This window comes from Pinus tabuliformis, chromosome J, assembly GCF_031772625.1.
Source record: "Pinus tabuliformis cultivar Carrire ecotype Pingquan chromosome J, CPIR1, whole genome shotgun sequence".
In the NCBI taxonomy this organism is placed as follows: Eukaryota; Viridiplantae; Streptophyta; class Pinopsida; order Pinales; family Pinaceae; genus Pinus; species Pinus tabuliformis.
Window position 1 is genome coordinate 1622435614 of NC_142295.1, and position 72089 is coordinate 1622507702.

General features: G+C 35.9%; 1 protein-coding gene and 2 pseudogenes across 1 annotated transcript; 1 reads left to right on the forward strand and 2 right to left on the reverse strand.

Annotated features, from left to right (window-relative positions):
- Window positions 1–32927: 32927 nt before the first annotated feature.
- LOC149233690 (receptor-like protein kinase THESEUS 1 pseudogene) lies at window positions 32928–38695 on the reverse strand (annotated as a pseudogene).
- On the reverse strand, window positions 34524–36542 carry LOC149233691 (receptor-like protein kinase THESEUS 1; annotated as a pseudogene).
- Window positions 38696–39399: 704 nt separating the features above from the next.
- On the forward strand, window positions 39400–44868 carry LOC149233692 (MLO protein homolog 1-like). Its single transcript, XM_089382263.1, has 15 exons — window positions 39400–39554; window positions 39887–39944; window positions 40277–40545; window positions 40734–40850; window positions 40987–41047; window positions 41542–41630; window positions 41743–41817; window positions 41939–42027; window positions 42180–42229; window positions 42347–42387; window positions 42509–42682; window positions 42805–42840; window positions 43025–43092; window positions 44646–44706; window positions 44863–44868. The coding sequence occupies exons 1-15, from the start codon at window positions 39426–39428 to the stop codon at window positions 44866–44868; spliced, it is 1323 nt and encodes a 440-aa protein (XP_089238389.1). The 5' UTR covers window positions 39400–39425.
- The last annotated feature ends 27221 nt before the right edge of the window (window positions 44869–72089 follow it).

Consider the following 72089-nt stretch of genomic DNA (forward strand, 5'->3'; position numbering starts at 1 on the left):
AAGAGAATAAGTGTATGGTATATAAAATCAATGGTTATATATTATCAAAAACAATAATGGGTAACTCGCTGGAAAAGGAGGGATAGAGAAAGGAGGAATATGAAATTGGTATGTTTAGATGATGAGAATGAGAAATACACAAAAATGAGAATATTAAACGGGTGTAGTAGTGAAGTGAAAATGGAAAGGTAAGGAAGAAAATTTCCATAAAAGAGAAGGTCCTTATAAAGAGTAGAGGAAGAAGAGTGGAATTTCATTTACTAATGTTTTTCTTGATTTACCAATTTTCCTATAAAGGGATTAGCATTGTGGGTGGTTCTTACTATACCAAAAATTATTTAATAGCTTTGATCCATTTGTTTATATGATTAAAAATCAAAGAGAGTGAAAAATCATGCAAGCTCTTAATCAATCATGCAATGGTACATGCTTATATATGACCTTCATAACATAGTATACACTATACGAAAATTCAATTCATGCAAATCCCCAAATCTATTGTGGATATTGATTAATCCATGCTTATATATTACCTAATGCAAAAACAAAAATAAACATTAGATACATTGTTATGCAAACACGACCCTACAAGTCCCCATACCATGTGTTATCCTAAAATCAACTAACGAATTATATTGCGCAAACGGGGAAACATGTAATATTGTGCAAATGCAAAAAAATCTATTTTCTTAAACAATGCAGTTGACTCAACCCTGCAAATTCCTGCATGTGATATGATAATTACATATTGTGAAACATCTATTTCCCTGGGTGATGTAACCATATCAACCATGCAAATTATCACATGTTTTGTTAAAATTAGTGAAAGGATGCTACATAGTAGAATAAGAGAATTACAATAAAATTACACTAGATTTCTATGTGTTACAATATTCATTTCTTTTGTGCCCATTTACATTTTCTTCCTACACATATAAAAGATATTGATTTTCAATCGAAAACCATTGCAAAAGTATTGTTACTCATTTAGTATCTCCCCTACAATGATCCAATAATGATGGACCTTTTAAATGTGAATTACCATGCATTGTATATGGTATGTGCATTCTATGTGTAGGGTTTTATGCAAATCAATGTGTTATAAAATCATTTGCAAAATCATAAGTCAGATTACAATGCACTTTAAAAGAAAAGTAAATCACATCACAGATTGATGAAAGCAAATTGCTACAAAATAAATCACACAAAACAAGATTACATGAAAAAGTTGAGGAAATCAACCATAAATATTGAACAAGAAAATAAAGAAAATTATTTATATTTCTATATATAACAAAATTTTATTAAAAAAAGACAAACTACTTGTTAAAAATACAAAATAATTCAAAGTAAAATCCATTTTAACATTTAGTGTGAAACTTCCCTTGAGTGGCAAGGAATAATAAAAGAATGATATCATTTTTAAAAATACTTTTTTTAGTTGAAAGTTTAATCTATCATCTTAATAATGTTAATATAACTTATATACATTACATTAAAATGCTTACATGATACGTCTTATATTGTTAAAATTAAAAAATCATAAAACTAATTAAACTATACATGAATGGATCAATATTATTAACTATGAAGATTTACCCATGGAGGTCATTGAGCTAGGAGGTGCTCTACATCCCAGAATAAGGTAGATATGTAAGTGTAATGTAAGTATGTAAATAATTATAAATTATGTGTAGGTATGATGTAAGTATGCAAACAATTAAAAAATAATAAAAATTTAAAAGTCGTGTTGGGGATGAGTGTCATTCTGGATTACTAATAAAAAGTTAAAAGTAATATAACAATATCTGTGGTGTGTAAACATTTAAAAATTGGCTCAATTAATAATAAAAAGTTAAAGTAATAAAAATAATAAAATTCAATTTATTATATTTTCATTTTGTTATTAACTTGAGAATAGGCTTCATTACAATACCATTACTATCATGGCTTATCAATACCACATGCCCAAAAACTGTAACCTATTTCATAATCAAAATATTTTATTATTAGAAATTTTAGGAGGAGAAAAGTGTAATGGATTTATAGTCCGTCCAAGATAAGATTAAAAATAAAAATTAAAACGTTTCAGATGGTTACTCCATCCATCATGAGTGAACAAGGGTTGGAAAACCTTAATATAGGAATAAAGAAGGCATTTAATATAGGAGAAAGGAAATATTAGTCATTAGGGAATGGGTAAAAGTTAAATAAAATGAATTAGAAATAATAATTGAATTTTGACCAATTCTATTGAGGAATTAAATCAAGGTTTTAATAAAATAAAAAATGAAAATAATTTTATATATGATGTGAAATTGATATAACATGAATAATATTATTAAGAACCAACATATATCCATTTTAACCAAGGATCCAAGCTATGAGAACAAACAAAGTGACTAACAATAATAGAGGAAAGATAGTGCATGATTCTTTTAAGTTTTTGATTATTGTATTTTCTTTGACATGATTGATCCAAAATATAAGTTTAATATTTTACAACCAATTGAGTTTTTCTAATTTAGATACTTTCTTAAACACAATATAATGAGATCAAATTTAAGAAGGGGGGGGAGGAGATAGCGACAAAGCTAGAGGAGAGAGAGAGAGAGAGAGAGAGAGAGAGAGAGTCATGGGGGTAGGGAGGGAGAGAGAGAAGGAAAAATAGAGAGAGATAAATATGAAGTTGGAGGGGGAGAGAGAGGGAGGAAAGAACAAAGTTAGAGAGATAGAGGTGGAGAGAGAGAGGAAGTGACAAGGGAGATGTGGAGAGAAAATGAGGGAGAGATGAGAGGGAAGAGAGAGAAGAGGAGAGGAGAGAGAAAGAGAGAGAGAGAAGGAGACACATAGATGGATGGGAGAGAGAGGAGGAGAGAGGGAGGGAGATAGTGACAGAGTTGAAAGGAAGAGAGAGGAGAGAGCGAGAGGGAGAGAGATATGGAGTTGGAGGGGGAGAGAGAGGGAGGGAATAAAAAATACATAGAGGGAGAAAGGTGGAGAGAGAGAGGGAGTGACAAAGGAGAGATGGAGAGAGGGTAAGGGATAGAGGAGTGTGGGAGGGAAGAGAGAGAGAAGGGAAAGATATTGAAAGGGAGAGGGAGGGAGAGAGAGTGTGTATGTTTGGGGGAGAGATAGAGAGAGGGAATAAGAAAGGGACACATAGATACAACTATCCTAGATCTGTCCTAACTCCGGATCTACCAAGCGCTGAGGGGGATCAAATCTCCTGAGATACAAACCTCTTTTAAAGTGAAAAGAGATTTGACCCCTCTTGGCGCTTCGCTGAGCTAGGAAGCTCATTCTATAACACAGTAGGAGGGAGATGAGTAATTATTTATGTGCTCAAATTAGAGTTGCCACATGTCCCTTTATATATATATATATATATATATATATATATATATATATATATATATATATAGATATATATATTCTTAAAAGAAATTATTGGATATAATAAAAAAAACAAAAACGAATATGGCTCTATGCTTTGTTTGATTAGAAGTATTATAAAATATCAATAATCTCACTCTTAGTGACCATACTAAGGAGAAGTGGTAAAAATATTTCACTCCCAATCTCAAGCATATAATAAAAAATAAAAAAATCATATCAGTTTGGTTTGTTTTATTAAAAGTATTATAAAACATCAATACACTCTCTCTCATTGGATATAGTCACGAGAAGTGGTAAAAATATTTTACTCACATCTCAACCATAAATAAAATATTTCGATAATGAAATTTTTAAACAGCTAATTCTCAGGGTTAAATATTGGGTTAGCTTGTATTATGGTAAGTGGTTATTAGAGTCCAAGAAGACCCAAAAATTGAAACAAAAGTTTCTTATATGTATTTATATGTACATCATGTACATTACTCTTTGATATCAATTAATATAGATTTGTATTTGATTTCCAATACTTTGTGTCTTATAGTGGTATTAGAGGTGAAGGTTTATCCATTTTGTTTTGTTGAGACACTTGTTTTGTGGCCTTCCTCTTTTCACATACTTTGAACTCCTTTGGAGCAGTCCTTCTATGGCATTGTGAAAAAAATAGATCACTGATAACATGTGGAGAGCTTGGTGCATCTTTAAATTAAAAGGGAAATAGACAAGTGGAGTTTATGTTGAAGCAAGAAGATCCAGTTACATGGCGAAGTATGTAATGGAGAAACAGTGTTGTAGAATAGAGAAAATGTATGCATTCTTATTTTAATCGAATGAAATTCTTATTAATGTTCAAATAAAAAGGAAGTGTGGCATAGAGGGATTGTGATAAATAAAATGCAATTGAAGAGTTTCAAGAGATAATTTGTTTTTAATAAAATATTTTGGACATTGGAGGTTAAAAGGATATTTTAAAGTAATATTTTAAAGATATTTGGTATGCTGGAATTGGTGATGAAAATGTGGCAAATATTTTTTTTTAACACAATCGGTTACTTTTTATATATTGCCAAAAACGGTAAAAGGAAACTAGTTCCTTGTACAATCCGAGGAGGGCTGGATCAAAGTAGTGTACAACTGGGAGCGTAGTCCCAACAACTACTTTAACAACCCTGTTTCTTAAAAACTTCAAAAAATACAAAAGCCTGCACTTAACATTGAAACAACAGACTTAACCAAAAACCCGCACTTAGCTTTGGAAAAGGTGGGCGATAAAACAGACACACGGGACTATAGTTCTGCTTTCCACAAACTTGGCGCAAATATCAAAACTGGCCTTTAAGAGATTTAATCTCCGCCATAGGTTTCCTCCATCAAATCTGACAGACACCACCTAAAGCCGATCAATTAAATTGCACGTCTCTCCATAGCCGTCAATCCCCACGCAATAGATCCAACGGTGAGCGATGATTTCAGGTGGACAAACCACGCAGAGAATACCCGCCCGATAAAGCGGTATTCTCACCCCACCTGCTTGCTACGTGTCCAACGATGAGTAGAATCGGGGGGTTTCCTTCAGAAACCACTTACCACTTAATCTCCTCCTGATAAACCGCTCCTGTGTATTCCTGCCTTTTTGCTTTGACTAGGTCTCGCACTAGTTAGCACCTGATGACCCTTGGTCTGCCTCCATTGAGTTCGTCTCCTGATAACTCTGATGGCATTCCTTATCCGTTGATCTCCGGATCCAACAGATCATGTGCTTTGTCTCCTTTCTTTGTGGCAAATCTGGTCTTGGATGAGGGGGAACTTGCTGCTGGTGAATGCCTTGTTGTCTCGAGTCGCCTGGGAGCTTGCGCAGGCGACCTTGGAGATCTGATTGTTGCTTGCAATACCATTACTATCCAGGCGTTCTTGGGTGACACGTCTAAAGCCAACCTTGCCCATGAGAGGAGGACAATTGGAATCTTGTTTCATCATATAGTGTAACATATTGGGATTTTTAGAGTCGAGTGCTCTAACCAATGCTATTTATAGTTGAGAACCTTTGCTAACTTATATTCTTTTCTTTCTTCATGTAATCTCCAATTTGAGTTGATATTTTAATTCTTCTTTTTTATTTTCCCCCCCATAAAATTTCTTGTGAGATTTTTCAGATCTATATCCACTTTCTCGATCCTCATACTGAATGTGGGATCATGGTATATTTTCTTCATAAACTTCATTATTCTCTTTGACAATCCTAATTGGTCTGTCAATTGCTTTGTTGGCATGACTATTAGCATCCTTATTTTGATTTCTCAAGACATGCTTTATGGTTATTTTTCCTAGGGTTTCAAAGCTTTTTCTGATCCTTTGATAGATTTTGTTGATGGCTATGATTTTGAAGTCCCTTTTGGCATCCAATGCTAATATTATGATAACTGCGTCCCCTATTATTATAGGGTCCTTTATTGCTTTTTTGTTTAAAAGCCTTGAGCCTAGGAGAAGGTTGTATGCTTCAGCCCTATTGTTTGTCATTTCTCCAAGGCTCCATTTATAGGTCATTATTTTTTCCCCATTTGGATCTAGAATGACTCCTCCTGCCCCTGCTTTACCTAGGTTATTTTTTGCAGCTCCATCAAAACAAAGAATGTGTCTCTTCTGTTCTTTTATCCATTCTACAAATTCTTTATCATGCAGTCTTAATTTCCAATTCTTGTTTGTGTGAAATTCTTTGTTTCTGGCTGTAACTGCTACTTTTGCTTTGTTTTCTAGCATTGCTTTGTTGTACCAGTCTTTCTCTTCTTGTTGTAAGTCATTCTGGTCCATTTTTGAGATTCCATTTGTACTTATTATCTCTGCAACTTGGCTCCAAGTTTTTGCTAGGATCTTGCCTAGATTTGGCTTTTGATCTTTGAAAATGCATTTATTACGGACTAACCAAATTTTCCAACACAGGATTGAAGGGAGGCACTTCCATATCCTGTTTATTGTTGCCTTTTTTTCTTTGTATATGGGTAGCTTTTATCCCAATTTTTATGAAGAGTTGTCAACTAAGTTGTTGGATTTATGTTTATTTCCAAAGGACTTATTGCCTGTTTCCAGCAATCTCTTGCCACCATACAGTTAATGAAGAGGTGTTGGATTGATTCTTCGTCCTTTTGACACATGACACATTTTGAGGGCCCTTGTATTCCTTTTTTTTTTTAAATTTTCAGAGGTATGGATTTTACCTTTGAGAAGCGTCCATGTGAAGACTTTAATTTTGGGCAAACTTTCTGAATTCCAAGTTTCCTTCCAAAGGGTCCAGTCATTTTGATTGTGGATTTTTTGGAGGAGGTTGTACCCCAATTTCACTGTGTAATCCCATCCATTTGGATCCCAAACAAAATCATCCCACTCTTCTATGTTGATGGGGGTGGCCCCTGCCAAATCGGATTTTAAGGTTTCCCACTTACTTTTCAGTCTTAGTGGTGTTGCCATCTTTTTCCATCTTACCCAGTTATTCTAATCCTAATCTGGGATAGAATAAAGAGTGTTAAAACTTTGCTCTTCCATCCATCTCTAAAGTCCCCTTAACTTTTGTTGTTGATTTAAGGGATTTTTCCCCATTATTCTATCCTCCCACATAGAAATTATTTTGCCATTCCTTGGGTTTTTGGATATTTGGTCTCTAATGAGAGGGATTATCCGTTTTACCAGTTTCCAGATTTGGGTGCATGGCCTGTCTGGAATAGTTTCAATGAGCATTTTTGTTCTATGAAAGTTTAAGTATTTCATTTTTAGTACTTTTGACCACCAGTGGCCATTCCCATTTATTATTCTCCAAATAATTTTTGTCCCTAGAGCAATGTTCATTAGTCCTAGCAAACGTATTGCTATACCTCCTTTTTCATAGGGAAGAGTATCTTGCTCCCATTTAACAAGACTGAATTTTTTATTATCTTGCTTTCCTCCTTGCCAGAGAAAGCTTCTAATTATCAGTTCCATTTGCTTTTGGGCACTTGCGAGAGCCATAATGATTGCATACTGATATATAGGCAAGGTCGAGAGAAGTGCTTTAATCAATGTCACTCTTCCTGCCAGGTTGAGCCACATCATTCCCCAATTCTGAATTTTTCCCTTCATGTTCTCTACTTGCTTGTTCTAGACTTCTGATTTTACCACTTCCTTTGCTAAGGGTAGCCCAAGATAAGTGAAGTGGCTCCAATTTATTTGTAAAGGTATTTCCAGGATTTGAGAGATGCGCTGCATTGTTTTTGATGGGGTGTTCCAATAGTATATTCTGCATTTGGAGTTGTTTAAGATTCCTCCTGAAGCTAGAAGAAATTCATCCAGTACTTTTTTGAATCGTTTTGCTATAATGCAAGATGCCCCGCCTATGAGAAGGGTATCATCTACAAAGAGAGAATGGTTTATTTCTTTGACTCCTCTCAATATTTGGATCCCTGTTAATTTTTTCTCTTTTCTCTAATTTTCCAGCATAGCAGTCAGCGATTCAGCCATGATGATGTACAAGAATGGAGAAAGCGGACAGCCTTGCCTCAGCCCCCAAGTGCTTTGGAAAAATTTACTAGGCCGACCATTGATTAAAGGGGCTATCCAAGGATTTGAAATACATGCCTGGATAATCTCTATGGAATTTTTTAAGAAGCCAAACCTTTTAAGAGCTGCGGCAAGAAAGTTATGATTAACTCTATAAAAAGCATTAGCCATATCTAACTTAACAATCATTCCTCTCTCTTTTCTTTGGATACTATTGTGGATAACCTCCTGAACAATTATCACATTGTCTGTGATTTGCCTCTTGGGGACAAATCCTCCTTGGTTTTTTGAGATTATTTTCGGAAGTAATTTCTTCATCCCGTTTGCTAGAATTTTGGTGAGAATCTTATAGGACGAGTTGCATAGGGAGATTGGAATATATCTGTTAAAATTTGTAGGATTGGGTTCTTTTGGAATGAGGGCTAGGAAGGAGGATTTTGTAATTCCTCCAATCTTTTTTTTTGGAAAGCATTTTTGAGCATTCTCATTAGGTATTTTTTGATAATTTCCCAATGTTGTCTTTAAAAGGCTATTGTAAACCCGTCTGGACCTGGTGCCTTATCAGGGTGGAGATTCCACACAGCTTCTCTGACTTCTTCCTCAGTAATATCTTTATCTAATTCCTTGTTTTGTTGGTCGCTTATTTTTTTTTATATGCTGCAAAATTTCTTCATTAGCTGCCTGCTGGTCACTTGTTGAGAGGAGTTCTTTGAAGTGTTTATGTGCTATGTTTTTTACTGCTTCTACTCATTTTATTTCTTGACCATTTACTTGAATCTGTTCTATCTGATTTTTTGACCTCCTTATTTTCATTGTATTGTGGAAGAAGGTTGTATTTTTGTCTCCGGATTTTAGCCAGAGACATCTTGATTTCAGTCTGCTTTCCTCTTCTTGTTGCCTATTTTGCTTATATATTTCCATATATATTTCCTTTTCTTGTATTTGGTCTTGCTTACTTTCTTCCTTGTTCTTTTTTTCCTTGCAAAGGTTATCCATATTTTTTTACAATTCGACCTTCCTAGCTTTGTCTCGAAGATCATTTTCTCTTGCCCAGCTTTTTAAGTGCATCCTTAGGTTCTTTAGCTTAGTTTCCCAAACATACTGGGGAGATCCTGTGACACTTTTTTTCTAGCTGTCCTTTATTTGTTTGCCAAAATCTTCCTTGCTGTCCCAAATTGGATTATATCTGAAGGGAAGGGGTCCTTGATTTTCCAGCTTTCCCAATGTTAGCACCACTGGCTTGTGATCTGAAGCTGAGTTGTGGACAATTTTACTTTTCACAAGAGTGTAAGCAGCTGCTATGCTTTCATGAATAAGAATTCTATCCAACCTTTCTTTTATGTTGTTTTTTCCAATTCTTTTGTTGTTCCAAGTGTATTTTCCATTGCTTGGTGGAATGTCTATTAATTTGTAATCTTCTATTATTCCTTCAAGAGCTTCTCTTGACGGATCATTGTGGAAGGTTTTGCCAAATTTTTCTTCTGTGTTCCTTATCAGATTTAAATCCCCTCCTAGGATTAAGTGCCCACTTTGTCTCTCTGTTATTTCTTCTTTAACTGATTTCCAACATTGTTCTTTCTCTCTATAGTGATTTGGAGAATACACATTTATAATGTTATACTATTCTTTTGTATTGAGATTCCTTAACTCTGTTCGAATCTAGTGTCTGCTAGTTTTGTGGGTCATTAACTCCCATTTTCTTTTGTCCCAAATGGTGCTGATTCCTCCTGATGCTCCTGTGGCTTCTAATGCTACTTCTTCATAATTTTTTAGTTTTTGAATCATTTTTTGACTTTCTTGCTTGTTTAGTTTGGTCTCTTGGATCATATATATATATATATATATATATATATATATATATATATATATATATATATATATATATATATATATATATATATATATATATATATATATATATATATATATATATATATATATATATATATATATATATAGATGGTTGTTCCTTGGCTAAAATGTCTCTAGCTGCATTGACTTTAAAGGATGTGCCAAGGCCGCGACAATTCCAAGAGACCACTATCATTATTTATTGTTGTGTTGGTGTGATCCTCCCTTTTCTCTTTGTTGAGTTTTTTCATGACTTCTTGTTTGTTTCCCAAGGAATGAATCCATTGGTTGTTGCGTTCCTAGGGCCATTTCTTTAGCTACTACCTCATCTCTGATTTCTTTATTGGATTTCCTTCCCACTTTTTTTGCTGATCCCAGGCTTGGGGGATTTCTTTGGCTTTGTTTCTAGTTAGAATGTGGTCCACTGAGGGAGGAGGAGGGGAGGATATTGGGTTGGGGGTGGATATGAGAGCTATAGGGTTTGAGGGTGGGGATCTGGGAGAGGGTGGATCAAAGGAGTCTTCTAATGGCTCAAAAGGATTCAAAGTTGTGTGGTCAGGAGGAGTAACCTTCACTGGAGGCTGGGAGGTTGTTTCATTTGCTTCATGGGACTGATAAATATTTGGTGCAGTCTGCTTATTGGTAGGTTTTTTCCTTTTCACTTGTTCCCATGTAGGTTCTTGCTCTTCTGCATTTTCATTCTCTATTTTTCTGAGACACCTATTTTCAAAATGACCATACTCATGACATAACTTGCATTTAAATGGTATTTTCTCATAGTCCAGCTGCTGGATGTGTGTCCACTTGTCGACCTTGATCTTTATTGCTTCTGGGAGGCCTTTTCCAAGATCTACTTCCACACATATTCTTGCACACGCATGCATGTTGTCTTTTGGCTCACATCTATCAATATATTTGCCCATTGTGTTTCCTATAGCCTTTACAGATTCATCTCCCCAGCAGTGAAGAGGAAGATGCAGGAGCCTAACCCACACAGGCACTGCATTTGGGACATCCATGATCAAAATCTGGCGTCCACCTGTTCAGGTATAGATCTCTGGAGTCCATGAAGTAAGGTCCATTTCTAAATATCAGATCTCTGTCCTCCGTTGTTTCAAAGAGAAAGGTGTAGTAACCCGTTCCACATAATCGTATTGTTATCTTCCCCTGTGTGGTTGCATTCAAGTTTCTTTCCACCCATTTTTGCACTGATTTGGGTGAAGGCCATAGCCCTGTGAACTGCCCAACAAGTCCACGTTCTACCAAAGAGATGGTTGCTCTTCTTGGAAGTGCTGGAGGGAGGGAAATCTCTGGGATACTTTCAAGTTTCTTGACAAATTTATTGACTGATGGCCTGTTCCTTGGAGCTCCATTCTCTACGATTAAAGATGCGAAAGCTTCTGCATTTTCTTCATTCCTTGTCTGTGTGGAAGAGTGAGGATCTCCCTCCTTAGAGGGCTGCATGGTCTGGTTGGCCTCAACAGCAGGAAGCTGCCAAGAGATGGATCTGCAGGGGCAGTGACAGCGAGGTCAGCGCAGGCTCGGGTTGAGTTGTTGTGCGCATGAAAAAAATCAGTATTGTCAAGCATCTTCCTTGAAAATGTGGAAAATATTTATCAAATGGTAAAAACAGTAAAAGAAAACTCACAGAATTTTAAAAGTTTATACGAGGTATTTTCAATAATTTTAGATCAAGGAATATATTTCTTTGATTTTTACTATTACTTCAAGGTTCATGAAAGTGAAAGTATAAAAGAAAAAAATTACAAATTTTTTTGACAAGGATTTGTAAAAATTATATGAATATGGAGACATTTTCTTAAATATGAGACCACAAGTAAGGTGAATACATTTCCTATATATTGTATATTACTTCTAGAATCAACATCTTTGTGTGGAAGTAGGCAGAGCCAGAAAGGTGAAAGTGAACAGAGAAAGAGGAAGATCTAGAAAGGTCAAAGTGAGCAGAGAAAGAGGTAGTGCCAAAAAGGTGAAAGTGAATAGAGAAAGAAACACATAAATGTGAAAGTTAATAGGAGAAAAAGTTAGTGAGTATCAAGTGGATGGAAATTGTATCAAAATTGTGATTAAAGAAAATATTTCTCATTTCTTTATTATATTTAAGACAAATAAAATGGTTAAAGAAAGGTGAAATGAGAAAGTAAAAGTAAAAGTGGCTAATTCTGAAATTAATTAACTTCAAGTTAAAAGTGGTGGAAATATTTCAAGACAAGTTTGTTTTGATTTGAAATGAATTTTAGAGAAAAAAAAGGGGGAAACAATGAGATTTGAACCTAGTTCTCTCTTGAATTATTTTTGAAGCCCACCTTCCAATCACTGAGCCAATTTTTATTTAAAACAAAAGGAGAAATAGATTTATATTTTCTTTTAGAGGAGTACTTCATATATTTGAAAATTTGAAAAGGATTTGTTTGAAGAATCTTTTGGTTGTTTGGTATATGAAATAATTGACTATGTGAGTTCATGTGTTTGTCAAGTGAAGTTTAAGTTATACAATTTTTTAGTATAAAATCAAGGAAAGAAAAAGCATTGTGGTTAGAAGAGCTCATTTGGTATGTTAAAGATCACAAGGTCACAAGTTCAAATCTTTGTGAAGACAATTTTGGAAGATATTTTTCTGGAAGTTGTCATAAGAACATGATATTTTGTCTGCAACAATTTCACTTTTATTTGAGCATGTCATTATTTGTTATCTAATAATTTTTTGTTGAAATTACTTTGTAAAACAGGTGTATTTTCAGTTGAACCTGACACCCATGGCTCAAATTAAAAATGTATTGAAAATCTTAAACAATCTCATTAGTTCTACTGCTGACAGAAGTGTAAATGTCAGCAAGGAAAGTCTTGTTGATATTAGAGTCCGTTTACATTATGCATTGGAGAAAGTTTAATTTCTCCAAATCGAGTCTCAAGTATAGCGATATGATCCTAATTCCAAACAGCAATCGGCGAGTAATGAAGTCACGTTAGGAGAAAGTTTGGACGCAGTTGAAAGTCATGTTCAGGAAAGTGTATGAAAGATTTATTTGCATACAGATGTGCAACCTATCATTCCCAAAAAAATTCTAAGGTCGTGGGAAGAAATTACACATAACAAAGAAATAACGGATTTGGGTTATAACAAAGATGTCCTGGATGTATTTTTTGACATTCTTGATTTTTCTAAACCTATACAATTTCGAATTGTTGACAGTGTAACAAAGTTGAACGTATGAAAGATCAATGTTTTTATCTTCACCCGTATGAGCATTATGGAAAGCGAAATCACCACTCAAACAGATGTTCCAGAAAGAAGACTACTACAAGAGAGAAACTAAGTTTCGAATGGATTGCTTCTTAGGATTAGTCGAAAATAGCCAAGAAGATTTGCAGGTCATACCACAAAATATGTTCATGAGTGTTGACAAGCCTTGCAATGATGAAGAATACTTCTCACCCTGTATCTGACAAGGGGGGAATTGTTGATAGTTTGCTACAGGTTCGAAGATGTCAAGCGAGCCTGAGTCAAATATCCACTGAGCCACAACATGTACTAGTTAGAGCTAGAGATGTAGCCAAAGAGACTTCGGTTTTTTGTTGAACAATTGTAGCCAAAGAGACTTCTAAAATAGCAAGCATGGTCCATCCGAAGTAGGAAGCATGATTGTGGGGTTAGTCCAACATTGTGCAAGAGTCTGTGGAAGCAGGATTAGAGATGGAACCATTTGCGCATCAGCGAAATCCCAATCTCTCCTAGAATTCGAATGAATGGAGGAGCTTGTTGTTGCAGAGCAAGTATCGAGACAATGGTTTAGTATACAGATTGCACGCTGCAAGTAAGTCCAGTTACTAGCTGCTGCTCTTAACCTAACCTACTGCTTATTACTTTATTTTCTGTTCTCTTTGTTTATTGGGTCGAGAGGCAGACATTTTTGATATATAATTTTAATAATACTCTTTACAGAAGTGAATTCATATGAGACAAAGATAAATATTATTTACACATTGTTGTTAAATTTTGATTTGCTTTGTCTAAATTGGTGTTTCTAACTATTTATATAGATTCAACACACTTAAAAATCTCTAGGGCACTTCAATTGTGAAGAGTTCACCCGTCAAACTTGTGATTTCAATGAATCTCTATTGAATCATAGACAAATTAGATAAGAAAATAAACAGGGAAACTTTTCAAAATTTGACACTAGTCTTATATTCATCCAACCATGAAAGATTATAAAAAAATTGAACTTCTATTAAAAAGTGTATGTTAAATAAATTCTTCATTAAAAAAATGCCAAAATAAAAATGATAAAAAAAGATTGACACTCATAAATTTGAATAAAACGTAAAATGAAAGGCATGAAAAATACAAAAACGTCATCAAATTTTCATTTGACGGGTAGAAAAAATTTGAAATTCCAGGCCTGGCTGGCACAGCCATAACTAGTAATTAATAACTAGATATGCATTATCATTGAAAGCGTGGGTGTAGTTAATAAAAGCTCAAAAGGCGTGTGCAGATAATGGTTTAATAACTGGAACATAGTACACTTAATTATTTAGACTTAATTAAAACTCACCCCTTCACTTCAGATATGTGATTCGTGGATAAAAGATAAAATAAGATAACTAAAGACATTACGTTTAAAATATTATATTTTTAAATATTTTATATTGAATATTAGAAAACTAATAAAATATAAATAATGAAAATATTTTATATTTGTTAATAACTTATGGGTGGGAAGGATATATTCAAGGGTTATGTTAAAATATAATTTTTTAAAATATTTTATACAAAAAATAGAAAACTAATAAAATATAAATAATGAAAATATTAGATATTAGTTAATAACTTATGTGTGGGAAGGATATATTGAAAGGTATAAGTAAAGAAGAAATAGTTTAAAAGTTTTATTTTTTTATTTCATAAAATTATATTAATGAAGTTTGCAGGGGTAAAAATTGTGAGGATAAATTTATTTATAACACATGAGAGAAATAAATTTATTATAATTAATTTAGATTCTATTATTTATGTAAAATGAGAGTTTTTTTTTATTTGAATAACATAAATTTGAATTTCACATTTTTGAAAAAAATCAAGTTATATGGATATAAATAGTTCTCTAAATATCATTTTGTTTGTCTAATATTAATTTCTCCTTAAATATCCATTGTTTAAGATTTTTTTATGAAAATAAGATTAATATATAAAAATGGTGGTGTATGGTTTAATCCCATGAAAATAGATTCATAATAATTATTTGAGTAAATAAATATTAGGGGAGTTTTGAGATCAACAATAAACCTCAAAACAAAAAAATGTATTAAAAAAATAAAATTTGAAAGAACAAATAATATTCAAGATGATAATAGAGTCTTTAGGAAATAAGATTAATATATTAAAAAAAAATGTGTTGTATGGTCTAATCCCATGAAAATAGCAACTAAATTTATAATAATTATTTGAGTAAATAAATATTAGGGGAATTTTGAGATCAGCAATCAACCTCAAAAAAAAAATGTATTAACAAAATGAAATTTAAAAGAACAAATAATATTCAAAATGATAATAGAGTCTTTCATAAAATAAGATTAATATATACAAATTGTGTTGTATGGTTTAATCACTGAAAATAACAACTAAATTTATAATAATTATTTGAGTAAATAAATATTAGGGGAATTTTGAGATCAACAATGGACCTTAAAACAAAAAAATGTATTAACAAAATGACTCAAATGGAATTGGTACTTCTTGGATGCAAAATTCAATCCATGATCTAGTGTGCCCACTTGATGTCTAAAAATTCAATTCCTGATCTAGTGTGCCCACTTGATGTCTAAAATTTCAATTCCTCATCTACAAGGTGCCCACTTGATATTTGAGTAAACCTACATTTGATATTTGACTAAACATACATAAAAAATACTATAAAAAAAAAGTTTTCTTTCTTTTCATTTATAAATTCTTAATTCTTATTTTATTGTTTTAACTATTATTTTGTTACTTTCCTTAAAAAACCCATTTTAAACCTCAAATTTCTCTTAATAAAAAAATCGTGTTAAGTATCAATAAATAATGATTTTTTAAAAAAATATTGTGATAAACTGAATATGGATGATTACAATTGGATATAGTTTCCATTTCATATTACTTAGCAATCAATAATATGATTCTATATGTATTCTCAAAATAGAATAAAGAGCCACATTTTATAATAATACTCAAAAATACCAACATGATGATATCTAAAATCCTTTCATAAAGTGTCCTCCCATTTGCTACTAAATTTTTGGATAGAATGGGGTGAATCGAAGAAGTGGTAATGATTGCATTCCAATCCTTTTATGCTCCACCAAGAGCCAAACAAAGAGTGTCCATCCATTTAACATGGCCCACATGCTTATTGTATTTACACCAATTTGACGTATATTAAGGCATCCTTATTCTTAGGCAAATAATTAATTGAATTTTTAACCCATGTGTTTTTTTTAATTTATCTATGAAACAATCAAATATTTGAAGCATCAACTTTATTGGCAGAAGGAAAAAAATACAAAATTTATATCCATTTTTTTATGAGAAGAAGAAATATTTAGAAATTCATTCAATGATATTATTTAGATACGCCTCCATTATCTCTTGATCATAAAATTTAACCAATGTGAGTAGTCATTGTCCTTTCTCAAATAGAATCCTTCAAAGGTTATTTATGTGTTTTATTTCCTATGTTCCCTTCTAAGGTTATTTATGTGTTTGATTTCCTATGTTCCAATTATCTAGGGATCTAGGCCTATTTGATTTTCTTTCAATTCACAATTATTCATCTTACAATACCATTAAATTAAGGGTAGAAAGCATTCTAAAGTTTCTAAAATATTGATTAGTTAATCTATTGTTTGTTCTTTTAAAAATATATCAGTTATTCATATTTATTCTATGACTTTTCTCTAATAATCATCATTAGTTATTGGCCTCCATAGGCTCTTGGTTGTAAGATATTTTCCAAATAAGAAAGAGTTCTTGAACCATGAAGCTCTACTGAACCACCAATGTCATTCATTTCCCAATATTTTCTCTTTAAAAAAGCTAAAACAAAAAAAATCCTCATCGTATTACTTATTGACTTTGGAACAAATGCATATAAACATAGTAGACAAGAATGCACCCAAGAACAGCTTTGAATTATCTTTTCTCTCATAACAAAAACTAAAAATATCCTCATTGTATTAATTATTGTCTTTGAAACAAATGCTAGAAAAATATAGTATACAAGATTGTAGTTAATGTGAAACAACCATGCATAACACCCATGTACCGATTTTGAACACACTGAAAAGACTTCGCAAAATATAACTACTTTTTTGAACACATTGAAAAGACTTCAAAGAATATATATATGTTTTTCTGAACACACTAAAAAGACTTCGCAGAATATATATGCTTTTCTAAACACACTGAAAAGACTTTGCAAAATATATATGCTTTTCTGAACACACTAAAAAGACTTCGAAGAACATATATACATTTTTCTAAACACACTAAAAAGACTTTGTAGAATATATACGCTTTTCAGTGTGTTCAAAATTTGTACATGGGTATTATGCATGGTTGTTTCATACATACATTAATATGTTTTATGGAAGTTGCGTATGTCTTCTAGGGTTTTGCAATATGGCTTGTTGATGACATTTCATCTGTTCTGCTATGTTTGTTGTTGTCTATCAATGATGTCTCTATCATGATAATCTGTGTTTGATCATACTGGTTGAGTTGAGTTGGTTATGGAATGAAATGTTGATTAGTAAATATGTTATTTTGTTGTGATATGTAATTAGATTAATGATCTATGATTGATGTAGTAATTGGTTCAGTGGTTATTTCAGTATTACAGTGATTGATATTCAGTTGTCAATATGTTGAGATTTGTACGCAGGTCATCTTTAGAGGAATCGTGTACATACACAGGTGTGTTTCATAGAAGTAGCCTATACATTTGGACATGTGTTTGATCAGGTTTTACAGTGACGACATTTGGTTTTTGTGATGAATAGTACATGGTCTAGTAAACTTATGAGTGGTTATGCATTGATATGATATGATATGAATTTCTTTGATCTAGTTGCATTGGTTGAAAAAGATTTATTGATTGATTTGATGATTCAGTTGGTTCAATGATTGGGTGATTTGATTCAGTGATTGATTTGATGATTTAGTCAGTTCAATGACTGGGTGATTTGATTCAGTGATTGTTTTTACAATTGTTACTTGGTTTGAGCTTAATGATAGAAGTGGGTCCAATCTGAAAATATGATGAAAGGTGGCCTACCTTTTTTATGTGTTGAGCCAGGTGGATCTAGTATGAAACATTATGAAATGTGGTAACCAAGAGGTGTTGATGGTTGGAGCCTTCATTGAGGGAGTCGAAGCTTCCTTCAAGTAGTAGCTGGAGAATTTGTGCAGGGGGTAGGAGCTCCCTTCTGGCAGGAGTCGATAAATGAGGTCAAGGGGTTGGAGCTCCCTTCAAATGGGTGCTGGAGAATGAGAGAAGGTTGTAGCCTTCTATAGGTGGGTCCCTGTATACTGGTATGAGTCTGCACCAATACAAGATTGTAATATGTTTTCCTTTGTAATAAAAGAAGAAGACAAAGACGACGACAACGATGGTTTTTTCCCACATTGGGTTTCCACATAAAACCTTAGTGTTCTATGTGTGTTGCTTATGTTTTGTGTTAGCTTCTCTTTACTTCTCATGGTTTCTTCTTAATAAATGAATAATGACATAATGATGCACTAGTTAAAGATGAATATTTGATGGAACATATGAAAAGTTAGTTAAATGAATATACGAGGCTTTACTTCATAGAAGTCATGTATATACGTGGTTTGCATAAATGAAAGTAGCATACAAAATGAAGAATATTAAATGAAAAGTTTAAAGTGAGTTTAAAATACTAATTCACCAACCCCCCTGCCCCTCCCCTCTTAGTATTTTTCCCAACACTAAGAGATCTAAGGGAGGTCAAATTGCTTGGGGAAAGAGGTGCCTTGCTTGTCCAAGGAAGGAAAATTAGAATTTGTATGACAACCATTAAACTGTGGTCGGCGTGCCTTTAATAGGTAGGTCTGCTGAAGAGTCTAGTGAGTGTGATTGTTCTGCATGCATGTTAGCTTTTAATGTGTTGGTTGTGCATGCATTGTGATTATTATGTTTATCATACATAATAGGTTAGACATGCATTGTGGTGGTCATTATTGCAATTTTTTCATCATGATGCTATTGGTATCATTATGTATATTATGCTAATACCAATTGATGTTGCATATAGGATAGCCTCCCATGAAACACACTAAGGTATGATTTGATTATGTCTATATTTGGTTTATCTAACATGGCATGTTTGCAGGAAATAAAAAATTAGATATGACGAGGAGAATGGTGGATTACAATTCGCGTGACTCTCCTTATAGATCATCCAAGTAGAAAGGAGAAGAGTATTCTCCTGATTTAGCAGATACACTGAGAAGTTTGAAGAAAAATATCAGAAGTTGCAAGGCAAACAATAACAAATTGATTGAGTCACAAGAAAGACTTGTCAAGGCTCAGGAAAATCAAATAGAAGGTAATGCAGTAATCCTTCATATCCTATCAAATTTGCATTGACAAGAACAGTTGACGATCATCCATGTGCAAGAAGAAAGGACTAATAAGGAATATGATATCAGGTCTCAATCATGATACATGTTGGACATGGATGATACGTTGAGAGGTGGTAGATGGTTGGATACACCTGATAGGATGCATTAGAGGCCCTCCATCAATCCAAATGGTGACACCAACACTCCTTGCTACTCCGATAGTGGATGAGATGCCTCAAACCATTTACTATGTCTTTGAGTAAGAAGCCCCATAAGAAGTTCACCCATGTGATTTTTGTCACCATACCTCTCACCCTACATGAGTCTTTAGCATGAAAGAGAAACAAACGAAAACAACTACCCCAAACTCAACCCCTTTCAATGTTAGAAGCCATATGTATATGCAAGCACTTTTGTATATGCATATAGATATGCAAGTAGATATAGAGAAATCCACGTTCATAAATGCACTTTCATTCCTGCATATGAAACTATCAATATATTTAATCTCTTTTTGATATTTAAGCATAGTTTCATTTCTAAGTTAAGGTCCCACCTACAACGGTCATGTCAGCTCCCAATTTTTACATACACACATATATTAAAGTGCACGTATATGAAAGAAATATTTTGTATATGTGTGAATTTTGTAATTGCACACAAATATAACAACATGCATATCTAACAACCACACATGTATATGTGGAAGCGCATATAGGAAAATATTTATAAAAAATTATTGTCATATTTGTTGTTCTCCTAATACTTCAAATTTTTGTAGGTACCCTATAAATGGGATCTCATGCAAAATGATGCCATGCATGTCTGCCACTTGTCATTGGTGAATGATTTAGTTAAATGATGTGTCAAAAACATTAACATCTTTTCATAAAATAAAAAAACAAATTCTTTTTCAAAAATCTTAATTTCCTATATGCACTTTCATATAACATTTCATTTCTAAGGGCTTTAATGGAATCCATATGACTAAGTGCAGACAAGAAATTTAATAGGTATTTCACCTATTCATTTATATTCATATCCAAGCTTAAAATTTTATACACTATATTTCTTTATACTCGAAGGCCCAAATAACCAAATACCTTGTTACGTGCCAAATCAAGACCATTTTTGGAACCTCAACCAAATTCTTTTGCTTTTGATGAATTCAGATCATGACTTCAATCTCATGTCCATGCTGCCTACAACCCTAGACAATAGGATTCTTTCATGGCATGGTATTGTCCTACTTGAGAAAATAAAAATAAAAATAAAAATAAAAATTCTACCAAACAAATCCCAGTGCATGTCCTAAGACTTCGGGAGTTCTCATGTGGAAATTTTGAGAACCAATCAAAACTTTCCACTTGGTTCTCTTACCATGTCATGTCTTCCATGTCACTGCCACATCATCTCTTCCATGTCCCTACCACGTCATCACTTCGATGTCACTGCCACGTAATCTTCCAATTCAACACATTTCGATGTGTTATTCTCTGCTATCTCCATGTGTCATCTACCGCCTATCCAATTAACCACCTAAAAGTGAAAAAAATGAGTATCACGTGTCATCACCTTTGGTTGCCATGTTGATGTCCTCTGCCACCTAGACCGACCTGTCATTCCATCTATATCACCATTCTGTTTGGGTCCACATGTTGGCTAAGGTAAGGAAATATAGATCCGACTGTTTTCTTAAGCATTTCTCGGTTGCACTTGTGGAGGCCCAGATGCCTAGATATAAACAAATTATCCAAATGTATCATATATCTAGTTATTAATCCAATGTGATGCGCAGCAAAGGGCTTGATTACTAGATGCCTCAGTGCATCCCAAGATGGTCTAGATTCAATTATAAGATGACAAGTGGTGGGAATGCATGGCCTCATTTTTCATGAGATACCATTTATAGAGTACCTATTAAAATTTGAAGTATTAGGAGAACAAGAAATATGACAATAAGCTTTTATAAATATTTTCCTATATGCACTTCCATATCTACATGTGTGGCTTTTAGATATGCATGTTGTTATATTTGTGTGCAATTACAAAAGTCACACACATACAAAAGTTTTCTTTCATATGTGTGCAATTTAATATATGTGTGTATATAAAAATTGGGAGCCAACATGAGCATTGTAGGTGGGACCTTAACTTACAAACAAAACTATGCTTACATATAATGAATGTGTTCATAGTTGAGTATTTGTATCAAGTATGAATCTTGGAAGGCTATATACATTTGTCTATGTTTTTCATTCATCATCATGAAGAGTTACTTGATCAACAATGAAGACTTTGGTCTCGGCCAACCTTTGTTGTTCTATTCTCATTTTGGCTTGAAATATTTTCCTTTCAAGGGCCTTGGCTTTAAGCCTTTTCTCTTCATTTATGGCCTTTCAAAGGGCCTCTACTTTTGAAGGGAATTTCTTTCTTTGTTTTTCCCTTTTCCTTATTTTGAGGCAGTGGATAGGAAGCAAGTCATAATATTCTCTCTGTTGCATTTTGTTCCATAACTCTTCATATGTGAGCATGTCTTGGAACATGAGTTCTTAGGGAGAGACTAATGTTCATATGGATGTAAGAGTTTCATATACTTGCAATGCTCTTTAACTATATGATGGGGGTTGTGTCTTTTAAAAATTCTTGTGAGGAGCTCAAGCTCCTTTTTTTCCCGCCCAAGGAAACTTTGCTAGATCATAGTTGTATATTTTGATAGCGAAGCCTGACCATGACCTTGTATTGATGTTTGCTAAAAATAATGTTATCCCAAATTCCATAGTTTGATTGACATATTTTAACATATAAGTATTTGAAACTTATTTTATGCATTCCCATGGTTTATCTTTTATGGTTTTTATTTCATGTTATTATGCCATGTTATGTATATGTATATTTTATGATTATGGTAATGGTGTCGGTGTCGGTTGCATCACCCCAGTTGGGTGAATTGGGGATGTTTCAAGTCCCAATATATAAGTATCAAATTCTTGATACAACATCATTGGTGATTGCTTTAACCCATACAAGGAATTTTTTAGCATGCATATCAACTCTTTCTTTCCTTTCACAACAAATCCTTCTAGTTGCTTCATGTAGTTTTCTTCTTCTAGATCCCCAAAAAGGAATGTTATGTTCACATCCATTTGTTCTACTTCAAGATCAAAAGCAGTACAATAGATATAAGAAATATAATAGAAGTAAACTTAGGAACAAGAGAAAAAATATCAACAAATTTAATTCCTTGTAACTGGGAATAACCCTTTGCTACTAACTAAGCTTTGCATTTCTCCTTTTTTGACAACATGTTTGTACCATGTGCATACTTAATGCCTTGTAAGTTAGGAGAATGTTGAAACTCTCCAGGTTGTCCTAATGATAACAACTCCTTCTCAAAATGTGTTATATAAGGGGAAAATTTTACAAGACTCCAATGGTGTAAAGATATGAGTTTTTCACCATTGGGAAAGGTTCAATTCCAATGAGGCTTCCCTAGACCCATGGGACACCTTAACTGATTGAACTTGTGGTTACACCCAAAAAGAGGATTGTTATCGGGAAAACTAGTGTCTATGCAGAGCTGCTACTCCCACTAAGGCTGGTAGCTACCTTAGAAACAAACAAACTAAAACTACTTTCGTTTTCCTTTATGAGAAATAGATAAGAGGGGAATAAATGAGACCAACCTCTGTCTTGCGCTTGGTTCCTTGTTTGATTCCTCTCTCTTCTGGTAGATCTTTGCCACTCGCTTCCTTGTCTACCCAGCTTCAAAGGGCACCTGTAGAATCAAAGCAGCATAACATTATCCAAGAACATAGATCTATTATCATAAACAATATAGGACCAGATATATATTAACCACACAAATGCATATATCATCAATCATACAAAAATGTGGAGGAAAACTTGAATAGCTTTATTGATAATCAAGAAAGAGCAAAGAGGATTACAACCAATTGTTCTGACCCAACATCATCCTCTCAGCAAGAAAGCCCTTATTCACCTCATGAAAAGCTTAGATCACCTAACACTATGATATTGCACCAAGAAACCAGCAGCACTTCCTTACAAGATACAAAATTCCAGCCTCCAGATCTCTGGGATGAGGGATCCATATATAGATGTTTGCAAGGGGGGTGAGTCAGCTTTTGAGATTTGATTAGTGTCCTCTCTCTGATAGTTCTTGAATCCACTTGGAGATTGATGATCTCTTACTCATCCCTGGGCGAATGCAGAGAGGCAAGTGTCACAGGAGAAGTTTCTAGAAGATTCCTTGCTCCTCCACCTTATAGATTGACCCTGCCATTTGTCCACTCTCGCCCATCGCACCCCATAGAAGGGCTTTCCAAGATGCATTGCACCTACTGTGTGTATTTAGGTGGGATGCAACGCACTTTGACCATGGAGCAGGTGAGATGGTCCAGTTTTGACCAGTTCTGAGCGGTTTTTCATGGAGAGCTTCTAGGAGAAGATGTAATCAGTTGACCTTGTTCTTTTAGAGGTTGGAACAACACTTTTAGGGACTTAAGAGCCCTTGGTTTATGGACATTTATGATTGGGGTTGCAGTGCCCAAAAATGTCTATAACAGTTGCCCCCAAAGCATGAGGTCGTTAATTTGTTGATGTCGGGTGAAATGCTTTATCATGAGGATCTGAAGTTCTTTCAAGATGGAAGGCGACCTATAATAAGATACAATACAATACATTATCTTCATAATATTTTCATGATCTAGCTGAGGCAGGCATTCCCATGCTCAGCTTTATAAATTCATTTTCATGTACATAAGATAGACAATCGTCTGAGTGTAGACTAATGATTCTGGTAGAGCCATCATCCCTTAGATTGGATGATTATCTGTGCAGCAATGATGTACATTTGATGCCTTTATTTTCCTGAATATATATCGTAGCCCGAATGGATGAAACTAGATCCCGGTCTTCAATCTCATTCGATCTTCACTCAAAGTAGAAGTCGATCCATGTGAGAGATGTTCTGGAGTCGAACATGGAAAGACATCGCCTGATTACTAGCCAATGATGTAAGCTGTTAACAGGCGCGAGAGGAATCACCGATAATGATGATGACCCTTAAGGTACTGCAGTACAATTCACGTGGTGTGAATAAGGGACTTGGCATCGAACACCACGCAAAATCTTTCGGTCGAAGGCCATTGATGTAAACCTATCGCCAGAAGTGAGAAACTTGCCATTGACGCATGCAAGCTTCAAAGTACTGAAAGGGTTCTTCCTAGATCGACTTCTTAGATAATGAGCTGGTGTCGACAAGAAGTGATCTATCATAGGAGGGCCTTAGTGAATCCCACATCAATGACACGGAACGAAGAAAATGATTTTAATGGAGGTGAAAACGATCTGTTGATATAAGGTTCAGGGTGGCGGTCATGAAAGAATGCAGCGTGAATGTATTACAGTGGGTGAGACACAGGTGAATTCTCTGAGCGAATTCTCTTGAACATATCGGTGACACTGACATGATGGATTGGTAGCATTAACCCCAAATATGGATGGTGTGACGGAACCATGGTGATGTGACCAGTGAATGGAACAACCCAACCCGACTCGGATGCGGAGTGAAAGTGTCATGTTCAAGAGCGACTTGCTACCAATAAAGTTTTTTCAAGTTTCCTTCCCAATTTTTCCCCAGTCATTGCTGACCAGTACCTCTTTATTTTTGTCAATCTTGAGGAGGATAACATATGCTTGTTCTATAATTTGCCCTTCGGGCAAACCCATTGCTATGTTTTAATGAGCCTAGCGATAGTGAAACTCGTTCTTGTCTGTTATGGACAAGTTTGTTGCTATTCGGTTTTAACGAGTTTAACGACAAGGATAACTCGGTCCTTTTCAATTTTAGAGAGTTTGAAAAAGGGATGTAAAGAAAACTCCAATAATCCTTCTTCGTCATATAATCCCTTGAGTCTGAAAAAGTATAAAACAATACAAAAGGGAAAAAATTTTGGTACTTTTAACGAGCCAAACAAAACAAGCACTCGATCTTTTTGTGTAATAATCCCTCAAGTCCAAAAAGATTAAAATCTAAAGGAGGGATAGCACTTTCGGTCCCTTTAACGAGCTAGAGAGGCCAATCGCTCAGTAATCTTTTCATATTTTACAAGTCAGTTGAAAAGAGCTTAAAGGAGAATCGTTTTTTGAGGAACAAGTGATAAATTTGGGTAGCAACTGATTCCAGGTAAGGTTTGGAATTTTCCAATCACGGCAGTGTCACAAGGATGGCTAGCAGGATCACTCTTCACAGCTGTTCCTCAAAAGGGGTAAACAATCAAATGGAGGTGAATGATCGGCCAAAACAAAGTGGAGGTGATGATGAGAACATGACCAAGGCTTCAAAGGCTGATGGTAATACATTCACAATGGTCATTTACCGGAAATTGGTTCATTTTTTAATGAGCTTAAACTCTGGGGGAACATTTGCTCATTGCTTATGTTTATTTTTTAACGAGCTTGAATTCCGCGTTAAAACTGCTCGATAATCCAGTCATATAATAAGGATGTCTCGTATAAAATGACATTTTTTCAAAGCTTTGCCCTGCATCCTTTCTTTATGCAAGTTAGGAAATGACCAATCCTACGAGTTTAAAGGGTTAGAGGACCTATAAATTTAAAAAAATAAATGGTCGATCTTCGCTTGCACGCCAAAAGGTTTGCATGCCCCCAAGTATAGTGAAGTAGAGTTTCCAGGTTACCCCTCAATTTGCAGACAAAACATTTGTTTTACCGGGAAAGGCCTACCTTTTCCAGTTTACCCCTCAATTTGCAGACAAAACATTTGTTCTATCGGGAAAGGCCTACCTTAACAGAGGTATCTTATTCTGGTCTAATCCCATTTTCCAAAATGGACGGGTGTGTCACCCAGTCATATATCCTCTGTGGAACCCTACCCTATACCCAAGGTTTTCCTGCCGAAACAGGCCAGCGTGCATGCTCCCTGGGTTTCAGTCGTATCTTCCGTATCACTCGCGCTCATCAGGAGGACGGACTGGGGATTGATGAGACATTCCTTGTGTGAAAAGACCATTCAGGGTTGGTGTATGACTATTTGCTATGTGTGAACCAGGGAATGAAAGCTGGTCTACGAGCTTGACCACTCTTCCTTCATGCGGAAAACATATTACTCTAAAGAGCGAGGAGACAATGGCTCCCATGCAATAAATATAGTCTCGTCCAAGGAGTAGATTATAATCCAGAGGTCCTTGGACTACCATTACGTTCATGTGAACGATTTTCCTTCTCAATGTTATCGGCACATTGGGAAGGATCTCTGGCGGTTGACTGGTTCCTTTGTCAAAGCTTGTTAGATTTCTCATCTCAGGCAAAAGCGCTGGCGAACCAAGCGCTTTCCAAGCAGTTGAGGAAAGGATACTCATAGAATCCCCTTCATCTATGATGGTACCGGCCATGACCATTCTATATATTTGAGCAATGATTCGAAATGGTACACTAGCCGGTAAACAGGGTTTACCTAGTAGGTTCCAATCAAAGGAAACAACCAGGTTGCTTGGAGGTGGGACTGAATAGACGGCCGGGTATGACTCTGATGAACTTCCTTCCTACGGTAAAGGAATGGGTAGACCGCCCCCATGTTCATCGGAGTCTATGCTTACGAAGAGAATTTGAACGGTGTCATTCTTGTTCTCTTTGGTGACTGTATCATCTGAAGATGGATCCTCTGAAGGCAAGACCGGGTCAACTGTCGCCTCGACCTTTTGACTTTCGTCTGGTGTGGATTCAGATGGTTTATCTTCAATGATAGATGCTTCGGCCGACCACAAGGGTGTGTCAGCCGGATTTTCAACTAGTGACAGACTCGGCAAGAGCTTCTTATATCCAGGAGGAAGCCGTAATGGTGAAACCGGACGGTCGTCCAAAACTCTTTTAGCCTCATCTAAGAAGGGACAACGGTGGACGGCGTGATCGCCTTCACACAGTTTACAAGGAAATTTACATTTTCCTTTTTGTCCAGGGGCTTCACTTTCACTAGTTGACGGTGTACTTTCAACATGATCATTAGAGGTTGACGACACCGGATTGTGCAAACGAGGAGACCAGTCCCTTAAGATCCGAGGGATGCAAGGACAATCTTGATGATAGTGGTCTCCTTTGCAAATGACACATGGCGATTTAGGCCTGGACGGTGCAGTGTGTGGATTTTCGCTAGACGATGCTTGGTTGCCCCTTTTCACCTTTGGCTCCTTCTTCTTCTTCTCTTTCTTCTTCTTCTCCTTCTTCTTCTTGGTTACTTTATTTTTGGCTTTACTAGCTTCATCAAGCGAAGAGGAACTAGGAGAGGAAGAATTGGACGAAGTAGAGGGTTGGGGGGTAACTCTGGTATCGTTTAGTTGCTCACTTGATTGTTCAGGAATCACGGTATTCTGAATGACAGAGGTTGAGAAGAGCCATATGGGCAAGCCGATTGTCAATCCTGGAAGCGACAATGTGGCCATATGGGGTGCGCCAACATCTCCCCAAGAGGAGAAAGGACTAGGATTTCCCCCAAGGGGAACTCCTTGGTTGGTGGACTCCATTTTTCTCAACCTAAGACCAATGTAGGAAAGGTGATATTTATTCCGATTAAAATAAATTTTAGATGCTTTGACACAACTTGTTTTTTCAATTTTTAAGAGTCGAGAAAAAACAAAAGATGACTCTAGTCACCTTCGATTTTTAATGAGCCTGAAGTGACAAGTGCTCAGATGGACCTTTTCCTTTAAGGAGTCTGAAAAGGAACGAAAGAGACTACTCTGGAAATCTAGACAGAGGGATTACCAAACCAATCGCAAAACTGCAGAATACTTTTTACGGTACGGCAGTCAATCTTCCCGAATGCTATGTTCAGTGCATTGCGATCGATAGGGCGGCAGACATGGCTTCCTATGGATAAAGGATATAGCCTATTGTGGTCTCCCAATATATACTCGACGGTACGTGGGAGCACAAGTCCGTACTAGCACTTATCATCTCAAAGTGGAGGAATCACCCAACCATCAATGAAAACAACAGTTCCTAGGCTTTACGACGCTGGAATACGTCTCTAGCCTACACTTCTAAATGTTGTGCGTTAGGTTCCAAAGCGTTTTTAGATTCACTAAATTTATTTTACAGTTTATCTTGCTTAAGAAATTTTCCTTTCGGGTTCACCGCGTGATGTAGATGTACAATTCCTAAAATGCAATCTAAGATGATAAACAGTTGTTTAGTCTTCTTTTTGCAATGAAAATCCTAGCTGCTAAGGAAAGAGAGATGGCGTTCTTTCAACAAAGAGTAGAGAGCACACACTATATGCACTATCCTAAATCAAACCAAAAAGTAGTCTAAATGCAAATGCACATGCATGTATTTGTTTTCAGCCTTCTTAATGTGCGAATGATAAAACGAAAGCTAAGCGCAAATCTGAATTATTTTTCAAAGCGACATTACTAACAAGTTTCTTTTCAAGACAAAATGAGGAAAAAGACGACACTTTACGATTTGGAATTGAAAACTTTCCTTCAACACTTGAAAAAACTACTAATTCAAATCAAATACAAGAGTAACAGTGTAATTGACTATCAAGAACAATCAGATTCTCTTCTATGACTGAAAACGACACTTGCGACACTTTCAAATCAAGAAACGACAGTTCGATTACGCTACTTCTTTGTAAAGGAGAACTGAAAATGACTCAAAATACATAAAAACATTTACAGCTCTTTACACAATGGAGGTGAAATAATAGCAAGGAAGGGGGTTTCAGCAGAGGTGTACTGACTACAGGCAGCAAAACTCTTGAATAGAGCTAAAAAGAGTGAACACAGAAACCAAAATCTAGGAGCAGGAAAGGCCTTGTTTGATCAGCGCACCTGTAACATAGTGAAACAGAGATGCAGCGCACCTACTACACTCGGGAAGTGCGATGCATCTGGGATTCATAGAAGAGACAGTGCGCTGGACCAGGGACGAGACTTTAATTGGGTTCCGGGTCACAGTTTGCAGTTCAATTTAGGGATTTAGGTCGAGCAAGTGGTAATCAGTAAATCAATCACAGGGGTAGATCTAAAGAGGTTACTAGAGCCACCACAAGGGCAATTAGAGAGCTTGTAAATCAATTGTTCAGTTCATAAACAAAACCCGGAGATAGACTGAAGCAGCATTGATCTACTTTGCACTTGCATAGCAAATGCAGTTCGAAGGCTAGCTGGCTTGACTTCAGGCTCCATCTGTAACTTTATAAATTAAACAAATGTAGATAAATAAACAATCTATTCGCTCCCCAGTGGAGTCGCCATTTTGTTATCGGGAAAACTAGTGTCTATGCAGAGCTGGTAGTCCCACTAAGGCTGGTAGCTACCTTAGAAACAAACAAACTAAAACTACTTTCGTTTTCCTTTATGAGAAATAGATAAGAGGGGAATAAAGGAGACCAACCTCTGTCTTGCGCTTGGTTCCTTGTTTGATTCCTCTCTCTTCTGGTAGATCTTTGCCACTCACTTCCTTGTCTACCCAGCTTCAAAGGGCACTTGTAGAATCAAAGCAGCATAACACTATCCAAGAACATAGACCTATTATCATAAACAATATAGGACTAGATATATATTAACCACACAAATGCATATATCATCAATCATACAAAAATGTGGAGGAAAACTTGAATAGCTTTATTGATAATCAAGAAAGAGAAAAGAGGATTACAACCAATTGTTCTGACCCAGCATCATCCTCTCAGCAAGAAAGCCCTTCTTCAGCTCATGAAAAGCTTAGATCACCCAACACTATGATATTGCACCAAGAAACCAGCAGCACTTCCTTACAAGATACAAAATTCTAGCCTCCGGATCTCTGGGATGAGGGATCCATATATAGATGTTTGCAAGGGGGGTGAGTCAGCTTTTGAGATTTGATTAGTGTCCTCTCTCTGATAGTTCTTGAATCCACTTGGAGATTGATGATCTCTTACTCATCCCTGGGCGAACGCAGAGAGGCAAGTGTCACAGGAGAAGTTTCTAGAAGATTCCTTGCTCCTCCACCTTGCAGATTCTTTGGCAGGAGAGATGAGTCTTGAAGACTTACCATACACATTAAGAAGCAAAAAAATTACAGCAAAAGCCCACAAGGAAGGACTGCAGATAATGCATCAAAAGGCCTCTGTTTAGGTAAAATTCAAGGGGATTTTCAAAACATTCCAAGAAGTTGACATAGCAAGCCCCAAGAAGGAAACCTAATATTATTTCTAAAGACCAAAGCTTTTGTGAATAGGGAAATCCTTACTAACCTGATTCCAACCACCCTCGAGGGAAGAACCAGCCCAACAACATCCTCAATTAGGTCTTCTGAGTTTGTTCTTGTCACAAAATGACCATCCAAAATGCTACCTTGGAGAGGAAAGTGTGCCATCAATGAATCCATTGTTTCCTAGCCACTAGGGGAGTTGTTGCTCACCTCGAGGATTGGTTGTTGGTGAGGTGAAAATGGTTTTACCCTCTAGTGGGTCCTCTGAGTAATTGACTAGTGTTTCTTCCATAGTAAAAATATTTACCATAACATGCATGTAACACTGACTCCTGTATTGTGTGGTCGTTACGAGGGAGCTTAAACTTTGTCTGTTAATCATACAATGTGTTTAGCTCTGGTGAATTCTTCATTGATTGGGAGGGTTAGACTTAACCCATTCTTCCCTCAAAACAAAAACCAAAACGTGGATGTATGTCAAGTAGGGGCTTACATTGAAACATGGAAGCAAGTGGCAATACTGAGACTTATCAGATCAAGTTAGTGGGTGCCATCAGAGGTCGTTGTTGGAGTAGAAGCCACCTACTAGGCCTCCACTCCTATTGTTCTTCATTTATATAATAAATTATTTACTAAATAAAGGCATAACTTAATTATTTGTTAAATTAGAGTTCTTCGTCAAAATCCTATGAGATAGCTCACTAGCTAAAAATATTAACATGGTAAATATTAAAAAATTGCAAAACTCATTAATTATATCAGTAAAAAGAGCTTCTAAAATATAACTATAAGTTGAGACACTTAATTTTTAGTTTTTTAAGAATTCACTTTCTACATTTAACCTCCATGCCTCAAATGATATTTTATTTTAAAAGTTATTACAAATTTTTCTCTTATGTGTTGGCTTCATCAGTTTGATATGAATTATATTAGTAGACTTGTTTATTTTGGAATAGGGATTCCATAATTTCATTTTAATTATCAATAATTGCTAGGTAAATGATAATTATTTAACCTCCATGAAACATTCTAGAATATTCTTAATTATGTCGTAAGGCGTTTCCCTCTGAAATCAACTCCCCTCTCTGCCCACCTGTCATCCTTGTAAACCACACGATTATATGTTAGATGATTGCAACAATTTCAGCCGTTGATTCAAAGGGGTTTCCCAAATGGTTTGGGCGTTTCTTTTGGCATCTGGTCATAAACAATGAATAGTTTCATCCCCGCAACGGAACCGGGCTCCAGTGCTACATGCGTCTTACTAACCCTGTCATTCCCTCCCTGAACACTTTCATTATCCATTTCACTACGATTTCTTGGCCACTGCTAGGGAGAACACCGATATAAATCTTCCCAAATCCCCCTGGTACAAAACATTTTCGTCCCTGAATCCACTGGTGCCGATGCGGAGTTCCTTGTAAATGAATCTATGGGGCCAAAAATCCTGCTCCCATTCTTCGATATTTTCTCTAATGCCATATTGCCTTTGCTATGGAGCCAGAATCTCTACAGATTCGCAGTTTGATCATTGCAGAAGATGTAAGGGTTTTTCTTCCTTTATTCTTTCTGAAAAAAGGGTTTTCCTATATAAAAGAGATGTATTACATCTCTTGCAATATGATCATATTTTGTTCAATCATCTCTCTGCAATCAGAATACACGCTTCAGATGTTTATATAATGTAAATCCATCGAACAGAGCCTCAATTGTTTCAATTTTGTATCCATGGAGATTCAAGGGAAATCAGTAACAGATGCATGGTTCGATGTCAGAGTGATATACTTAAGATTGAACTCCTGTTTGCTTAAAAGTGCACCAGATTGTTTTACGATTTTGTTTCCCACTAGAAGCATGTCAACCGTTCTTGAGGTTAATGGCATCAGAATTCCTTCCGCAGAGAAGACCTCTCGCAAGCTGCGAAGAGACAGAGTAGATACAGAATTTGCCGAGGCAACTTATATCAGTACCGATAATCTGCGCACTAATGAGGGCTTTCTGAAGTCTCAGGTGAACAAATTATATGTGCTTTCTGCACTACATTGTTTGAATATCGTTATTCTTTATATTCTTTATTGAGTATTTATATTCAGGGAAATTTCTGGATCATTTGATGCAGCTTTGCATCATTGTTTCTATTATTCTTAATAAACCACTATTCTTGATCAACCACAAGCCAGTAGGCCTACTTCTCCTCCCTGACAATGCCCTTAGAATAGTTTCACCAATTTTTTCCCGCCTTGCTTTAATCCCTCCTATAAAGATATTAAGATGTACTTGCACTCGCACCTTCCGAACCTTTTTCACCTGCAGCAACAATATCCCTCTCTATAGTGCTACTACTGAAATGTTGTTCCTGAGAAAAGCATAATGGAATCTATAAAATGCGATTAGCACTATTTTCATATGGATCATCCAGCATCTCAGTTTCCGGAAGTTGAAGGGCATATTCTAAGTTCCACAGCACATCACCCATGGTGGGCCTGTCAATACCCTGATCAGCCAAACACTTTCCAGCCATCTCTCCGAACATTCCCAGGGAGTTAGGGTTGATGCTATCTACAAGATGCCTATCAATAATTTGGTCAAGCCTGCCTCTACTTTTCCAATGCATTGCCCACTCCGCTAGATTGATTTTATCTCTAGGAAGAGAAGGATCAATAACCGGCCTTGCACATAGTAACTCCATAAACACTACTCCAAAGGAATAGACATCGGATTTTTCTGTCAATTGCTGCCTTATGAAGTACTCAAGGTCAAGATACCCAAAGCTACCTTTGACAGTAGTACTCACATGGGTTTGATCCAGAGCAAGTCCAATCTTTGAAATCCCGAAGTCTGCCACCTTGGCCACAAAATTTTCATCCAACAAAATGTTGGTTGTCTTTACATCACGGTGAATGATTCCCTGCTCTGCTCCTGTGTGAAGGTAATGAAGACCCCTAGCGGCCCCTATGTATATATCAAGTCTCTATTTCCATGACAAAGGAGGAATATCTGATCCATACAAGTGTTTCCTAAGAGGTCCATTGGCAATGTACTCATAAACCAAAATCATCTCAAAATGATCCTCACAATAGCCAATAAGAGAAACTAGATGATGGTGGCGAAACTTAGAAAAAATTTCAATTTCCGTCTGAAATTCTGCCATGCCTTGTGCAGAGCTTCGATTTCCCTGTTTTACAGCCACTATGGTTCCATCTGCAAGCATCCCTATGAACACTTTACCAAACCCACCTACACCCAGAACCAAACTCTCATCAAAGTTTTTGGTAGCTTCTTCTATCTCTGAAAATGTGAAATGCCGGCCTAGACTTGAAGGTCCAGGAGAAGCAGGACTCCCAGCTGACACTTTGCTTCCCTTGCGTCCTTTTGTTTTAGAATGCCCTCCATGTAGTGGAGGAGGCAACCAGGGTTTACTAGAGAGTTTTTGAGATCTACGACAACAGAAGAAGTAGATCACCATTAATAGCCCAAGAGCAACAAAAAATCCTACAACGGATCCAACTATTAGACCAACTTTGCTATTCCTATTTGATCTGATATAACTGTTCTGTGGGAAAGCTCCATCCAGACATTTGTTAGAGTTACTCATCTTCATAATCTCCAGCCCATTTAATATGGCGTTGGGGAGAGCACTTGCCATATTTATTGCAGGTCCTACTTTGACAACAAGATTTTTCGATCCAGTAGATGTATTAAGTACTACAAAATCGTTGTAATAAGTTGCTGCCAAGTTATTTTGTGTTGCAGCTGATATATCAAAATTACCGCCCATCACATTATCATTGTTAATATATACATTGAAGTATAACTTGTTCAATGCTTTGCTCAAAATATCACAGAAATGCATCCGAATGAACTATTGGTCAACTGGATCCACAGTAAACAACCAAGAAATGTTGAAAGTTGGGTTTGTAACATTGGCTGCAGCCATCTCCTCAGCAGTAGCATATACAATATTGGGAGCGGTTTCATTAGTAACTAGTCCTTGGCGGCACACAATATTGTTGGCCGGGATGTTGAAATTTTGGGCAAGCGATTTTGAAGCTAAGAAGCTTGTATCACGATGCCAAAATCTCCCAAGGGTGTCATTGTCAGGGGTAATCAATGGTCCTCCCATATTAAGTCTGTAAATCGTTTCAAAGCATGCTCAGATAGACCACTGTAAGTATTAGGCAGGGGCACAGCTTGAGCTGTGTCTGAAACAAGAGTGTTCGGCACAGAAACAACGTCAATGGCATTGACAAATGCAAAGGAATTATTGGAGGGAATAAATGTCAGGACCAATGTTTGTTCATTTACATTGATGAGATATTCCTTCATCACAATTGAACTATTCTAGATTTGGAAATTGTACAATAAACCAAAGTCTTGGGTGGCTACTGAAAATGTGGCACTTGTAAGATTGTACATTTGATAAGAGAATGGAAAGAAATGTAAACGTACCCAGTGTCTAACATGGTGCCCAATACTAAAGGTATAGGATGACTTCTGAGTAAATACTCTAGCTGTCAAATAGATACCAGAAGGAACCTATAAATTGGAATTTGTAGTGTTAGCAAAGATGCCTTCATTGGTGGCAATTGACATATATGAGGAGGGGGTATCTGCAGTGAAGATCCATCCACCCACTGTGGTGTTACTTTTTGATCGACAGTCTATAAGGTAGTTATCCTGTGAAGTTGAAACCCCATTCTGAAAAAATGACAATAAAAACAACACACAAATGCACACAATGACTGCCATTTCCTTCACTTCTTTCTCTGCAGCCCAATTGTGTGGTTCTCTCTTTTCTCTGCACCCAAATTATAGGATTCTCTTTGTGTCGCTTTCTTCCTCTGCACCTCCAAGCAATTCCAAGAGCCTATAACTCTGCCTAGATTTCGACCCTGACCATTGAACTGATGCTGTCACCCCCTGACCGAGCTGGGATAGGACCTCCTTCTTTAGAATATAGAAAGATGGACTTCAGTTCACCTCTATTCTAGAGAATAATTTGGAGATTGCCATGAAACTGCAGGTTCCTAAATATGTCAAGAACAGAGTTATAGAAATACAAGACCATTATTGTGAGATTTTTCCATTATAACCAGCGCATATAACCACTAGCTACAGTGTCAACACTGCTCTTCTAACTTTCTACCACATCATCAAATGGCCATTACATCAAGTCCTGGAATGATGGCTTTGCAAATGAAAGCAGAGTAGGACTGCAATTATTTTTTCATGAACTAAAAGCAATGTATGCATACAATAAATATTGATATGTTTAAAAACAGTATGCAAGATCAGAATGAATGTAAGAACCAGCATGAAAAAGGTTTTGCAGCCCTGAATTTATGGAAAAGTCTTTTTGGAAGACTCACGCGGTTTTGAAGCTTTCTAAGTCTACTCAGAATTCTTTTCGGCCCAAAACTTTCAATGTCAAACGACATCAGCAAAAATGGAACCTTATCTCTCAGTTTGTACTGAGTCTTTAATTTCCTTATTAAACCCAACCTTCATTGTCCACCTTGAGGGTGACACATTCTGTAATTTGAATATTTAAATGTGTCACTCTTCCATATAATAGCCCAAGAGCAACAAAAAATCCTACAACGGATCCAACTATTAGACCAACTTTGCTATTCCTGTTTGATCTGATAGAACTGTTCTGTGGGAAAGGTCCATCCAGACTTTTGTTAGAGTTGTTGATCTTCATAATCTCCAACCCATTTAATATGGCGTTGGGGAGAACACTTGCCATATTTATTGCAGGTCCTACTTTGACAACAATATTTTTCGATCCAGTAGATGTATTAAGTACTACAAAATCGCTGTAATAAACTGTTGCCAAGTTATTTTGTGTTGCAGCTGATATATCAAAATTACTGCCCATCACATTATCATTGTTAATATATACATTGAAGTATAACTCGTTCAATGCTTTGCTCACAATATCGCAGAAATGCATCCGAATGAAGTATTGGTAATCTGGATCCACAGTAAACAACCAAGAAATGTTGAAAGTTGGGTTTGTGACATTGGCTGCAGCCATCTCCTCAGCAGTAGCATATACAATATTGGGAGCGGTTTCATTAGTAACTAGTCCTTGGCGGTACACAATATTGTTGGCTGGGATGTTGAAATTTTGGGCAAGCAATTTTGAAGCTAAGAAGCTTGTATCAGGATCCCAAAATCTCCCAAGGGTGTCATTGTCAGGGGTAATCAATGGTCCTCCCATATTAAGTCTGTAAATTGTTTCAAAGCATGCTCAGATAGACCACTGTAAGTATTAGGCAGGGGCATAGCTTGAGCTATGTCTGAAACAAGAGTGTTCGGCACAGAAACAACTTCAATGGCATTGACAAACGCAAAGGAATTATTGGAGGGAATAAATTTCAGGACCAATGTTTGTTCATTTACATTGATGAGATATTCCTTCATCACAATTGAACTATTCTGGATTTGGAAATTGTACAATAGACCAAAGTCTTGGGTGGCTACTGAAAATATGGCACTTGTAAGATTGTACATTTGATAAGAGAATGGAAAGAAATGTAAACGTACCCAGTGTTTGCCCTGGTGCCCAATACTGAAGGTATAGGATGACTTTTGAGTAAATACTCTAGCTGTCAAATAGATACCAGAAGGAACCTATAGATTGGAATTTGTAGTGTTAGCAAAGATGCCTTCATTGGTGGCAATTGACATATATGAGGAGGGGGTATCTGCAGTGAAGATCCGTCCACCCACTGTGGTGTTACTTTTTGATCCACAGTCTATAAGGTAGTTATCCTGTGAAGTTGAAACCCCATTATGAAAAAATGACAATAAAAACAACACACAAATGCACACAATGACTGCCATTTCCTTCACTTCTTTCTCTGCAGCCCAATTGTGTGGTTCTCTCTTTTCTCTGCACCCAAATTATAGGATTCTCTTTGTGTCACTTTCTTCCTCTGCACCTCCAGGCAATTCCAAGAGCCTATAACTCTACCCAGATTTCCACCCTGATCATTGAACTGATGCCATCACCCCCTGACCGAGCTGGGATAAGACCTCCTTCTTTAGAATATAGAAAGATGGACTTCAGTTCACCTCTATTCTAGAGAATAATTTGGAGATTGCCATGAAACTACAGGTTCCTAAATATGTAAAGAACAGAGTTATAGAAATACAAGACCATTATTGTGAGATTTGTCCATTATAACCAGCACATATAACCACTAGCTACATTGTCAACGCTGCTCTTCTAACTTTCTACCACATCATCAAATGGCCATTACATCAAGTCCTGGAATGATGGTTTTGCAAATGAAAGTAGAGTAGGACTACAATTATTTTTTCATGAACTAAAAGCAATGTATGCATACAATAAATATTGATATGTTTAAAAATAGTATGCAAGATCAGAATGAATGTAAGAACTAGCATGAAAAAGGTTTTGCAACCCTGAATTTGTGGAAAAGTCTTTTTGGAAGACTCACGCAGTTTTGAAGCTTTCTAAGTCTACTCAGAATTATTTTCGGCCCAAAACTTTCAATATCAAACAACATCAGCAAAAATGGAACCTTATCTCTCAGTTTGTAATAAGTCTTTAATTTCCTTATTAAACCCAGCCTTCATTGTCCACCTTGAGGGTGACACATTCTGTAATTTGAATATTTAAATGTGTCACTCTTCCGTATATAAATTTCAGGTAAATTAGGTGACAATACCATCATCCTTATGAAATGGGAAAAAAATTATTGGTTGGTTTTTCATTGATGTAATATATTTACGCCGTAAGGCGTTTCCCTCTGAAATCAACTCCCCTCTTTGCCCACCTGTCATCCTTGTAAGCCACACGATTATATGTTAGACGATTGCAACAATTTCAGCTGTTGATTCAAAGGGGTTACAAATTAGTTGCCCAAACGGTTTGGGCGTTTCATTTGGCATCTGGTCGTAAACAATGAATAGTTTCATCCCCGCAGCTGAACCGGGCTCCAGTGCTACATGCGTCCCACGAACCCTGTCATTCCCTCCCTGAACACTTTCGTTATGCATTTCACTGCGATTTCTTGGCCACTGCTAGGGAGAACGCCCATATAAATCTTCCCAAATCCCCCTGGTCCAAAACATATATGCAGTCAGCGGTAGTGCATTTAATGCCGCTACTGGTTGCATATTGTTCCCCAAAATCTAATCCAGTACGTTTCTTTGTCCACTGTTTGATATAATACTGTGTATATATAGACTGCTCCATGTGAACAAAGAAAGTGTTTTAACGGGAGATAAAAGAACTTTTGTTTCTACTTCAATTCGGGCATTTTGTGTGTGCGCTTTTTTAATTTCCATAACAAAAAAGTGTTCCTGTCCATTAAATTGGAAACAAACAGAAATGGCAAATGAAAAATTAAATTGGAAACTAAAATTTTGGAACCATTGAAAATTGAAAGCTTTGTATTAAATTTGAAATTAATGAAAATTGAGAACTGAATCATAAAATTTGAAAGTAGATTATTTTGAAATCTCCATGCCTACCCCTGTTATTTTTTGTTTACCTCCACCTCCGATTCCAATGGTACCTACAGGCAGAAACCAAAGATTTACTAATTGTAGGTGTAGTTTGAGTCTTGACATCAGAGACAATGTCCATCAAATTGTTTGCAATTATTGAGTAGGGATGTATTGTCCTTCCCGGGAAGGAACTATGTTTAAGATGTATACTATCTATTTTTTTATTATTATTTTTTTTGGTGAATTTAGAAGCAATTACCAGTCCTCTGAGAAGAATATGGCAGGAGCTGACAGTGGCAATGGTCGTTCTCTAGAGCAAACTCCTACTTGGGCAGTAGCAGTTGTTTGTTTGGCATTTGTGGCCATCTCTTTACTTCTTGAACATGGTATTCATTATGCTAGCAATGTAAGGTTTTGCTTAGATTTCAACTGTGCACTTTTTGGTTTAGTTGAATTGATCTTACTTCGGTTCAGTTCTACATTCAGTTTGTTTTGACTGGTAGAAATTTGATAAATTTTGGCTTCTGAAATCACCAACAAAACACACTTTTAAAACCCAATATGAATGGCTCATATTCCATATGTCATCAGTGATTAGAAGTAGAATTATTGCTTTGGTTATTACAGGAAAAGGATGCTGATAGAGGAAGACATGATAAACAAATCTGCAGGATTACAAGTTTTGAATTCTTATTGCATCTGTACTAATAAAGCCCTTTTCTGTCATTATATTTACAGTGGCTCTCCAGAAGAAATAAAAAGGCTCTATCTGAAGTGCTTGAAAAATTGAAAGCAGGTAACGGATACTCGAAACCACTCATATCCACCATGTTGCTTCTTGTAGTCTATCCCCCAAATACTCTGAAACTAATTTGAACAACAAATTTATGTTGTTTTAGATAGAACCTCCTTCTAAAATGGTTACATTGGTTGAACTTGACAATATCTATTTTATGTATTTAACTGATCTGCTTAGATTGCATTGGTAGCTTGTTTTGGATTTTCTAAATTGAATTTCAGCCTTTAATTTCAGGCAACTACACTGATTTCTTTTAGCACCTGCTGGCTAGAATTTCTGAATATGTCCTCTGAGCAAATATTTTTGAAAATCATCTTTTTGGGTTGCAGAGTTGATGCTTCTGGGTTTCATATCGCTTCTATTGACAGTTGGACAGAAGCCCATTTCCATGATTTGTATACCCAAAAAAATAGCTCATATAATGCTTCCATGTAAGAAGGAAATTGATTCTAGAGATATAAAGGTGGAAGGGGATAATGACCAAGAAAAGGAGCGCATGCAAAAAATTCTATGGGAATCAATGTCTACTGAACAGGAGGTCCCATGGAGACGCGTCTTAGCTGCTTCTGAGGGTAGCCAACATTGTAGCTCCGCACATGTAAAGGCCAAACCCTTCTCTTAGTCTTAATGTGCATGGTTTCTTTATCCAGGTCCTATGATTCTTTGATTGATTTTCCTACCGAGATCGAGTTGATTTAGACCATCTTGAAATTAGCTTCCCATACAAATTTCAAATATTTATTTTATGTTGGATTTTACTTGATAACTCTGCTGCTTTGTATTCAGGGTAAGTATCCTCTGGTTTCCCAAAGCGGCATGCATCAACTCCACATCTTCATCTTTATGCTGGCAGTTCTCCATGTGTTATATAGTATCTTAACTGTCGCACTGGCAAGAGCAAAGGTAGGTGGAAGGGGAGATCAATTATTTTGTCCAATAATGTTCAGTTAAATTCTGCCTTGGGTTTTACTGTTTTGACCTCTGCATGCATTTATATCCTCTGTTAATACTGAGATCTACAAGTCCTCTTGATGCCTAGATGAGGCGTTGGAAAGAGTGGGAAAGGGAATCACAAACTCTGGATTATGAGTTTTCAAATGGTGAGTTGATGTTCTTTTATTTCTTCTCCCTTAACTGGGTTGCTATGGAATCTTATTTACTCCATTCTCTGGAGACTCTTTAAGTTGAAAAGTAATAACTGGTTGGCAACCTGCCAATTCTAATTGGGATATACTGTGTTAGTTATAGGCTGATTGGTCAATGGATCTTAGTTCAAGTAGTTTGGTAAACAATTTGTTTCCCAACTATGTGGGTTCAAGTCTCTAGAGACATGTTGTAAGTTGTAACTGGCCTGTTTATAGTATTTATGAAATAGTTGTAACTGGTTTAATAGTGATAGCTGATCTTTCAAGTTACTGATTCTCCAAAAAAATCTTGTTTCAGTTAAAAAAATATATTATAAGCCGATTGAGTAATGTTTTTAAATATAGAAGATTGAAAGGACAAAGAATGAATCTTTTGGGTTGGGTAACTTTTTGAGCGTGTTAAGAAAATTGTATATTGAGGCAATTGCTTGCTTTATTGGTCCAAGCAGATCCTGCAAGATTCAGATTAACCCAAGAAACCTCATTTGTAAAGCGTCATATGCCTTTATCGAGCCGAATACCGATTCTTAAATGGATGGTAAGTATTTCATACTTGCAAATGATCTATGGATATATCTGAGTTTGACCTTTGCATGTTAACTGAGAAATATCCAGTTCTGGTTTAACATTAATTTTCCTTGGATTTGCAGGTATGCTTCTTTCGACAATTCTTTTGGTCAGTAACAAAAGTTGATTACCTGACCTTGCGCCATGGCTTCATTGTTGTAAGTCTTGATAAATTTAAATCATCTTTTCCATTTCATCTTTGTTATATCAGCACCCACATCATTTGTGTAAGGAATCTGATTAGTACTATAATTTTATTTATTTATTGGAACTGTATAGGCTCACTTGACCCCAAATAGCAAGTTTGATTTTCATAAATATATCAAGAGGTCATTGGATGATGACTTCAAGAGGGTGGTTGGAATCAGGTTAGTAAAGATTTCCCTGTTCACAAAAGCTTTGGTCTTCAGAAATAATATTAGGTTTCCTTCTTGGGCCTTGCTATGTCAACTTCTTGGAATGTTTTGAAAATCCCCTTGAATTTTACCTAAACAGAGGCCTTTTGATGCATTATCTGCAGTCCTTCCTTGTGGGCTTTTGCTGTAATTTTTTTGCTTCTTAATGTGTATGGTAAGTCTTCAAGACTCATCTCTCCCGCCAAAGACATAATTTTGCATATTCATAAAGCAGTTTTCGCTTTTGTTCAATTAATATTTTCTTTTGGATTGGATGTGTTTCTCTGAGCAGGATGGTATGCGTACTTTTGGCTCTCTTTTGTTCCCTTAGCTGTAAGTAAACAAAAGTCTTAGACTAATAGGATTGTCTTATTGATGATGTGAGTTAATGGCCTGGAAAGTTTCTTGATTGAATTCTTCGGGCTTATTGCCATTCGATCTTGAAAATGCACAGACGGTTTTGTTGGTCGGCACAAAACTACAAGTTATAATAACAGAGATGGCCTTAGAAATTCAAGAGAGGCATGTTGTAGTTCAAGGAACTCCCATAGTGCAGCCAACAAATGAACTTTTTTGGTTCAGTCGTCCTAAACTTGTTCTTTTCTTGATCCATTTCACTCTGTTCCAGGTATCAAAATGCTTTTCACACCAATGCCTCATTGACAAATTCTATTTCTGAATCCTATTTACTGAATATTCATGGAAATGACAATGCTTTGATGGTTAGCAAACTTACCTTATGTTCTGCAGAGTGCTTTCCAACTTGCTTTCTTCTTGTGGATATGGGTAAGCACTATGTTCATTTAGTAAAGAATGAACTTTTGCATGTAGAATCATTGGATTTACTATTATAACAATGGTAACATATTGCAGTGCTAGGTGTTTTAAATCAATTTTAGTTTACACAGCTAAAAAGTTTCAATTCTGATCCCTCTGTCCACCTTATTTAAATTTGACTTCATTCTTGCAGTACGAATTTGGCCCAAGATCTTGCTTTCATGAGAGGTTTACTTTCATCATAGTAAGAATTATCACAGGGTAAGTATGCAACATATAGACTAGTGTGCTAATTTATATTTTTTTGGGTACATGTGAAGGACATTCTAACTTCCAAGCAAACTTCATCATTTTAACTGTTTGTTTTTTATTTATTTAATATCATTATCTCTTCTTTGACTTAGCACTAGTTGATTGTTTTACAGCTTTAATATGTGTAAGGAGAATATTGAGAGTGACCTTATTACACATCTGATAAGGATTACCTTGGGTTGCTTGTGTTTGTGTCTAAGGTTGTTGTGCAGTTTCTATGTAGTTACATCACACTTCCACTTTATGCCCTTGTGACACAGGTCAGTCTACTCCATGTTCATTGAAAATATAATCATTTTAGGTGTTTGACAAGATCGATTGAACTTGAGAAAATGTTGGCTTATATAATTACAAAAAAGGAGAGTTACATCGTCCAAGTATTCACTTAGTATATTCACCTGGTTTATTTTGTACAGAAATAGATTAATAAAACCCTACATTGTGATATTAAATATCTTACTTGTACTGATAAAATTAGAGATAAGGTGTCACCTGATAATGCGTTAACACAGTTGTTTAATGACACCACTTTTGATTTTTTTTTGGTTGATTTTGCCCAAAATATGAGTAGAAATTGTTAAAACCATAGTTTCTGATTAGAAATAGGGGAAATTTTAGCATTAAGTTGTTAAATTTGCACAATCCAAATGTTTAAGGGATTTTTCAGGACATTGAATCCATTTTTGTACTAAAAAATACAATGAAACATTGTGATGTCACCAAAAGTCGTATCATCAAATTTCGGTGAAACGGTTAAAAAATCACCTCATTAAAAAATAGTTAAACTCATAGTAGACAAATTTATCAGGAGATAGAAAACAGTGGAGTTTAATTTTTCTTTTGTACAACAGTTATCTCTCTATTGAGAGCTTCAGGTAAAGCCTCAGAGGATTTTCGAATGAAAAGTATGACCACTCTAAAATATGCTTCCTTTTGTTTGTTAAATTAAATTTTGTTGCAGTCTGGAGCCTTCCAGAAAAGCAGAGAAATAGAAATGATGATTTCTCTTTAAATCATTTTAATTTTATTTCTTGATATAACCCTGTTTGTTGATAGATAGAGAACATTCATTTTACCCTGTTTGTTGATAGATAGAGAACATCCATTTTTGGGGCAAATTTTGTTTTTCCAATATGTACAAATGTTTTAGTGAACTTTTGGATCGTTCAAAAACACTCTGTTCTGGTTAAATATCATGTTTAAAGGAATATCATAAGAGGTTTACTTTCATCATAGTAAGAATTATCAAAGGGTAAGTATGCAACAAATAGACTAGTGTGTTAATTTATATTTTTTTGGGTACACGTAAAGGACATTCTAACTTCCAAGCAAACTTCATCATTTTAACTGTTTGTTTTTTATTTATTTAATATCGTTATCTCTTCTTTGACTTAGCACTAGTTGATTGTTTTGCAGCTTTAATATGTGTAAGGAGAATATTGAGAGTGACCTTATTACGCATCTGATAAGGATTACCTTGGGTTTCTTGTGTTTGTGTCTAGGGTTGCTGTGCAGTTTCTATGTAGTTACATCACACTTCCACTTTATGCCCTTGTGACACAGGTCAGTCTACTCCATGTTCATTGAAAATACAATCAGTTTAGGTGTTTTATAGGATCGATTGAACTTGAGAAAATGATGGCTTATATAATTACAAAAAAGGAGAGTTACATCGTCCAAGTATTCACTTAGTATATTAACCTGGTTTATTTTGTACAGAAATAGATTAATCAAACCCTACATTGTGATATTAAATATCTTACTTGTACTGATAAAATTAGAGATAAGGTGTCACCTGATAATGCGTTAACACAGTTGTTTAATGACACCACTTTTGATTTTTTTTTGGTTGATTTTGCCCAAAATATGAGTAGAAATTGTTAAAACCATAGTTTCTGATTAGAGATAGGGGAAATTTTAGCTTGAAGTTGTTGAATTTGCACAATCCAAATGTTTAAGGGATTTTTCAGGACATTGAATCCATTTTTGTACTAAAAAATACAATGAAACATTGTGATCTCACCAAAAATCGTATCATCAGATTTCGGTGAAACGGTTAAAAAATCACCTCATTAAAAAATAGTTAAACTCATAGTAGACAAATTTATCAGGTGATAGAAAACAATGGAGTTTAATTTTTCTTTTGTACAATAGTTATCTCTCTATTGAGAGCTTCAGGTAAAGCCTCAGAGGAGTTTCGAATGAAAAGTATGACCACTCTAAAATATGCTTCCTTTTGATTGTTAAATTAAATTTTGTTGCAGTCTGGAGCCTTCCAGAAAAGCAGAGAAATAGAAATGATGATTTCTCTTTAAATCATTTTAATTTTATTTCTTGATATAACCATGTTTGTTGATAGATAGAGAACATTCATTTTACCCTGTTTGTTGATAGATAGAGAACATCCATTTTTGGGGCAAATTTTGTTTTTCCAATATGTACAAATGTTTTAGTGAACTTTTGGATCGTTCAAAAACACTCTGTTCTGGTTAAATATCATGTATAAAGGAATATCCTGAGAGGTTTACTTTCATCATAGTAAGAATTATCACAGGGTAAGTATGCAACATATAGACTAGTGTGCTAATTTATATTTATTTGGGTACATGTAAAGGACATTCTAACTTCCAAGCAAACTTCATCATTTTAACTGTTTGTTTTTTATTTATTTAATATCATTATCTCTTCTTTGACTTATCACTAGTTGATTGTTTTGCAGCTTTAATATGTGTAAGGAGAATATTGAGAGTGACCTTATTATGCATTTGATAAGGATTACCTTGGGTTGTTGTGTCTAGGGTTGCTGTGCAATTTCTATGTAGTTACATCACACTTCCACTTTATGCCCTTGTGACACAGGTCAGTCTATTCCATGTTCATTGAAAATACAATCAGTTTAGGTGTTTGACAGGATCGATTGAACTTGAGAAAATGTTGGCTTATATAATTACAAAAAAGGAGAGTTACATCGTCCAAGTATTCACTTAGTATATTCACCTGGTTTATTTTGTACAGAAATAGATTAATCAAACCCTACATTGTGATATTAAATATCTTACTTGTACTGATAAAATTAGAGATAAGGTGTCACCTGATAATGCATTAACACAGTTGTTTAATGACACCACTTTTGATTTTTTTTTTGGTTGATTTTGCCCAAAATATGAGTAGAAATTGTTAAAACCATAGTTTCTGATTAGAAATAGGGGAAATTTTAGCTTTAAGTTGTTGAATTTGCACAATCCAAATGTTTAAGGGATTTTTCAGGACATTGAATCCATTTTTGTACTAAAAAATACAATGAAACATTGTGATCTCACCAAAAATCGTATCATCAGATTTCGGTGAAACGGTTAAAAAATCACCTCATTAAAAAATAGTTAAACTCATAGTAGACAAATTTATCAGGAGATAGAAAACAATGGAGTTTAATTTTTCTTTTGTACAATAGTTATCTCTCTATTGAGAGCTTCAGGTAAAGCCTCAGAGGAGTTTCGAATGAAAAGTATGACCGCTCTAAAATATGCTTCCTTTTGATTGTTAAATTAAATTTTGTTGCAGTCTGGAGCCTTCCAGAAAAGCAGAGAAATAGAAATGATGATTTCTCTTTAAATCATTTTAATTTTATTTCTTGATATAACCCTGTTTGTTGATAGATAGAGAACATTCATTTTACCCTGTTTTTTTATAGATAGAGAACATCCATTTTTGGGGCAAATTTTGTTTTTCCAATATGTACAAATGTTTTAGTGAACTTTTGGATCGTTCAAAACAAAAAATTGGGCAAGGTCGTCTGGATAACTCCCAAAAAAACCCCACAGATTCATGGCATGCCAATCAGCGTTGAAGACCAAAATATGATGATAGCCTTTAAATTTTCAACTCTAAATTTCCAGAGAAGGTGTAACCTTTTACATAATGATCAAGCAATGAAATACATGGGGCTTTTACATAACCAAATGAAATCATTAAGATCAGGGAATGAAATACATTGAAGGCCCTGATCTCCTTGGTACTAGTGGTAATGCTTCTGAGGACAAGGGCAATCCTTTGACAATAGCTCATATACAAAGGTTTCGAAGCTTCTATATTTTAAATGGCTAAACAAGATAGCTTCTATATCTTAAATGGCTAAACAAGATTTGTTAGACCTGTGGATTTTAATATATGAAACCATTTATACTTATGTTACCTGACTAATTGGCTCTCTTATGCACCAATGTTCTTGGATCATATGCCCATTTCGTATGGAATGTCTACTATGTGGTTCCAGTTAATGGGGCATTGATTTGAGTGTTCAATATATTTTTATTCTTTATCAAAGTATTTTTTTGCTCTATTTGCTTTCTTCAATTTATGCCTTACGGTGTTTCCTTTGCAACATCTGGTGCAAATGCTAGTGATATTCACAAATCAAAAGTTGAAATTGATCTTCAAAGTAGTTATTCCATTTTTGTCATTTTAATTGAATTGATTAATTAAATAAAAATGTCATTTGAACAAGTGCCATGAAATCAGTTATGGTTTTTGGGATATGATATTGACGATCCATGTTATTGGTCCATAGTATTCTAACAAAATTTATTTACAAATTAAAAATCTTCATGATAAAGTGGCGTTTAATCCTTGAAAATTTTTGTTGCATGTTTATTTAAATGCATACATGTTTCAGTTATATGTTAATTCCTTTTATGGTTAATAATAATAATAATAATAATTTAATTATTTTTACGATTTTTGCACCAAGAACAACTGTATAATTCCCTTAGTGCTCAACAAGTTGACATGTGTTCCTTTTAAAATAAAAATAAAATATTCTCTAAATGAAAAAAAATATAGAAAAAACAAAAATGAAAATACATATTTGATTAATTTTAATTAAAAGTATTATAAAACATCAATGTTGGGTTGATATTACAATGTAGTGTGAATTCCAACAAAGATTTATTGGAACTGCATGTTTAAATTGGGTACCCTAAAAGAAGTTTGAGCCTCATGAGATTTGATCCTTCTAGCCTACTTACTAGATCTTTAGTTAAAATGAATTTATACCATGAGATGTATTATAAAATCTTTAAATACTTATTATGGATTGATGTCTATTAATACTTATCAATCATTTAATTTATAAAACTATAATAGTATATGTTTTTAACAAAATTTGATAGTTTATCCAAATACACCGTAAAAACTACAATTTCATTTGGGCTAAATGTCATTTACGATCTTTCACATTTAAATGGAATCGTCAAATACAATAATAGAGTCCTGTTCGACCCCAAACTTCAAATCTAAAATATATACATTTCATTTATATATTCCTTTCCTAATATATAAATATATTTCCACATTCTTATTTTCATTATTAAAATACGAGAATTTAATCTAAAATCACTAAGTAAAATAATAAATCTAAAAAATATGAAAGAATTTAATTAATGATATTTATTTTTTACTTTTAATTATAAATATATTTCTTTCTCTTTCTTTTTTCACATTTTTATTTACATTATTAAAAAATTAAAATTTAATCTAAAATTACTAAGTAAAATAATAAATTCCAAAAATAGAAAAGAATCCCATCAATAATATTTATAAGATAATAATTCATTTTGCAAAAAAACCAAGGAATATGAATATGAAGTGAAGTTAATGCCAAAAATCTCAAATTTCTTATTAACTCTAAGATACAAAAAGTCCAAAAGTCCAGATTGCGAGTTATCCTAAATATAGATATCTTAAATATAGATTATGTTGCTAGTGGGTGTACTTCGATGGTGTTTGTTAAGAATATGCAATTTTTAAGCAAAATTCGTTTAATCCATATGAGAGATCTTCATGGCAGAGGAACTATCTTTGGTCATTACTGGAAGTAGTGAAAGAAAAAATAAAAGATATTAGGTAAATCTAGATTTTTGGTGACTCTCAACTAATCACAAAATGGACTATCTTTCAAATCAGTATTGAGAGCATTTGACTTAGACTTCTTTTACAAATCTTTTAGAATCTAGGAAGTGTTTTGATTGACTGTCCTTTAAATCCATTGTCAAAGAACTCAACATACAATAGTTAAGCTATCAAATCTAAATTATATACATTTCATTTTTATTTCTTTCACTCTTACATATAAATATCTTCCTTTCCTGATATATAAATATATTTCCAATTCTTATTTACATTATTAAAATATGAAAATTTAATCTAAAATCACTAAGAAAAATAACAAATCTGAAAAATAGGAAGAACCCCATTAATTATATTTTTTTACTCTTAGTTATAAATAAATATGTTTCTTTTCTTATCTACATTTTTAAACTATTAAAATTTAATCTAAAATTAGCAAGTAAAATAATAAATTTAAAAAATAGAAAAAAATCCCATCAATAATATTTATTACTATAAGATAATAATTCGTTTTGAAAAATTCCAAGGAATATGAAGTAAACCACATTAGTTGGTTCGAAATGTCACCAAATAACATTGATGTGATTAATCCGAAAGACATGCTTATTACAATATGAAGTGAAGTTAAAGGCCAAAAAGATGAAATTGCTTATTAATTCTATGATATAGAAAGTCTAGATTGCGAGTTATCCTAAATATAGATTATGTTGTTCGATGGGTGTACTGCGATGGTGTTTGTTAATGAAATGTCATTTTTAAAGCAAAATTCGTTTAATCTAGATTAGAGATCTTCATGGAAAAAAAATTAACAACTAACTGTGAATTTTTTATTTATTAAGTCTAGATTTTTGGTGACTCTCAACTAGTAACCAAATAAACTATCAGTATTGAGAGAATTTGACTTAGACTATTTATACAGATCATTCAGAATCTATGCATTGTTTTGATTTATTGTCCTTTAAATCCATTGTCAAAGAACTCAACCCACAATAATTAAACTATCCAAGGAAGTTTTGGAGTTCTCTTGAAACATTCATTTATTGAGAAATTTGTGATGGTTCCATAACGATGGAGTCCGTTTGAATGCATGAGGATGAGCGCATTGAGAACATATTCACTTTGTCTACCAAACACACTAATGCATGCCTCCCTTGCCTGGTCTGATGCAAGTCGTGCATTAATTCCTTCATTTTCATCCACCATCCAATGCCGAAAATTCTTTAACTTCCCTGCTGCCATGGCCATATTTAGTACGTTGTCAGGCACGGTGCTATGAATAGCCTCCATAAGTTTCTCACTAGAAGGAACGAAGCCTCTCAACATTGTGGATAGGAGGTATGCAGACAAAAATGATGCACGAATCCAGAGCTTCTCTTCTTCCATTTTCAAAACATGGGAACTCTGGATGATCTCTTCTTTTGGGAAAGGCTTCGCAAATTTTGCCTGTTCCAGAAGATCTATATGGTTCAAAAGTTGATGAGACCTTCCAGCAATCAATTCATTTTCTGTCATACAATTGTTCAACCCTTACCATAACTATAGGGTCCAGAGATTTCCTTAAAGAGTGCTCCGGAATGCATCTCTTACACTTGCCCTTAAAACCCCAGTTCTTTCACTTGGCTTGGTGCTGCAACAAGGGAAGGAGGTATCAAAGTAAGGAACAGTGATCTCTTCTCTCCCGATGGGCTTGGAAACATGTATAAACATGGCATTTCTGACTACCAGCCAGCTCAAGTTCCGCAGGCAGGAATCATTAATGAGGGACGGCAACAGCCAGAGTCTAGTATATTTCAGTTCTCGCAGACCAAGTCCGGCTTCCTTTATTTTGGATTTTGAAACAAAAGTCTCTACGCCTTCATCCAATGAGTTCAGTCTTACAATTTCCTGAATATAGTTAACATCCACTTGCAAAATTTCATTTTTTACTTCTTGGCCAGCAAGGATTTGATCATCTATCTTAAATAGATCTATGGCAGGAACCTAAAGGTTGCTGGGCGTAGAGGAATAGAATAAAGTATAAATTTGATGGAGCAATCTCTACGATTTCCTGGCAGCACAGACTACCACGGCCACAAGATCTTCCTGAGATGCGTTGTTCATTTTACGCCTGTTGTCCACTTGAAACATGGCCATAGAAACGCTCTTATAAGCAACTGCGATGGTGTTGCTTACCAACAAGAGCTGCCCAGTCCTTATTTCTTGGGTGGCATAGAGTCCTCGGCAGCGGCTGTCTTTGGTCATCTTGATCTCCACAGAACCCACAAAATCGGTCACTCTCGGAGGAGAAGATGCGCGTCCGAGTAGGTAGTCTGAGATGTCATACTCGCCATTCAGCCTCTGGGCCTACAGACTCTTGGCCTGGTAAAGGGCGTCTTTGTATTTCATTCGTCTCGATTACTTTTCTCCACCAAATTATCTCAAACATAAACAACATCATGAGAATGAGAGAGAAAATGAACAGAAGTTAATCCACCAACTAGATGATGCAGACTATTTCAGCAAGATGCAAAAAATTCCGCTGGGGGAGTGCCTGATGAAACTTCTGGGTATGGACTGGCTCAGCTCCTCGGCCAGGCTGCTATATGAGCAGATACCAGAGGAGGGATAACAAAATATTTGCGTGCCAGTTTGAAATCGAAATAAATTAATTTCAAAAAAATTGGGCGCCATTGCCAATTTGAAATAGTGAACGGGGAGGTTTGAAATGGTAAACAATGGCATTGAGATTAAAACTGCATTAACCAACTGATGTGATAGAAGTACGAATTATGGAGTTGTGTGGGTTAGAGCGATTAATCTAGCTGCTGAAGTTGAAACCGTAAACATTGCCGAAAAGACGATGGCCATGTATGGGTATGCATATTAAGAAGGCCATACACCAAGCATTAAATACCCTATACCAAGCATAAGGTACTGGCAACCAATAAATCCTATGCATTAATGGCCCAATAGCATAGGATTTATTGGTTGCCACGCCATATGCCCTGATTCGGGTAGCATAAAATGATTTTTGTCTTTGCATGAGTCCACGTGAAATCTGTGCGTATAGAAAAGCTCTGACACAATTATATATATATATAGAGAGAGAGAGAGAGAGAGATACCATTCCCCAAAAGTTGATATATGTACTTGAATTTCTAACAGATTCCTAAAAGTTGGTATATATATATATATAAAAGTCGAAAGTTCTGACAGATTCCTGAAAGTTGGTATATATATATATATATATATATATATATATATATATATATATATATATATATATAGATAAGTTCATAACAAGTATATATATTTGGGTAGATAATTTTGGTATTTTAATTTGAAATGTTATTACAAATATGTATGGTTTCTATAAGTTATTAATAATTTTTTTTTAGATTTGAGACTTTTGTGATCTATATTGTAAATAAATGTCTTTTGGAGAACCAATCAATATGGTTCATCCTCAGGATAAAGTAGTGATTTTTTGTTTATTAAAAATATATTTAGGTAGTATATATTATAAATTTAGCTAGTTATAAGTGAATTAGGTGTTTTTTTTTAATGCATTAATGGAAATGTAGAAATGGAAAACTAATATTCTAGTCATTTGGATAGGAAGTTGGAAAAATGAAACTTTAATAATTTGGAGTTGAGGTGATTTTGTAATAAATTTGAATATGGTTTAAAAAGATAAAATGTAAAGGATTATTTTTTTTTTCAAATTTATAATTTTTTATTTATGGTATGATCCTATAAAAATTTGTTTGTTTAATCGTGTTATGTTATTTTTTTATGAAAATTATAATTTATATTTTTATTAATATATAGGATTGAATTTTCTTTTCAAATTTATAATTTTTATTTATGGTATAATCATGGAAAATTTTATGTGTTTGACAGAGTTATGTTATTTTTTTATGAAAATTATAATTTTTGTTTTTATAGAGGTTTAGTATTCATTTTTTAATTTATTTTTTATGCATGGAATATAGGAGATTGAATTTGCTTTTCAAATTTGTATTTTTTATATATAATTTATGTTAGTTTTTTAAGAGTATTATGTTATTTTTTTATGCAAGATATAATTTATGTTTCTATTGATGTAGGGTTTTAATACCTAATTTATTCTTATTTTTCATGCATAATATAATGCATATGTTTATATTAATAGAGAGGTTGAGTCCCTAATTTCCTTTAAAATATTTCTAGACTGGTAGACAATATATTGTTCTTATGCAAAGATTTCTTGTTGGAGTTAATGCTTACATCCTATATTTAAGATGTTGGTTTGAGATGGTTGAGAAATTATCTCAACCTCTCCTTCTAAGTTGGGAATAAGTTAGATCTAAGAAACTCTATATATTAGAGTATTCTCTGAATGTAATGTGTTTGTGTGTGCTAAAGCATACACCTTTGTGTGAAATATATGAGTGCTTTCAACCATTTTTAACATGGTATCAGAGCCCATATGGGCCTGGGCCTATGATGCAGGAGCATTTGGACTTAGCCAGCAATGTGATTGTTTGTTCACATGTTGTGGTTAAAAGAGTTGAATTTCATGACTTGAGTGGTCAAAAGACAGTTTTAATAGAGAGGGTTGGACCTCTCAAAGATGAGTTTTACTTCATTATTGTAATAGTTAGGAAAGTACCGTATTTTAGACTAAGGCTAAGTTGTTAGCATAGGTGTGTAATAGAGCTTAAAGATAAAGATTTGATTGTTAGATTGATCAAAATAGAGATCGAGTTGTTAATGTAGTTAGAATAGAGTATGACTCATAAAAGGAAGAAAATGTAATGGAAAAAGATTAGTCGAGCTGAGATGATAGAGGTTTTGAGTGAGAGGCGAGAGTTTGAGTGTTAGAGAGGGTTTGAGATTGAGACAGAGGTCAATATATTGCTATAATTGAGCTGAGAGGGCCAAGACTTTGTAACAGATATTATATTAATGAAATTGGTTTAGCGTGTATTTGTAGTATTCCTGGTGTGGACTCTTGTTTACTCTGTGTATTCTTGTTCAGACAGTTAACCAAGTATTTCCTTTATTTTCATGCCTTAAACGAAAATCTCAGTGTTTAACGTATTTTCTCATAAATCGTGGTTATTTTGTGTTAAGGGTTAATTTTGCGATTAAACGCTAAAACCCTTGATTAAGCGCTTTGTTAGGTATTGAGTTAATGCACGTGGTTATATCCGTAAGGTGGGTTTTAAACAGTAAAGATGGTTATCGGGCAGACAAAGAGTTGTAAATGGTATTTTGGGGGAGTCACCCGATTCCACTAACACAATGACACGTAGAACTCGGTGGAGAGAGAAAACCACCTTATCGGGCGGGTATTCACCGTGCAAGTGGTTCACCCGATATCCTTGTGAACCATTGGATCTAGCGCACAGCTGATCGATGGTGGAGGATCAACGGACTGTTTTGTTGATCAGGTTGAGTGTTAATCATTGGATCTGATAGTGAAGAGATCTATAGTGTGAATTGAAGCGATGTTTATAAAGCGAAAGTCAACGTGGGACCGAAGTTTTAAATAAAAGTGGGGACCCTCCATGTAAAGCTAACCACAAATAGAATCCGCTGAGAGCACCGGATTCATTCTAAAGTAACCAATATTCTATCTAAAGACATAACCTTGTTTTCACCAACCTGCTGCGTCAGCCTGTTCTCCCTCATGGAGTGCCAAGGGAAATAGATGAAGTATGTGTCCGTTGAAAATAGTCAAGTGTGCTTTAGCGTCTCTCCATTGAATCATTTATATACATTTGTGTGCCCAAGAATCTATGGTGAAAGGCAGTAGCGAAATACAATGTAGTGGAAAAAGCGTAAAAATTTATTACAGGGAAAGTTCATGGTTGTGGATTGAATTCATTAAGCTAAGCATAGTTGCATGTATTTTTTGCATTGATAGCAGAGGTGCTACCCTGTAGAGTTAGTGCTACATGAGTCTAGTAGATCGTGGACTGTGCATTAAATCGTTGCTTGGACAGGGTTGTTGGAGAGAGTTGCACATTTATGAATTTGAGCACAATGGTCGTTACCTAAGATTTGAAATAGAGTTATGTGTTATTGGCGTGGATGGTTCTTGCAAGAGGTGGAGAATTCAAGAAGAAATAAGGGCCTAGAAGTCAGAAATAGGTTGTTCTTGCACAAGAATCAAGGAAGCTAGAGAAAGAGATTTGTAGAGGTCATGACATTCAGTGTTCTATTGGAGGTTGCACGTGATGAACCAGCTCCTGAAATCTCTATTGTGACCTTGAACGGAGTCGACCAGGCTCTAATGGAAATGTTAACTGGTTTGGGCTGCTGTCAGTGGAACCAGAGATAGTATATGCACTGTTCAAGTAATCGAATGCTCTGTTATTATCAACAAAACCTGTTACAATGCAATCCCTGTTACGATGACCCAGATTCGACTTTGTTCTTCAAATTTCAAACCAGTCGGATTACATGTTATGTTGTTCTCAGAGGGAGCCACATTAATTAATTGTAGATTTTCTATAACTATTATAAATTTGTTTATAAAATTTAAGTGATGATGAATTCAATGAAGATTTTGAACCTCTTAAACTTTTTTAGAACAGCTCAGTGAAAAGGCTCAACATGGATGGTTGTCCAGATAGTACAGTAGTTGCGGATCTTGGGAAGAATCCCTCATTTGTTGAAGACATGGGAGTGGTCTTCTAATGAGGTTATGCGACGACTTGGGATGTTGTTCAGTAATTGACTTTGGGAGGTCCTTGATTCGGGAGTTCAGGAGTCGAACTCGGGAATCCAACTTGCCGACTACACCTTTACGAGGGTTATGAGGCAACTTGATGGAGTCTATACTGATAAGTTGTAAACCAGTTAAAGAATGATTGTGTATTTTGTTGTTTGTGGATGATTTCAATAAATTTATGTAATGTAAGCATTAAGAGGGGATGTTGGAGTTAATGCTTACATCCTATATTTAAGATGTTGGTTTGAGATGGTTGAGAAATTCTCTCAACCTCTCCTTCTAAGTTACAAATAAGTTAGATCTGAGAAACTCTATATATTAGAGTAATCTCTGAATGTAATGTGTGTGTGTTTTGAAGCATAAACCTTTGTGTGAAATATATGAGTGCTTTCAACCATTTTTAACATTTCTTTCCACTTTCTTTCTTGAAAATTAAAATATTAATTATATATATATATATATTTAAAAAATTATGAAAGTTATTATAGCTTTGAAATAACAATGCCTTGCATCTATGTAGGATACAAAGGTCTCATGAAACCAAATTTTTTTAAGTGTAGATTTAAGGCTATATTGGTGCATGAATAGTTCATTTTAAAAGGACTTACAATCAAAAGTTACAACAAAAATGAAAAAATGTATGTATTTTAAGATTATGGTATATTGAAAAAATATTATATATATATAGTCAATTCTACAAGTGTATGTGTAGTTTCATGATGGATTTGTATATCTTATACAAAAGAGCATACAAAAGAGCATGAAAAATAGAAATATTGAGGTTTTGGTGTATTTTCAGTCCAAATCATTAGTTTTCCATTACCAGAATCCATGGTAATCGAATAATCAAATAATTATGTTTAGGTCTTCACTCCTACACAAAAATAATTGGATAAAAGAAACATGCAAATGCTCTAAATTGCACATTGATTTTAGAGTGTGTGCACATTTCTATAACATTCACATCCTTTTTTCCTAGTCATTCACTAGATATATCCAACAAGAATGTGCCCAAGGAAGTTGTAGGCATCTAAGGTCATCAACAACATGTTAATCTAGAACAAAAAACCATTCAAGTGGATTCTTACTCTTCTAATGGAGATAGTAAGAATTATAATTTTTTGAGCATTGAACATGAGGCTTCAAAAATTAGACATGTTTAATAGAACAAATCAAAGAGATAGACCCTAAATGAATATTTTAGGCTTCTAGGGCCAAGAACAACACTTTGAACAACCAAAAATGACCTATCAAGGGCATCATTTTCCTCTAACTAGATATAGAGGAACCACTGACATTCTTTAATATTCAGTATTTGTGTAGGCATCTAAGGTCATCAACAACATGTTAATCTACAACAACAAACCGTTCAAGTGGATTCTTAGTCTTCTAATGGAGATAGTAAGAATTATAATTTTTTGAGCATTGAACATGAAGCTTCAAAAAATAGACATGTTTAACAGAACAAATCGAAGAGACAGACCCTAAAAGAATATTTTAGGCTTCTAGGGCCAAGAACAACTTTGAACGACCAAAAATGACCTATCAAGGGCATCATTTTCCTCTAACTAGATATAGAGGAACCACTGACATTTTTTAATATTCAGTATTTGTCTTAAGACCCTCAACATGGGCAAGAAAGGAAATAGTGATGTTAGACCTTAAAGGAAGTTTATCTCCATTAGGGCCAAGAAGGATGCCTCAAAAAACCACGCATCACATTTTGAATATATCATTTGATTATTATTATGAATGTTGATACCATTAGGTGGCTTTAAGTAGTGAGTATGTGTTGGGTGTGTGTTATATGCTTTCCACGACTAGTCGCACGCGCGGGGGGGTCACAGGGCGGGAAAAAATGCCCCCTATTCGTTGCACCGAGCACATCAGAGGGGTTTCAGGGGGGTGGTATCCCCCCTGCAGAGGGTCCAGGCCAACGTCCTGAGAAATGTTTTTTGGACCCTATATTAGGTGGGCAAACCTACCTATGGTTTTGTGCATGGGTTTTGCACACGGTTTTGGGCATGATGATTTTGTCCATGGTAATTTGTACATCCGATCAAGGGAACTAACATTACGTTCTAATCCAGGGTTGATGGATTGGGGTTTATGAATGCTTCGGCATGTATATATATGTATTGTAACATTGAAAGGAACATAATCAAAAATCAATATGGTAGTCCCGATTTCGGGATCTAGGGGGAAATCTCTGTAAATATATGTTTTATGTTTTATGTTCTCGTCATTGTTTATTTTCTATTTTTTTAGAATTGGTGTGTAGGTGATTTATATACAGGGTTAAAACCTACATTTGGTATTAGAGTTGTTTCGGCTTCAAGGGGATGCCTTTGCTACTGAGGGGTTTTGATTGGACCTGTGGTAGACCCTATTCAGTGGGAGATTTGTGGGATCGATTCTTGCATTGAAAGAAGATGGTGAGCAGTGGAAAGATAAAGATCGATAAATTTAATGGTATGAGTTTTGAGTTGTGGAATCTCAAGATGGAGGATCTGTTAGTGGATAAAGATCAGTGGATCATGGTAGATTCAATTACTAAACCAACGAAAATGTCAAATGAAGACTGGGTGAAGTTGAATTGGAAAGAAAAGAGCACAATACGGTTGTGTATCTCAGATTTAGTTTTGTTGAATGTATCAGGGGAAGCTACGACGAAGGCTTTGTGAGACAAGTTAGGGACTTTGTACCAATCTAAGTCTCTGGTGAATAAAATTCTCCTATGGAAAACATTGTATAACCCGAGGATGAAGGATGGAGAATCAGTGACAGAGCATCTGAATGCCTTTAATACTATGGTAAGACAATTGTTATCTGTGCCTTTAATTATGTTTAAGTGCATCATTTTGTTTTTTTCTCTACTAGGTTCGTGGGATAGTCTAGTTGTTGCAATAGGTAGCAATACAACTACCTTGAAGTTTGATGAAATAGTCTCATCCTTGTTGTCAAAGGAGATGAGATGGAAAAATATGGAGGGACAGTGTAAGGACAGTCGGAGAACAGAAACAAAAATAAGTCCTCGAGTGGGAGATCTAAATCTATAGGAAAACCTGTAAATGTGTACTAGAAATGCGGAAAGGAAGGGCACTTCAAAAAGGACTGTAGATCTAAAGCTCCTCAGAAAGGAAAGAGATCTAATGATGCTCCTTCTACAGAGGTGAAAACCACCTCAGATGAAGGTGGGGATGTGTACTTGGTTTATTATTCACGTACACATGTAGATCATGAGGCATGGTTGATTGACTTAGGTGCATTATTTCACTTCACTCCACATAGGGAGTGGTTCTACAAGTGTGAGAAATATGATTGCGGTGATGTCTTCTTAGGGGATGATAGGAAGGCTAGAATCGTTGGATGCAAAAAAATTGAGCTAAAGTTGCAAGGTGGAAGGATTAGAATGCTTCCAGGTGTTTTGCATATTCCTCCATTGGCCAAAAATCTTATTTATGTAAGCAAGATGGATGATGCAGGTGTAAAAATAGTGTTCGAGAAAGATATATGTAAGATGGCTCAGGTAACACTAGTATTGATGTAGGGAGTTTAGATTAGAACTCTGTAAAATATTTTGGGTAGTACTATTATCGATGGGTGTAAGAGTTCTGAGGTTCCTAAAAGAGGAGTAGAAAATCTAGTGGTCTCTGGATAAAATATCATGTTATGGAATCAAAGGTTTGGACATATTGGAGAGAAGGGCCTTTCAATACTTCATGGTAATGGTATGGTAAAATATATGTCTAATTTCTCTCTAGATTTCGATTTCTGTGAACATTGTGTATATGGGAAGCAGAATCAGGTGAGTTTCCCCTCTGGTGCTAAGAGGGCAAAAGGGATATTAGAGCTTGTGCACAGTGATGTGTTTGGACCTGTGTCGATTCCATCACTGGGAAAGTCTATGTACTATGTATCATTTATATATGACTTCTCAAGGAATACATGGATATATTTCCTTAGGAAGAAATCTAAAGTCTTTGACAGGTTTAAAGAATTTAAGGCTCTAGTGGAAAATCAAACAGAGAAGAAAATAAAGGTGTTGAGGACAGATAATGGTGGAGAGTTCTGCAAGAAGGAATTTGAAGAGTTCTGTAAGAAGTGTGGTATAACAGACAGAAGACTACTCCATACACACCTCATCAAAACAGAGTTGTAGAAAGAATGAATGGGACATTGATGGAAAAGGCAAGAAGCATACTTAGTGGTGTTGGGTTAGGACAAGAATTCTAGGCAGAGGTGGAGACTACATGTTACCTGGTTAATAGATCACCTTCATCATCATTGGAGGATAAGACTACACATGAGGTATGGACTGGTAAGAAACCCTCTCTTTCACATTTGAGGGTATTTGGCTATGATGCATACATACATGTTCTAAAGGAGAAAAGGACCAAGTTAGATAGTAAATATGAAAGTTGCATATTTATTGGGTATAAGGATGGTTTAAAAGGTTATAAGCTTTGGAACCCAGAAACAAAGAAGGTTGTGTATAGCCGAGATGTGGTATTTAGAGAGGTGGAAGATGTTATTAAACATGAATTCCTACCAAAGGAATCTGAGAAGATAGAGTTTAAGATAAAGGAGGAAGAATCAGACTCTACAGCAGAATATGAATCAGAAGAAGAGCCATAAAATCCATCAGTGAGAATATTTGTTCGAGAAAGAAGGCAACCAAAAAGGTATGGTCCATGTGATTTTTGTTCAAAATTTTCTTTATCTATTACTGATGATGATCCCAAAACTATGAGGGAGGCAATAGATTCAGAGGATGGAAAACTCTGGAAAGAGGCTGTGGTTGATGAGATGGCATCTTTGGACAAAAATAAGGCTTGGGATCTAGTGGAATTTTCATTTGGAAGGAAACCCATTGGAAGAAAATGGGTGTTTAAAAAGAAGATGAATGCAGAAGGCAAGGTGGAGAAATACAAAGCTCAGTTAGTAGGAAAAAGTTTTTACTAGGTGTTGGGAATTTATTTTGGTGATATTGTTTCTCCAATTGCCAAGGTAGCTTCTATTAGATTGTTTTTATCTATTGTTACTGCTTTTGATTTTGAGGTAGAACAGATGGATGTGAAGGCAATATTTCTTCACGGGGATCTAGAAGAAGAGATCTACATGAAGCAACCTGAAGGCTTTATGGTGAAGGGTAAGAAAGAATTGGTATGAAGGTTAAAAAAGTCTCTGTATGGGTTAAAAAAAACACCAAGGATGTTGTATCTGAAATTTGATAGATATATAGGGGGACTTGGCTTCACCAGAAGAAAAGCATATCACAGTGTGTATTTTAAATTAATTGGTGACCATGTTATTTATTTGGTCTTGTATGTAGATGATATGTTTATGATTAGAAATGACAAAGAAATTATCCAGGATTTGAAGACCCAATTGTCCTCCAAATTCAACATGAAGGATATTTGTGCTACAAACTATATTTTGGGCATGGAAATTAAACGAGATTGGGAAAAGAGGAAGCTCTGATTAAACCGGAGGAAGTATGTTGAGACAATATTGCAGAGGTTTAATATGCATGATAGTAAACTAGTGAAGGTTCCTATTTCTATAAGTGTAAAGTTATTTGTTGAAAAGTGTCCCGAGACACAAGAAGAGGAAGAGGACATGTCCCATGTTTTGTATGCATGTGAAGTCGATATCCTGATGTATGCAATGGTTTTCATTAGACCAAACATTGCACATGTGGTGGGAGTATTGAGCAGGTTTATGTCAAAACCAGGGAGGGAGCATTAGACAACAATGAAACAATTTTCAGTTATTTGCATGACACTAGCGATTATGGTCTGTGCTACCAAGGAAGACCAGGATTGGACAGAGCTTTGACATCCATGTGTTTGTTGATGCAGACTGGGCTAGAGATTTGGATCGGAGAATATCTACAAGTGGGTATGTTTTTAACCTATTTGGAGGTGTAGTTAGTTGGATGACCAAGAGACAGTCTGTAGTGGCACTTTCAACTACAAAGGAAGAATACATGGCAGCCATTCATGCAAGCAAGGAAGCAATTTGGTTGAAGAGATTGTGTTCATGTATGGGGCTAGTATAGCGAGTTATAAGGATAGACTATGACAGCCAAAGTGAAATTTTCTTGGCAAAGAACCATGCTTATCATTCAAAGACAAAGCACATTGATGTTTAGTATCACTATCTGAGGGATATGGTTGAGGACAAAAGGTGTTGCTAGTAAAGGTGAACACTTTGAAGAATGTTGTAGATGCATTAACAAAGTTTGTGAGAACTAAGAAGTTTTCTTGGTGTAGAGGAACAATGGGCGTTGTAGGGTTGGACCAATGACTAAGCTCTCTTCTGACCTTGTGTGGAAAAGAATACAACAGGTGGGAGAATGTTGGGTGTGTGTTGTATTCTTTTTGTGACTAGTCACACACACGTGGGGGGGGGCACGAATGTGCCCCCTGTTCATTGTGTCGAGTGCAACAAGGGGTTCACAGGGGGGTGCATCCCCCCCTGTTAGGGGGTTTCACAGGGGCGATAGCCCCCTTGCACGGGGTCTAGGGCAACGCCCAGGGAAAATGTTTTAGATCCTATATTAGGTGGGCATACCTACCTATGGTTTTGGGCATGATGGTTTTCTGCCCATGGTATTTTCTAGATTCGGTCAAGGGAACTACGATTATGTTCTAATCCAGGGTTAATGGATTGGGGTTTATGAATGCTTCAACATGTATATATATGTATTGTGATGTTGAAAGGAACATAATGAAAAATCAATCTGGTAGCCCCAGTTTTGGGATCTAGGGGAATATATATGTGTATATATGTTTTATGTTTTATGTTCTCACCATTGTTTATTTTCTATTTTTTAGAATTCATAAGCAGGTAATTTATGTATAGGGTTAAAACCTACAGTATGTGTACCAAGGCCTTGTAAATGATCTTGAGAAGAAGTTCATACCATAGGTCCTAAAGAAAAATTTGAGTCATCCAAATCCCTGAACAATGCCTTGATGCTCTACACATTACATTTGGATGATCTCCTTAACCTCCAAGAAAGAGTTTTTCACAAGCTTTTTATCATTATTTATAGGTATCAAAGTCTTGATATGGTTAGTGGGGGAAACCCAACCCTTTGGTAAATTCATCCTTTATCGGTCCATAAAATTTCATAGGTCTTCCACTATACAATTGATCACAACAACTCTACTAAAATATATTATAAAATTTGAAAAACTACACTACAAGGGTTTATTTATCCATATATTTCCTAATTTGTTAATTATTATTTATTGCATATGCATAAAATTATAAATATGTACAAAATAACGGTTAATTAAATAAAAATTAAAGTAAAAAATTAACACAAGATATAACTTGGAAAACCCTTTCAGGACAAAACCTAGCTAGAAGGTGAGGCCACTCTACTTTCTTTCTCTAAGTGAAAAATGGATGCAAGTACAAAGAATTAAGGCCTATGTCCTATGGGCTACTACAATGCACAATCCCTCTCTATTTCTCTTCTCTTATCCGCTCTTTGCTACTCTTCTCATCCGTGGAACAAAATGCACTCAAATAGAATGGAACCCCTTTTCCTCCTAATTGTCTAGTTAAAACAATACCCAATAGCCTACTAATGGTTAAGTTTGACTCTTGCAACTCTTAAATAGAGTTACAATATCAAATTTTCTAGCATTATTCATTATGATCATGTGGCTAATCCCTTTTCCATGAATAATGGGGGTTGACGTGGCATCCTCTAAAATATCGTTCATTAAAACAACAAGGTTAACTTTCGAGTAGCATATTGTTTGCATACAAACTCATATTGAGGATATTCTTGCACCATTAGAAAGGTATTTGTGTGTGTAATATTTCTAGTGAGTGTTATGCTTAAGAAACAAGGTTTTACCCCCATGAAAATTTCATTTGATTCCTCGAACTACTTCTTGAAAGTTTCAAACCCCAATTCACCAAATTGTGACCTGTTGAGAAATGGCAACAAGAAATTCTAGTTTAATTTTTCCTTGAATTAAACTAACAATCAAAATCTAATTCTATTCTCATAATAACTTCTAAATAGTTAATTAAGTTTAATTAACCCAATTAGCTTAGTAATTTCAAGTTGGAAGTCTTTTGGAAGTCATGTATATGTTCTCCTAAGTTTTAGGGATCCAAAATAAGTTTATTTATGAGTTGTAATTAGATAACTCGGGTTATTGAGTTATGGTCAGTTAAATTAGTTCTAATTGTTTGTGGAACTAATAGAGGATTAGCAGTCAGTTTTTGCACTAATGAATCTAGTAGTGCTACTCTAGTTAACTGAATATTTCCTCATGAGAAACTCATGCATGTCGATTCATAGAAAGACCCAGTTGAGACTAGAGTGTAGGGATAGTGTACTATCAGTTGTATGATTTACTAATTTGTATAGATCATGCATGAAAATAGGAACCAGACCTAGTTTGGATTACACATTTTTGGATGCACTGGATTCCCATGAATATGGGTTATTCAGCCATAGGAATTGCGTAAGAAAATAGGGGCTTGGAGAGCTACAAAATTTCCTAAGTGTTCACCAAGAGCTAGCTTGTGAGCTGAGAGAGTTGAGTATACTTGTGAGGAATTATTATAGTGAGAACAAGCTTTGTATATTCACTCATATTTATGATATATTCAATATAGATAGTGGGGTTTTGAGCAGTGGTTTTCCCTAGATACATCTTGTATTATGTGTCATTGATTTATCTTCTTCTCGTTCTTATTATTTTCATCGATCTATTGGCTTCTGCTAGTTGAAAGTAGAAGTAGATTCTTGTCTTGTGCTTTATTAAATTGCATGAGCTTGTTAATCTACAGGATTTTATACATGGTATCGGAGCTAAGAACAATATACTAGAGGATTTTTCAAAGTTTTGAGTTTTTGGTTACAGGTGAAAATCAAATTTGCAATACATACTTTAGGATCGGCAGATGGCATTCTAGGTTTGCAGATCGAGTATGCCTTGGAAGGTAGCTTAAATTTTATAGCTTGGAGGGTCATAATGGAGGCTTTTCTAGAGAATAATGGCTTGAAGGAATTCATTGATCAAGAAATTCCTAAGCTAGCAGCGTCAGATGCACAAAATTTGGCCGAATGGAAGAAGTGTGTGGCGAAGGAAAGGTGGATAATCCTTGATGGAGTTCAAGGCTACATTGTCTTGAGTCTCCATGGCAAGGAAACTTTGTATGCTATGTGGAAAGCATTGACAGACTTGTATCAGAACAACAATGACCAAAGGAAATTGGCACTGAAGGAAAAACTTTGAAAAATCAAAATGGAGAAAGGCGACACTATTCCAAAATACTTGACCAAGTTCACTCAATGTCATGATGAACTTGGAAGTGTTGGAATCATGGTTTCCGAGGATGATATGATGAGTCTTGATATTCTAGGACTCCCAAAGAGTTGGCATAGTTATCAGGACTCTGTCAATGGTCAGGAGAAGCTTCCAGATTGGGAACGACTGTGGTCAGATTTGATGCAGGAGGAGATCAAGAGGAACACCAAGGATGGCTCTTCATCAAAGATTGATGATGAAGAGAACTGTGCCTTAGCAATTAAGGTGAAGAAGGGGAAAGGGAAAGCCTCCCATTCCAAATCAGATTCTTATCATGGAGGTAAGAAGAAAGACATGATGAAATTTAAGTGCTTTCATTGTCATGAGCTGGGCCATTTTGCTACAAATCCTCCACTCAAGAAGTCCAAGAAAAAGTCCTCAGGACGAGCAGCGGGTGAGACCTTGGCCTCTCAATTCAAATTAGACTTTTCCCTCATTGCATGCATGGTGTCATCAATGATGGGAAGTGTATGTTACTTAGACAATGGAGCCTCATTCCATATGACTGGCGACAAAGAGTTATTCAGTGACCTGGAGGAGAAAGATCTCTAGATGTATATCGAGATGACTTATGATGGGAAGTATAATGTTAATGGATTGGGAACGATTACTTTTCAGAGGGAGCATGGGGCTCCAATCACCTTGAAGAATTTTATGTATGTGCCCGGGCTGAAGAAGAACTTGGTATTCGTTTCCATGCTTGAGGATAGAGGCTATGATGTGATATTCGCTAAAGGAAAGGCATTCCTTCAACACATAGCCACAGTTCAAGTAAAGAAGATAGGGATTCGGGTGAATAATCTCTATAAGTTGGAGGTAGAGGAGTGTCTTTCTTTGAGCACAAAAGAAGAAAGGGTGTAGAGCCAAGACGTTGGAAATTTGTGGCATAGGCAATTTAGCCACTTGCATCATGGAGCTTTGAAGATATTGCAATAGATCTCTACCAGTCTTGCCAAAGGTATGCTTGATCAAGTTGATACATGCAAGGGGTTTACTTTGGGAAAATACAACAATTCTTCCTTTCACGACAGAGACAGTCGAGCAGAGGCTATTTTAGAGAGAGTCAATTCAGATGTGTGTGGACCATTCTTGACAACATCCACAGCCAAACACAGGTATTATGTTATATTTGTTGATGGCTATTCTCGTAAATGCTGGATATTTTTCATGTAGAAAAAGGATCAAACTTTCACAAAGTTTTGCGAGTTTAAAGCATTGGTCGAGAAAGATTCAGGTAAGAAGTTTAAATATCTACAGAGTGATAATGGTGGTGAGTGATCCAAGTGGCTCTAGACACATGCAGAAGTCCAAGAGGACTCAGAAAGGGTCAAAAGTCAAAGTGTTTGGATTGTGCTCAAACTAGATTCATGTTGAAAATCTCGTCGTCGTGATCGCGATGGTGTGAACAGTTTGTCAAACCGAGTACGTATGCGGAAGTTAGGAGTAGTCAAAGTTCAGGGTTGACTTGGGTGACTAGGCAAGCTTAAGGAGACAACAATTTGGAAAAAATACGGCCATCAGATTCCAGCTAACCTGGGCTAGGTTTCGGGCAAATTTGTGGCCTACTTAAACTGACTCCTTCGGCCAATTTTCTGAATTTTCAAAAAAAGCCTGTTTATATATAAACAAAATTTTATTAAAAAAATGGTCGGTGGGCCATGACCCCTGCCAGCCTCCCAACAGCCAACATATACAAATACGTCAAATTTTTAATGGCCGATGGGCCATAACCCCCTGTCGGTGCCCATCCAACTAACACATAACGTTACACATGAAACGGGGTGGGTGGGCCACCTCCGGTGGACCCGGCCCACACCCTAACAATTATGTTACATATATGGTAAGAGCCCAGTGGGAGTTGAAGAGCTGTCGGCACTGCCCACACAGCAGCCCCATGTGTCACAACCCAAAACTTTAATGAAAACCCATAATCGCACCATGTAAATCACACTAACGACCATACAACAACTGCCACTATTTTAATCCAACGGTTATGCAAATGGCGGTTAAGGTAATAAAAAATAATCAAGGCATATATTTTTGGAGAGGTCAGGATTTGATCCCCCAACCTCCACGTTCCTAATTCCGCCACTTACCAACAAGCCAAACTGCTCCTTGTTGATCTCTCTACCTAAGAAAGATATATAAACTTGACTTTAATTTGCACGGGAGAATGGAGAACCGAACAACGGATTTGAGAACGGAGGTGTGGAATGAAGAACGAACCATGACACAGTTCCACGAGGTAGAAAGCGGCACGAAAACTGGGACGTAGATTTTTTAATTGATTTGCAGGTGGAACCATGAGCTTGGAAAAAGAGCAGGGGGAACCATGATTGAGCCAAATTCTCAGGATGGCTAATTTTTGCCAGTGTCCAAATTGGACAAATTTTATGTCAATCTTAAACCTCTCAGTGACACAAAATTGATGGCGAGGACATACTTTTGATCTGAGCAGTAGATATTCAGATGACTCGGAGGAGGGAATCTTTGAGGAATGAGGGAATCTAAAAGATTCTTATAGCCCCAGATTTCTAATTTCTCAGAATTCAGACATTTGACAGTCGATTTTACACTATTCGACGCCACAAATATGACGGTGCAATCAACGTTTCCATTTGATCATTTCATTTTTCAGCCACTTTTCAAAGTGGAGTGCAGGTGCTAGCATTCATGTGTGAATAACCATTTCCATGAGATTCAATGCCATGAGATTGATGGTACGACCAACTTCAACAGTTTGAAATCCTTTGCTTTAGATGGCCCTAGGATGTGAGGTATATGCAGTGTGTTCATGTACTTCTTTTTGCTATGAGATGCAATGTGTTGCATAGATCCCTGTTTGATGTTTGATGTGGGATCTTATTTTCTTACTTGTTTCATGATTCCTGCTTGATGTGACGCGGAATCATCTGTGGGATGTACTTGTTGTCATGATTCATCATGTTTTGTTTGAGATCCCTTTGTCGTCATATTGATGGGATACTCATGTGTCGCCATGTATGTTTGCATTGAGATCCCTTTGATGTCATGTTGGTAGGATGCTCATTATCATCATGCATGAGTTTATGTCATACTGATAGGAGTCTTTTTGTGCGTGAGAGTTCTTGTAGCGGAACATCTCATGGAGCCACTCCTGTGTGAGGGAATTTTCCTTGTATGATAGCGACGTCACCACCTATGTACATCATCACTATTGACAACACTTAATGCAGCAGCCTACACCATCTTAACGTTGAGGCCCCGAGATGTAGTCCCTCCTAGACGAACTCCATTATCAACGTCTTGTGTTTTACGTTGTTGATTCTTGTCATGTCCCTTTTTCATTACAACATGCATATATGTTCACTTATGCTATTTTAAATGAAATTCTAACAACATCACAAAAGTAAAAGATCTTGGTTAAATCCAGGAGTTGAGTCAACTTGGATCAAGTTTGGTATCAGAGCGGTCTTTGCGTGGATGTGAATTGCAAGCGTGAACAATGGAATGTGCAGTGACAGAGGATGAAAAAGTGATGTACGAGACCATGCTCAAAATTTCCCAAAGGGTGGAAATAATGTATGAAACTCTACAAAAAGAGACAGAGGAAAAGGAGCGATTGCAACTTCAGTTGCAAGCAACGAAAGAGGCCCTGGAAGAACTGAGGCACAACAACCTGAATATTAAAACAAAGAATGTCGAATTAAAGATGCTTCTACATGAAGAGAAAGAGGAAAAACAGAGTTTGATACAACAGCTACAAGCTAAGGACGAGGCCTTGGAAAAGCTACAATGTGACCCATGTGAGGTAAAAAGTAATTCTCTAAATTCATGTGTGTGTCCTGATGATGATTTCACTGTTTTTGAAAATCATACCACAAGAATTGGCTCCAAACTATTGAAGAGAATGGGGAATGAAGGAAAAGGCTTGGGAATTAATGGCAAAGGCATTGTCAACCGCATCAAAGTAGAGGAATTAACCCATTAGGAAGGAATTGGGTATGTCGGAAAGGAAGTTGGGGAATGTTCCACAACAACCAATGAACCACCAAAAACGGATGATGAGCAACCCTCATCAGTTCTTTCCAATTCGATAGGGAAGGTAAAAGATGTTGATTTCCCTTTAGTTTCATCTTCACATAGTATCATTTTTGTTGGAGATCCCAATTACGGGGAAAAACATGAGGCTCCTTACCAGGATGAGGTACAAGGAGGAAGAACTTGGTGTTAATAACCAAGGCATAACTCAACCATTGGAGGTTGTGCAGAAACCTCAATTTGTAGGCTTGGGATACACTGAAGGAGAATGCTCGAAGGTGTCAGATTCTTCTGAGACATTGTCAAAATCGTTGAGGAAAGAGAATGATGGGAACACATCCCCATCATCCCATGGCAATGCCCATTGCAGGGAAAGAGTTGAGGCAAGCTCTCATCACCATAATGACACCAGAGGCAACAAGGAAAGGTATAAAAAATCTCAATATGTGAATGTTCATTTAGATTATAATCATGTTGTTAATGATGAACTTAAAACATGGCATCAAAAACATGTACCTTTTGTGGATTAGATAACCATACATTTTCTAAGTGTTGGAAAAGAATAGCAGCACACAAAAGGAGGAGGCATGAAAGACCCTGTCAATAGCAGGTAAAGAAACATGTTAAGTAGATTTGGAGGAAGGAGATGTATTGCAGTCATTGCAACAGAGGCCGCCATCAAAGAGCCACTTGTTGGAGGCTCCATCCAGAGCAGTGCCTTAAAGACAAAGCGTTGGTGCATGAACCAGGTAAAATGGTTGTTCGACAAGCAAAAACACCACAGGGGGATGACCCATTCACATCAATAAGTGAAAAATTGTTTCTAGATATGTTAGCTTGTCATGGTTGTGCTTTTGTAAATCATTTGTTGCATTTCAAAATGTAAAAGTGATGATGTGTTTTCCATCACTTGTTTAGCAACAATGATGTTTGGTCTTATTTTGTGTTGCATTTTAAACTGTGAAAGTGATGTCGTGTTTCCATCACTTGTCAAAGAAACAATAGTGTTTGGCATTATTTTTGTAAATCATGTGTTGCAGTGATGATGTGTTTTCCATCACTTGTTGAAGCAACAATGATATGTTGGCCTTGTTTTTGTAGTTGGGGCATTGTTTCCATTTTGATGTAAACTTGGCCACCAAGTATGTGTTATAAACTCGTGGCAAGTATGGGATGCTTGGGTCATTATCTGGTCATGTAAGTCAAGCATGTAATTTCCAAAACAATGTAATATAGGTTGCAGAGGTTGCAGATGTTGATTCATCGCTTAAGGCTTCAAAGAACAAAGGTGAAGGAGATGGAAGTGAGACCTTTTCAGGACGCTTGTGATGCAGACAAGGTACAGGGAAATTGCAGATTATTTTCCATGCTTTTGGAGGACCAAAAGCTCCTTAGTGGGGAGGATTTATCTAGGTGGCTCCAGACACATGCAGAAGTCCAATAGGACTCAGAAAGGGTAAAAAATAAAAGTGTTTGGATTGTGCTCGAACTAGGTTCATGTTGAATATCTCGTTGTCGTGATCGTGATGGTGTAAACGGTTCGTCAAACCGAGTTCGTATGCAAAAGTTAGGAGCAGTCAAAGTTCAGGGTTGACTTGGGTGATTGGGCAGGCATAAGGAAGCAACAATTTGGAAAAAATCCAGCCACCAGATTCTACCCAACCCGGGCCACATTCTGGGTGAATTTGTGGCCTACTTAAATTGACTCCTTTGGCCAATTTTCCTAATTTTCAAAAAAAGGCCTGTTTATATATATACAAAATTTTATTAAAAAGATGGCCGACGGGCCATGACCCCTGCCAACCTCCCAACGACCAACATATATAAATAAATCAAATTTTTAATGGCCAATAGGCCATGACCCCTACCAGTCCCCATCCAACTACCACATAATGTTACACATGAAACGGGGTGGGCGGGCCACCTCTGGTGGACTGGACCCACACCCCAATGATTATGTTACATATATGGTAAGAGCCCAGTGGGAGTTGAACCCACGGCCGGCAGCTCCGCCGGCCTACCCACGTGGTGGCCCCATGTGTCACAACCCAAAACTTTAATGCAAACCCATAACCGCACCATGTAAATCACACCAATGGCCATACAACAAATGCCACTATTTAAATCCAATGGTTATGCAAATGGCGGTTAAGTTAATAAAAAATAATCAATGCGTATATTTTTGGAGAGGTCGGGATTTGATCCCCTGACCTCCGTGCCCCTAATTCCACCACTTACCAACAAGCCAAACTACTCCTTGTTTATCTCTCTACCCCATAAAGATATATAAACTTGACTTTCATTTGCATGGGAGAACGGAGGACCGAACAATGGATTTGAGAATGGAGGTGTGGAATGAAGAACAGAACCATCACACAGTTCTAAGAGACTGAATGCAGCGTGAAAACTGAGATACAGATTTTTTAATTGATTTGCAGGTGGAACCACGAGCTTGGAAAAAGAGCAGGGGGAACCATGATTGAGCCAAATTCTTAGGGGGGCGAAAGTTTGCCAATGTCCAAATTGGAAAAAATTTATGTCGATCTTACACCTCTCAGTGACACGAACTTGATGGCGAGGACAAAATTTTGATCTGAGCAGAAGATCTTTAGATGACCCAGAGGAGGGAATATTTAAGGAATCTAGGAGGAATCTAAAGGATTCATGTAGCCCCAAATTTCCACTTTCTCAGAATATAGACATTTAACAGTCGATTTTACACTATTCGACACCATGAATCTGATGGTGCAATCAGATTTTCCATTTGATCATTTAATTTTTCAGCCACTTTTCAAAGTGGAGTGCAAGTGTCAGCATTCATGTGTGAACAACCATTTCCATTAGATTCGATGCCATGAGATTGATGGTACAACCAACTTCAGCAGTTTGACATCCTTTACTTCAAATGGCCCCAGGATGTGAGGTATATGCAGTGTGTTCATGTAGTTATTTTTGCTATGAGACGCATT

Bases quoted from the DNA above. Each gene is read 5' to 3' on its own strand.
- LOC149233692 (XM_089382263.1), top strand. From the start codon at position 39,426: ATGGCAGGAGCTGACAGTGGCAATGGTCGTTCTCTAGAGCAAACTCCT. The intron at 39,945-40,276 runs GTAACGGATACT...TTTGGGTTGCAG, and splicing joins GCTTGAAAAATTGAAAGCAG to AGTTGATGCTTCTGGGTTTC. The intron at 43,093-44,645 runs GTAAGTATGCAA...GTTTGTGTCTAG, and splicing joins ATAGTAAGAATTATCACAGG to GGTTGCTGTGCAGTTTCTAT.